This window comes from Cimex lectularius, unplaced genomic scaffold, assembly GCF_000648675.2.
Source record: "Cimex lectularius strain Harlan isolate CLEC.00 unplaced genomic scaffold, Clec_2.1 scaffold344, whole genome shotgun sequence".
NCBI lineage: Eukaryota > Metazoa > Arthropoda > Insecta > Hemiptera > Cimicidae > Cimex > Cimex lectularius.
Genome location: NW_019392996.1, coordinates 164336 through 235572, shown reverse-complemented (window position 1 = coordinate 235572; position 71237 = coordinate 164336). Strand labels below are relative to the sequence as shown.

Here is a 71237-nt window from a genome sequence, read left to right as displayed (position 1 = left end):
AATCAATTATGAGTCTGCATTTTTAAATAGACTCTAAGAAGTTCTGGGTCTTTTGTAGAAGTGATTTAAGTTTACTTATATATAACTAACAAAGTGCTCCTTTGTTCTCTTTTGATGATAAGCTCCATTGAGAGTGGTGAAATTTATAAAAGAAAATTTCTGAGTTCAGTAGCCAGTTTTGAAACACTCTTTTTAAAGGAAAACAGTTTTATTTTGACAAGGTATTTAAAATGGCTCAAAATAATTTTTCTCGCACAAAGATTTTGGAATTTGAGGATGTAAATTTAACCTTGTTTTGCTTATAAATAAAATGTAGGTAATTACATCCTCATATTTCAAGCTGCTTGAAGCCAATTGTTAATAAGGAAAATTACATTTAGCTTTTGACTTAGGGATACCGTACACACCTCACAGGTCACCAAGAAAGTACTTTGTAAACTTGAAATAAGATAAATGAACCTGTAATTGGTCATTACTGCTAAGTTTGGTCTGTCTATCCTTGCTCGGAAGACACCGACAAACAAAGAAAATACTTTACAGAAGGAGACTTGTTTTCACAAAAATCACCCAGACTCAACACTGATGATGACGAAATGCTGAAAGATTCTAACAGAGTGAAAACAAGGTTGGCAGACAAATGATCAGTAACTACCAAATCACAAATTTGTCTCAAAGTAAAATCGAAATAACATTTAAAAAACTGGAATTTAACTTAATGTTTTTAGTTCACATGATTCAACTTTTGTTGATCAACTAACGTTCATAAGGAATCTATCGTAAGAACATTTTTCAACAGAGGTGATCAATTTTCAACTTCTCCTTTTGTTTGAAGAAAAAAAATTGAGCCTAAGTTGACTTGAGGTGTGATGCTAAAATTATTGGAATTTTATTAGAAGCATTACTGCCTTTGGGGGAACCATGATGGCAGACTTGCCACACTAACGCAGTCCTGTGTTTGAATACCAGCAAAGGTCATTGATTTTTAATTGTGAATAATATGGAAGAAGTATTTTAAAGTGGATTAACACCTCATCCATGACACCCAATAGTTAATAAGATGTTAAGTCCTCCTTGGAAAACGGGTCGATTTTAAATTTGCCAGATTAAAGGTCCTGTGTTCAAATCCTGCCCATTGCTTTTTAATTAATAATGACATGAAAAATGTATTGTAAAGTGGTTTACCTCCTTGTCTGTGTCACCCAGTGAGTAGTCAGTTAGGTCCTCCTGTATGACAGGAAAACTGGATCGATTTTGTATTTGCCAAGTTAAGAGGTTGTGGGTTTGGATCCCAGCATAGCATATGGATTTTTAATTGTAAATGATATGGGGAAAGTATTGTAAAGTGGTTTGACCCCTTTTTCGCAACCCCCACACAGATTAGAAAGAAAACACTAGTTCTAGAAAAGAAAAGTAATTTCCAAATTTATTATTACAAAATTAAGGCATTTGCCTTTTGCTTCAGATTAATGCTATTCTTTGGTATAATGGTTGTGATATAACATTAATGATATATGCACCTAAGGCCTAATGATGATGTGACTTGATGAATATAAAAATAAAGATGTGAAAGAAAGTGCATGTTCTGTTCTAATAGAAATGAAAATTACTGGACTTACTACTGATTCGTAGAATCAGAAAAATTAGTTTCAATTGAGAATGTGTCTTTACTGAGCTTTTAGTATATTTTTCTTTTTGTTTTTGTCAGCCATGGATTAATTTCCATTATTTTGTTCACAGAACGATGATATTCATTTTGCTGTTCCTGATTGTCCAGATTGTGGAGATCTTTTGAAACCGGACATAGTCTTTTTTGGGGAAAACATACCAAAAGAGCGGCTCTCTGAAGTCAGTAAATTGATTCATAAATGTGACTCATTACTTGTTCTTGGTTCAACGTTGACTGTAAACTCAAGTTATAGAATAGTACATGCATGCCATGAAATGAAGAAACCGATCGCAATAGTCAATATTGGTCCTACGAGAGGAGATAATTTTGCATTAATAAAAATTGACACAAGATGTGGTGCCATTTTGCCTTTAGTCTTTCAAGAACTGTGGCATTTAGAAAGTGGTTTATTTTAATTGTTAAAAATTTATTTATTATTATTTTTTAAAGTGATATTTCATGGCAATTAGCAACATTTGTTATAAACAAAATTGAATAAATTTGTGTTATTCAGTCAGTCTTATTCATTGGATTTCTTTTTGGCTTTTTGCATAATGTATCAGAATTTAACAACAATTAGCAAAATAATATACACAAACATTTTAAACATCTTGTTTATCAAAAATTGCCCAACTGTTTCTTTCAAGTAAACGGAAATAATTTGGCTTACCATGGATTAATATATTTTTATCTAATTTGCACGAAATTAAGAAATATATTTCAAATGGCTTTTTATTAATAGTGCTAGCATTATTGTGAGTGTGGTTGCTTAACAAACAGCAAAACATAACATTCATCTATATTCTATAACCAAAATAGCACCAATCACATAGTTTATATTGTCAATTGTAAAATATTAATTTCCATGGTTTCTAGTCAATTGTTAAAATAATTAAAGTCAAAATCTTTGACTTCAGTGTGGATTAAACCTCAGAAGCCTCATTCAAATGAAATTCACGACCTTTCAATAAGTACGTAGCATGTGTTGAGTTGATGGTTAAGCTTTTTTAAATATTTTCGTATTATAACTTTTTATTAGTTATGTACTGATTCACTTAGTGTGTTCCAAAAGCTGAGAAGAGCCCCCCCCCCATAATAAATAAGATAAAATTAGGTTAAAAGGGATCGACATGGTTGGGATGAAAGTCAAATGGTACCTGGTCATATAGGGACAGCCGGGAACGGAGAAGCAGACAGGGCGGCCAAAAGGCCTTATGACGCTACCCATACAGTTCGGCCGGTGGATTTAAAACTTAATTTCAAATACAAAAAAGGAGAATGAAAAAACAGCTGGGCTCGAAAAAATAGAAATAACCCTAACAAACTGAGGCAGGTTAAGAAAGAGGTCGATCACGGATGGAGAACAGGTCAAAAAGATAAAAGGTCATACTACAAGTATAACGCACGGGCACCTTCTGGCTGGATAGTGACACTGCCCATTATCAATGATAGAATAACAATTGAACATAGTTTCAATTGTAGAAGGCTCGACTATATAGACAGACAATACTTTGGCATATCATCCAACCTGTGTGCAGTATTGAGGCACGATAGCAGGCACAGATTGCTGTTCTGGGACATAGAACTATAGGGATTTTTAAATGTATGTTCTGTCTGGGTTGTGTTTATGTTACTTTACTGTAATGAATGTAATTTATTGGAAGAGGTTTTTTAAACCTGTCCCAGTAATTTGAATACTCTGGAGGAGTGTATGTGACCAGACTTCTATGTTCGTAATGGATGTTGTGTTTGTTAATTTACTGGAATGAATGTAATTTATTAGCATGAAANGAACATCTAAAGAGACTGAAAAATTTGCGAAAACATATTGACTATATTGAACAAACAAATTGGCTATATACGCCTATTGATGAATTAATTGGACATACAGAAAATACTAATAAAAAACTTTGATTGTATGTTACGATAGCAAAATCAGTTATGTTCAAAATCTTCCTCAAGCTGTAGGAAAATTTTCTATAAGTTGTTTTAGTGTTAAAATCATGTGTTGTGAGATTTCCTTGTTGGGTTGGTCTGTCAGATATGTTTCAATCATTACGCCATCTTCAGTATTGTGCCTGCAGCATTATGAACCTATAATTTGGTCGTTACCAAACAACTGTTCGTTTCTTTCCATATAAATATAATTAAGACAAATTTATAATTTACAGAAGAAGTATGGTACTGCAATGTCTGAGTGGTTAGGGTGTCCAACTTATTTTTCCCATGCTTGCAATTGTGGGTTCAAAGCCCATCAGAGCCAATGGTTTTTTAATGGGTTATAGTATGAAACATTTCCTGTTTTACAGGAAAACTTAGTCAATCCTGTATTTGCCAAGTTATAGGTTCTGGGTTTAAATACCAGCAGACCCCTTTTACAGGAGACGTCATCATAAAATTAACCCAGACTCTACGATGAAGATGGCAAAATGATGAAATGCTTCTGACAGACCAACCAAGCAAAGATAGACCAAGTCAATTGGTATGGATCAAATTACAAAATCATGTTTTATTACACAATATTAATTCAATTATTACTCAATTTATGTTTTTACTTTTATTTTTTTGTTCTTTTTTTCAGGTTTGTACAAATTCTATTTCTAAACAAGGAAAACTAAAAGACATGTGATGATGACAAAAAAATTGTCAATAAAATAAACTAAATTCATCTTTCAACTTGATTGTGATTTTATTCTGGTCATAGATTCTATAAACTGTTTTCTGCATATACAAAGGCAGTTGAATTAGTTTTAAGTTAAATATGTTATCAGATGAAGCCGTTATAGTACTGACCAACAAAACATTACTGTAACGTTTTGAGTAAATATTCATGTTTCACCTGTCTTCTAAAGAAAATAATAAAATGTTTATTATTGTATTTCATAATTAAAATATCGACGAAAGAAAAACTGAATTATGAAGCTTTATTGATAAAATATTATTATTAAAAATTTGTAATATTAAGTGTTAAAATAAATCAGTACCAATGAGTACTAATTTTTATATTATTTTTCTGAAATAAATTTGTTGAGATTAAATCACATAATTACATACCTGTACTCCTACTATATTATTTAAACTGAGTTCATTGAAAGTCAGACAAAACAAACCTAAAAAAAAAAATTTAACACCACAAACTAATGTGCTTATCCTGTTTTCTATTTGGAAATTTACCCTTGAATGCATCATTGATAGGCTAAGTTGGATAAATTTTAATATGATTAAGCTAAACAATTATCTAGATTTCAATATTGAACATGTAATCAAAGAAAATGGATAAAGTGTAGGCAAGGTATACAAATAAAACTAACAGGAAAATCGTCTCATTGGCTGAATTTTCACTTAAAAGAAATAGCTGTCCTACAATCACTCTAGTCCCTAACTAGGTTTAGTAGTTTTGCCATTTCTATTATAATTCTTTAATGGATGTTTTTGCATGTCTCTGTCATGCAGCATGATCCCATTGAACGGAGGACTTAATTCTTAACCTGTTGTCTCATGGATCTACATTTTTGGCAATTTGGTACGCTAAAAAACAATTCAGGACTGATAGGTGTCCTGATCGAACTGTCCTTGGCCTATTTATCGATCTTTTTGCTCTTCTGACCTTTATGAATTGGTACCTAAACAAGGTCCCAATCCCAAACGGTTATTATATATATTACCGATAAGTTACAGTATTTGTACCGTTTGGTTGTCTGAGTAGATGGCTATACTTTTGTTGATAATATCTTGCCTTTTGAGATCGTATAAATCACCTAACAATATTACAATTAATTAAGGTTTTTAGTTGAGATAAAAAAGACAATCGCACGAGCGGGATTTGTACCCACGATCTTCGGCTAGATACGCTGCTGCTCTACCACTTGAGCTATCGTGACCTCGATCCACTTGGACACTAACTTCCCATCTCAACCACACCTTTTTGAATTTTCCCTCTTTTTTGCCATTTTTCAAATGTCGTGTAATCGGATTGGATTCTCGACGACAAATGAAATGGCCATGGAGAGCTTTAGTGAAGTATACTTCATTTTAAATCATTAAATTCACTAATTTCATGGTCCGCTTGACCAATTAATATATTACAATTAATTAAGGTTTTTAGTTGAGATAAAAAAAGTCAATGGCACGAGCGGGATTCGAACCCACGATCTTCGGCTAGATACACCGCTGCTCTACCACTTGAGAGCTTGCTCTACCACATTTTCATTTTGAAAATTGAAAAATGGCAAAAAGGAGGGAAAATTCAAAAAAGTGGAGTTGAGATGGGAAGTTAGTGTCCGAGTGGATCGAGGTCACGATAGCTCAAGTGGTGGAGCAGCGGCGTATCTAGCTGAAGATCGTGGGTTCGAATCCCGCTCGTGCCATTGACTTTTTTATCTCAACTAAAACCCTTAATTTATTGTAATGTATTAATTGGTCAAGCAGACCACGAAATTAGTGAATTCACCTAACAATGTTCCTGAACATGCCTTCTCCTGTGTGTATGCTTGTGTTTACCTCTCATAGGTGTAAGAACCATAGCCTTTGCACCAACAGAGGACATGCTCTGCTGTTTCTTTTTCCTGGCAATATCTTCAATAAGTTCATTATGTTTATTGATCTGATCGATCAAATTACTTCTTTCAATTATTTATTCTTTGTATCTAAGGTCTTGGTTGAAATGAAAAAGTTAGTGTCACGAACGGGATTCGAACCCACAACCTTCGGCTATCTTCAATAATCTTGTTTCTACTTTTCTGAGTATATACTTATGCCTCTGGAGCATGCAGTGTTCAGTTAATCCTACTGTTATTCTAATCCTAACTAGCTTTCGCGGTTCTGATGTTAGTTTCTGCGATTGTCCTGGTCGAACTCTAGCTGGTTAATTTATCAATTTCCTTATTGCCCCTTTGCCTTGATGCCTAAATAAGGTTAATTTTGTAGTACTCAATTCTTTGGAAATGACTACCGATGAGGTAGTTGCCTTTAGTGCAGCTATGTCTGAGTAGATAGCTATTCTTTTGTTGATAATACCGAGCAATTTGATCTCCCTGGCAGTGTTCAATAGCCTTAGTCCCCCCTTAAAGACAGGCATATTGCCCAAGGCCATGAATTCTAATTTTATATATTACCAACTCCACGGTTCATATTTTTCAACCTATAAATAGGGATGAATTATAGTTGTATAAATACTATCTCCTGACCTAGGCCTTAGAGCCATTTTTATACCAGATATAGCCAGCATTAATGGTGATCCCTTTCTCCCAATCTGCTCTGCCGAGTCTTTTAATTCAAAATGTCTTATCATATATGTTACACTAATGTAAGATCAATACCACATCAAGAATGGACCATCTCTAACAACAAACTTGCAAAAAACAACTAGAGTTCTAAGACTGGTCAAGTACCACAATTAAGCACACCAGCAGTGGATCAAAGATGAGAGAAATATCAGGTTTAAATAAAACAATGTACTTTATTTCCACAAGGAAAAGATAGATCTTTTTCTCAGCTTGTTGGAATTACAGAAAATGATATCAGTTTGAATTCTTGTCTAATAAAATATCACCTAATTAAATAATATCGAACAAGATATTTGCTGACTCTCCCAAGAAAACACAGAGTCATCGAAACAACAGGGCTTCAGTTTGGACACGCTGTATTTACTGTCTAAAAAAATTAGCAGAGTGCACTTTTCATGCATGAATCACCAAGGACCCCAGATTTATAAAAAAACTTCTGCAATTTAAAAATATCACAAATTTCTATTTACTTATCTGTTTACTTATGAATTTTCATAGTACCAAGTTAATTTAATAAAATAATAGTCATTTATAAGCTTTTTAGTTTAGAAAAAATTCTTGAAATGTTCTTGTCGATGATAGTATTACTCTCCTCGGGATTGTTGCAGCATGGAATTTATCACTGACATATCTACAGGGTTATGCCAGACAAGGTAGTCACGGTAGACTTGCTTTGTGTCCGTAGGAAAAGGTGGATTACGCCGTTTTGTCCCACCGTGATGCGGGTTCCAAGTATAACTGTGCGACAATACTCCCTTTCTTCTAGCATCGAGTAATATCTGACAACCCAATACATCCTTTTTCCTTGGGAAAACATCACTGAAAACATTAACATTATTATTAAGGAATAACATTAATAGATAAAAAGCATGAATAAGGTGATATAAGGGTCAATCAACATCAACAAATGTAAATGTTTTTATTTTGTATTAGTTAAAGCTTACATTAAATTGAAGCGTTGAATGACAAGCTATCATCTAATTAAAGTTACTTTAGGTAACATTATTGAAATTTAGGTAGCATTGCACCTCCAAACTTGACCACCATGGTCTGATGGTAAAAATACATTAAAAAAACATGATTAAAAGAAAGTGGCCGCATTGGTGGACAGGATCTGTCTGTCGATTGGCTCTTGGAGAATCTGACTTTTAGAAGAAGGGTCATCCTCACATGATTAAGAATAGGCCATGCGAGGTTCACACTTAGATTTGGGCCAAAGCCATTTGTCCTGCCATTATATGTCCTGTGTGTAAAGGTTTCTCGATATGTCCTACCTAATTAAAGGGTACATTAATTTCATAACACTGACACATTGACTCATTAATTTCATAAGATAACTGACTCATTTGCTAATTAATTTAATAAGAAAACTATTCGACCTAAGGATGAATTCAATAAACATTGAAGGGCGCAACTCCTTGCCCCTATATCGTGAAGGAAAACCATCCGATATGAGAATTGTGTCTGAGCACATCAGCGAATATCTGGCCCCCCTGTTTCAATTCTTGGAGGGAACAGGGTTGTTTTATTGTATATAGTACAGTGTTAAGAGAGAATGTATTTATTGGCATGAATGTGAAGTTGAGAAGGCCGGCGGTGGAAATTGATTATCCCATCAACCCTTAATTATAGGTTTAAAGGCTGATGGAGGAATATCAAGTACACCACCCTGATTGAATGGTATTTATTTATTTATTTACGGATCGAAATCCACTTAATATAAATGATAAATATAAAAATACAATTAAAGAGTAAAAACTGAACAACAAAAATGAAAGACATAATTACTAACCAAATAAGGCAGAGGAAATAAAATAAAGCTGAAAGACAATTGAAACTACAATAATTAGGTACATATTTAATGAAAATAATGCTCTTTGTAAATATATAATAAGACTAGAGTGCGAGAATTAGTTGAACCAGTAAATGAAATAAATTGTAATAATTTTGTCCAGTATGAAATATAAAAGCATTCAACTAAGGTTGTAGNTTTTTAACGGTTCAGAATATAGTGTAAAGGAGCAATAAGAGCCACAGAACAATTTTTAACTAATATAGGGGGTATGCAATCGGGACCAGAAGAGATATAGTAATTAGAGATAGTGTGAGAAGATGGCATAAGGAGAGAGGTTGTTTCAGGTAGAACTATGGTCATAGACTTGGGAGAAATATTTAGCAAAGAGATTAGCAATGTCATGGCCATTAGATGAAGGTTCATTTCCTAAACGCATGAAAGAGGGCATGGCCTTAGAAGTGTTGACAGAATTCACATAATTCCAAAACTTTTTAGTATTAGATTGGATTGAGTTTTCTGTATCAAAAAGATAATTCTTATGTATTATGGTATGTAAATAGGAAAGAATGTATTTAAGAGTGAGTGGGTTTGAAGCTAGAAACTGATTGTATTAGGGGCTGAAATGAACTAGCTGTTGATAGCCCCTAGATAAAACTGAGGCCTGACCCCCAGACTGCCACTCCTGATATGGGTGATTCTCAAGGTCTATTAGTAATTTATTGTAAATTGCAAAAATTGGAATTGCCGATGGACTCCAACAAATGATAGGCTCAACTCTGTGCATGCTTGTATGAATGTATAGATGTGAGCTTATATAAATCAGTAATTATTAAAATTTAATTGAAATTTTACCATGGTTGTGAACAAGCAGCGTCTTTTAAAGCAGCAGTATTATTTGATTGTATAGTTTTCCAAGTTGCGATTGCAGGCACTAAATAATTATGTAAGATTTGTGTAGGCTCTGACGGAGGTGGTTTTAATTTCTAAAAAGAGATACATATTTATTCATTAGACTCAACCAATTTTTTTGTTAAATCTTTAGTACCCATTTTCGTTTGTAATCGTCAGCACTAAATACTATCTTCTTGAACTGGAATCCATCGACTGAAAAATCTGCTTTGTAAGTTGACTTGTAAGTGTATTCAATGACCTTTGGATAGGTCTCGAGTTCTTTCATTGCAGACAACTGTACGGAAAATTTGCATTTTTCAATCATGTTTGTTTTCTTTGATAAATTATCTTCTTTCCCTCTGAGATAATCTTCCGGCTAAAAATAATTTTTATTTATAATTTAATACACATTATCTTGAATCGTAAATTGTAAAATGTTATCTAGGGTTACATTTTGTATTACATATATTAGATTTGTCAGCTTATTTGCACACATAAATATAACATAGCAATAAGAAATTTTGTAAACTTACAAGTATTACATCCTCAGATGTGAAAGGAACAAAAGTCTGTGGATGTTTGTTCACAGTTTCTACATCGACATTTCCTTGAATGCAATATTCTTGCATCACATCAGGCTGGATAACATCGACCTTACATGCGGGTGGTTCTGTAATAGTCGTGCGCTCATGGCTTATTATATTACGGCATGTTGGAGCGGGGAGTTTTGGTTTAGGACAAATGTATTCTAGCTGTCTATAATCTTCTTTATGTGTTGTTTCCATGTGGAACCAAGTAATTTTATACTCCTGGTCCTCCATGTTTAACCAGCTAAAAAGCACAAGAATTTCGCTTTTAAATAATACCACAGAATTATTTCTGTTACTAAGGAGACTCAACTTTATTTATATCATGTGACATAAAAAAACAGCTTTTAAAAAATATTATTATAATCTACTTATTGCGCTGAATATTACAAATAGAATCATCGTTGCCATTTAATGTAAGAGTTGACCGACCAAACAACACATAGAATCACTGAATACATTGAAATGTTATTTTAGGCAAACCAAAACAAACAAGGATCGGCAGATCACAAATGACCATACTAGAAATTCATAGATGAGCTAAACTAATAAAAAATATCATTTTTGGTCTGCCTATTCCGTCATACAGCGGCAGACTTGAAATGTGTGTGAAATGTTTGTAACATTTTAGTTTGTGAGCAAAGGTGTTCCATTTTAAAAATTGATTCTGTATGGTCTGAAGTTTTTTGGTCATTTCACAAGTTAAGTTCTATATATCACTAGCATATAGAAACATAGGTTACAAAAATGCATTAAAAATCATGTTTCTTAACTTACAGAGACAGTGGAGTTACGGGAAAGAATGGGGAACAGAGTCATAGTTATGTCCTAATTAAATTTATAAATGCGCTAAGGTTAATATAGAGTCATGTAGTAAGTCCCGGTTTTAGACTGTTTGCCTTTAGGTTCCTCACACTATCAGTTGGTCTAAAATTGGCCTTCATTTGGTGAAATAGCACTGATTTTCCTAATTGTTTTTAGTGTCCATTTTTGACAAAACCTTGTTATTATTTGTATTCCCCAATCTGAATTGTTGAAATTCCTCTTGGACTCCAAGATGTTGAGAACAAGGCTCATCAGCATTGTCAGAGGATGTTCGTTTATCAGAGGTTCACGTTATAAATGCAAAACAGAAGGGGACCAAAGGACCTTGTGGCACTCCGGCTGCTATTTTATACAGGGAGGAAAAAGATTTCTTGCTGTGTTGAAATATTGCTTAAATAGGATTGTAGTATCATCTAAAAAACTATCCCATTTATTTATTTACATTTAGCTTTTCTTTTTTCCTTTATTGTTAATATTTAATTATTTTTGTAGACAAATGGTGAGATGACCATGCCTTAGATGTTTATAAAAAAATTAGTAAATACTTATTTATGTAATCTCAAATCTGCACATGTATGTACATGCATACACACGTGCTCAGAAGGCACACAAAACTATCAGTATACTGAGGAATTTAATGTATATGCAACAGTGCACTTGGTACGTAAGCTGCTTTCTTTTAATTATAATTTTATAAATTTGTAATTGTAAATAAAAATGAATATCATTCTTTCAATCTTTGCAAAATGCATTGAATTTTTCTTCAGACTACAGCTTGTTAAGATATAACCATTGTAGCCGCTAAAGATGGTGGATGCTCCAACAGCTCAGATGGTTGTTGATACGAGCCAGTACTTATCTTCCTCCCAAATTATCGCTCAGCCTAAACTGGCTGTTTATTTTTATTTTGTTTATTTATGATTATATAATTATAAGTATAATTAATATATATTATATATATTTAACAAAGTAAACCTGCATTATAAAAATAACAAGTAAAAAAATTGTAGGTGACCTATAATGTCGAAAAGGGTTCATTTTGTCCATAGACTGAATAGTTTTCTTATAAAATTAATGAGCCAATATGTCAGTGTTCTTAAGGAATTAATGAGCCAATGAGTCAGTTTTCTTAACCCTATCACACACAGTTCTATAATCTATATTGGTGGACCAAAGCTCAACAGAAAGTAGCTAGCCAAACACTAAGCAAACCTATGTATCACAGGGGCAATGGGAACAACTCCTACGAGTGCATTAGAAACCTTGTTAAACCTAAAAACATTTATACAAGGAGTGACTAGGAAAAGCTCATTTAGGCTCCAAAAACAATTAAATTGGATACGAACTAAACAATTTGGGCACACAACCATAACTAACAAAAAAACACCCATACCAAGAAATGGGGACTGACTACATGAACCCAGAAACATTCTTTACAACATCCTATAAAGTCTCAACAGACTATAAAACAGAGGAAGAACTCAGGAGAGCATCAGATGCAATGATATGGTATACATATGGACCCAAAACAAATGAAGGAACCGGATCGGGTGTTTTCTGTACAAGCCCAAAACAAGAGCAATCGAACTCATTAGGGAAATACACTTTGGTATTTCAAGTAGAAATACATGCCATCAATGTTTTTTTGCCTTGGAAAATTAACAATCAACACATCAAAATTGGTCAGTGAATGTGTCCAAAATCTTCAAAACCTGTGGAAACACAACAACCTGATGATACCTTGAGTACAAAGGAATTTTGGGTAACAAAAAAGCAGACCACTGGCCAGAGGAGGATCTTCAAGGCCATACATAGGCCCCGAACCTATACTTGTGTTGGGATAAAAAAACAAATACAGAATCTCCTCCATCACAGAATGGATTCAAATAAAACAAAAGGAGAAGTGGACAAACTCTAGCGACGCTAAACATAATAACTTTATGCTAAAACAACCCTCAGATTGGCATCTAAGAAAACATCTACATGGATGGCCGATTTTATGATGACCCCCCCATTATGCAAGGTTATGCAATGCCAAGCAACGGCTCAATTGAGACATAACCTAGCATACAGAAAACACCTAGGAAATGAATTTATAGCAGCAAGTCAGCAACAGTCAATGATCCAATACTTCTGAGAAGAAGGAATGAGTCTATTGCGCTGATGACTTGAACTAGGGAACTAGGACACTACAATATGCAAGAAGGCTGCAGGCCTGAAGAGCACAAACCCCGCTTCCTTGTATCCTCATCATCATCATGTTCTATAATCAGTTCATGTATTAAAACTTTAAATAATTAATTTAATAGTATATAAACATATTTAGTTAAAGGAGAGCATGTTGGTCGTGTGGAGAAAATTCGATTCGTTTTTCGATGCAAGACATCGATGCTGATCCGATTCTGGAACATGTGGAACGTGTAGGGAGGAAGCTACCCTTGTTTTGATAAGGTTTAACTTTAGTTCTAATCCTCTCACTTTCATGATTCATCCAGTTGGGACTAATCTACGAAAGTGTTGGCGTCTGCAACGCAGTTTCCTTGTTTTGATTTAATCGCCTCTGCGATAGTCTTTTTTTTTCTTTTTCCTTTAATTTTCAGCCGTTGGCAACGATGACCGAATCGATGGACGTTTTGTTGTCCCTCGGTTTAAAAGAGCAAAAGGCCAAAGAGACCCTTAAAAATGATACTCTGACAAGAACTATTTTAGAACTCTGTGATGAGGTAAATCCATTTAAATCTGATCGAAACTTTGTGAAATTTGACTTTCTTTAACTTTCTGGCACGTTTTGAAGACATTTAATAATACTGCAAACTGCATGACTAATCTTTGCTTCTATACAACTTGTATGATAACGCGCAGTTCCGTTATTCTTTCAATATTTTTTTCTCACTTCTGTTTAATTTTAACTTAAGTTCTACTTATTACCTCGATTTTCTATTGTAAAAGCAGTAATTTGGTTGTTACTAATCATATTGGTCATCCGCTCTGGGTTGCTTTGTCAGAATCGTTTTGGCATTTCCCCATCTTCAGGGCTGGGTCTGCAGTGTGATGAACCTGTTCTTTCCATTAATTTTGGTTTGCTCAACTTAGTACCTAAAAATGTCCTCCATGGTCTCAACTCGATTCTTATCTACTCTATACTCAACTCTCTGGCCCAACTCTTCCACGTTTCAATTTGAGTCTTTTTAACCCTTTACTCGAGTCTCAACTCTCCTCATCATTCATCTCTATTCAACTTTTCTCTGTTCAGTACTCATGTCTCATTTCTGTTTTTCATTAGGGTCTCAACTTCCCCTGATCTCTTCCTGACTCTTCAGGCCTTTACTCGAGTCTCGACACTCCCTGGCCTCAATTTGAGCCTTAAGTAAATTCTATTCTGCTCTTTACTCGAGTCTCGACTCTCCCAGATCTGAACTTGATTCTTTTCAGTCATTACTCGGGTCTCAAATCTCCTCAGCAGTCGGCTCCATTCAACCATTCTCTGTTCTTTACTCTTTTCTGCCTTTATTCGGGTCTTTACTCGATTCTTTTCTGGTATTTACTCAAGTCTTGATTCTTCCTGGCCTCAGTTTGGCTCTTAACTCAATTATTTTCCTCTCTTTACTCGAGTCTCGACTCCCGCAAGATTGAACTCAGTTTTTTCTGCTCTTTACTCGAGACTCAACTCAATTCTTTTGTGCTTTTTACTTGAATCTCGATTCTCCCTGATCTTAACTTTCCTTATCAGTTAACTCTACTCAACTCTACAATGCCCTTTACTCGAGTTTCAACTCTCCTTGGTCTCAAATTTTGTCATCAGCTAAGCCATTTGCTTCATTTCCTAAAAATCCAAAGTGCGCCTTCATCCAGGTTACCGCAATCTCTAATCTCATATTTGCACAAGGTTCCTTACTCTTGAATTGTATTTGTATTCTAAATGTGACAGGACAACCCAGCGAGAATAGGCAGACCAAAATGATGACTAATAACCAAATTTCAGATTCGTCACCTACCAAAAGAGGAAATCTCATGATTAATCTTTATTACAATTAGTTGAGATAAAAAAGTCAATGGCACGAGCGGGATTCGAATTTTATCTCAACTAAAAACCTTGATTAATTGTAATATATTAATTGGTCAAGCAGACCACAAAATTAGTGAAATTAATCTTTATGCTGATTTATTTAAATTACTTTTCTAATATAATGTACAATCCTATCAATATTATCATACATTTTTGTCCATGAAAGTTAAACATTATTTCCGTTTTTTTTTTTTCTGGTCGGTGACTCCCACCATGTTACATTAAATGAACAATTTTTTTGTAGGTTAAAAAGCTTGGTGCAGATCATACCGACGTTGGAATGATTTTGTATCAATTCGCTGGAAATTTAAAACCACAGATAAAACAATTTGTGCCATTTGTTGTGCCTTATATTGTTCAAAAGAAACTTAATAGTTCCCTACGCATAGAAGGTATCACCGTATTTAAATTTTATTCTTAAAATGACTCGGCTTAACTGATAACATTTCATTGATACAGCGGCCATCGAGTACTTACTTTCTCATGCTACCCAACCAAATTTAGACTCATCCGATTTCGAAAAAGCTTGCGGTATCGGTATCACGGTTACCCCTGAAGATGTTGAATTAGCCGTCGAAAAGACAATCAATAAATTCAAAGAAGAAATAATTGAAAAGAGGTAATTTTTTATTTTTTTTTTATTTTTTTAGCTTTTCAATATATTGAATGCGCTCAGTAGAGGTGAAGTTGTATGTCTATTTTTCCAGATATCGTTTCAATACAGGACTCCTTTTGCAAGATGTACGTAAATGTCTTAAGTGGGCAGATTTTAAAGATGTTAAAAATGAAATAGATGTCCAAATGCTAGATCTGCTAGGGCCTAAAACAGATGAAGATTATTTGCGTTCTCAAACAAAACGAAAAGATAATACCACTAAGCCTAAAAAATTAAGTGGAAATGGTAAAAAAAATTGTGGTATGTGATGTTCTTGTAATAACGGAGTCTTTTAAACCATTTTGTCAGGTAGTTCTGGACCACTGACGATTGATGATATGATCAGCACTCTTAATCTTCACTCTCCAGGTGAAAATTTTAAATCTGCTGATTACATAATCACCCCAAATACGAAACAGCTTCTCCAAGACCATTTGAAAATGACTGGAGGAAGGGTACTTTTTTAATAGAAATAATAGAAATAAATTTTTATGCATATAAATGTTTATGCTTTCAAGGTTCAAACGCGGTTTCCACCTGAACCAAATGGAATTCTTCATATTGGCCACGCAAAAGCAATTAATATTAATTTTGGATATGCCGCACATCATAATGGCATCTGCTACTTACGGTACGATGACACCAATCCTGAAAAAGAAGAACAAAAGTTTTTTGACGGCATTCTAGAAATGGTTCAGTGGTTAGGTCAGTCTAGCTGGATGTATTTTATATTTGTATTTATTCTATCCATCCTTAATTTCTTCATGTTGATATAATTTTTAGGATATAAGCCATATAAAATTACTCATTCTTCTGATTATTTTGATCAGTTATACAATTGGGCTGTGGAATTAATTAAAAAAGGTCATGCGTATGTTTGTCACCAAAAGCAGGATGAAATAAAAGGATTTAATCCACCACCTTCTCCTTACCGCAATAGATCTGTTAAGGAAAATCTTGAACTATTTGAAGTATGTTCTTTATAAATTCATTTCCTGGTTTAATAAATTGATCTTTCTTGTCATGTAAAAGGAAATATGTATCAGTTTTTTGTTTTTTTTATCATAACAGGATATGAAAAATGGCAAAATGAAAGAGGGTGAGTGTTCATTGAGGATGAAAGTCAAATTGGAAGAAGGGAAACAAGATCCAGTCGCCTACAGGATAAAGTTTACTTCACACCCAAGAACCGGTGATCAATGGTGTATTTATCCAACGTATGATTATACCCATTGTTTGTGTGACTCAATTGAGAACATCACTCATTCGCTCTGCACCAAAGAATTTCAATCCAGGTTTGTTTGCTGGTGTAAATTATTAAATGTAATTCAGATTTTTGTTTTGTTTTTTACTTTAAAGGAGATCCTCGTACTACTGGCTGTGTAATGCACTCGATTTATACTGCCCTGTACAGTGGGAATATGGCCGGTTAAATATAAACTATACCGTTGTGTCCAAAAGGAAAATAGCCAAATTAATTGAATGTGGCAAAGTTAAAGGCATGTAACCTTCTTTAAAGTTTCTGGAAATATCCGCTTAAAAAAAAAAAAAAAATTGTTACTATTAATGTGATATTAATAGATTGGGATGATCCAAGGTTATTTACATTAACTGCTTTGAGAAGGAGAGGATTTCCACCGGAGGCGATTCACAGATTCTGTGCCCAGGTTGGAGTGACTTGTGCGCAAACTGTCGTCGATCCATCGATGCTTGAATCTTGTGTCAGGGATGTTCTCAATCAAACTGCTCCAAGGTAAAATAGTAACACTTTGAAGCCTGAAATTCTGTCGTCAAAATTATGCAACACATACAGTGCCTAGTTTACAATTTTCACAAAAATACATTTTGTTTTATAATGGCTATTATTATTATTATTATTTCGCTTTTTTAATTTTATTTTATGATGCACCAGTGTCAACAATTAGTTTTGTCATTATTTGAGGGAGTAAGGTTGAAATTTCTTAAAAAATAAAAAAATAATATATTGTTTTAAATAAATAAGTCATACACTGGCCCTATCAAACTTCACTCTAATAAATACATTCAATCTCCATACATGCTAGGTACACAAAATTCAAATAACATCAAACTTTATTTGTCATAAATTTTTACATGTACTTAATACAAGGGCTATTACTATAATTATAGAAAAGGGTGTATTTACTCATTATTTAATTATGTAAATTAGTCATTACAGTTTAAGTACACTGGAATGATATATTGGGTTGTCCGGAAAATAATGCAGGATTTTGGTATTAAACAAAAAAAAAGAAACTAGTTACTTTAAAGCAATGTTCTTTAATCAAAATAATTTCCCATACTCTCAATACATTTCTCCCAACGTGTTGGTAACTTATTAATTCCGTCTGAGTAGAATTCAGAATTTTTAGAATTGATAAAGTCAATAAATGCATTTTCCAGTTCCGTTTGATTTTTGAATATTATGTGTTCTAAGTAGTGGTCCAGGTGTCTAAAAAAATGGTAGTCAGTAGGAGAGAGGTCCGGAGAGTAGGGTGGGTGAGGCAAAGTTTCATAGCCAAGCTCCAATAATTTTTGTGACGTTACACGTGACACATGTGGTCGAGCGTTGTCATGCAACAAAATGGGCCCTTTCCGATTGACCAAAGAGGGCTTCATTACTGCCAATTTCTGATGCATGGTATTAATTTGGTTACAGTATGATTCAGCATTGATGGTTTCGCCAGGATTTAAGAAGCTGTAGTGTATTAAACCAAATGAAGCCCACCATACCGTAACCATTACCTTTTTTTGATGAGTTGGGGGCTTTGGAAAATGTATTGGAGCTTCTCCTTTGTCGAGCCACTGTCCAGAACGTCTAGTGTTATCGTAGAGAATCCACTTTTCGTCACATGTAACAATTCTGGCCAGAAATGGGTCATTTTTGTTTCGACAAAGAAGTGATGCACAAACATCAAAGCGCTGATTTTTTTGGCGATCGTTTAATGAGTGTGGAACCCAATTTTCGAGTTTTTTCACTTTTCCAATCGCCTTGAGGTGGTCAGCGACGGTCGTTTTACTGACTTTGAGTTGCTCTGCACCCACCACTGATCGCAGAACATCATCATTAAGAGAGGAAGGCCTTCCACGACCTTCTTCATCTTCAAGGCTGAAATCTCCCTCCCGAAATTTTTTAAACCACGTTTGCACAGTGCACTCATTAACACAACCCTCGCCCCAGACTTGGTTAATGTTTCTAGCCGTTTGGGCTCCGCTTCGGCCGAGTTTAAACTCGTAAAAGAAAATCGTACGAAATTCTCGCTTTGACATTATAAGGATGACTGAATTATTTCCAAGTAGCGGAATGCTACAGAGGTAAACAAACAATATCATTTGGAAGAGGATTAATAAGTGTTGACATTCATACAAATGAGTAATCCTGTAAACGTAAACAGAATATTTTATATAGATTTTTTTAAATGAAAACTTAAAATCCTGCATTATTTTCCGGACAACCCAATAGAATTGAACTTTTTGCCTTTAAATTTTATTACATTTAGATGATTAACTTTTACAAAATTTGGTTTTTTTTTTCTAAAACTGAATGCTTTTTTTTATACCATACAAACAACAATCTTCTTTTGCTCTCCCAAAAACAATATTTTTTAGCGTGGATCGAACAAAGGTCATATTCACTGAATATTTTTTCAAACCAAGATATTCCTTGTTCTTGTAAAAAAAACTTTTATATATCAAAAATTAATCGTATTCTTTAACAAAAAAAGTTCTGTTGAGTCTTTTAAGCCCAGTAATGTTAAAACTAAGGAGTCATAGATTTTGGTTTTCCTAGCTGTTTTTTCATCCCTGCTAGTATGATCCTTGGTGGCTGCGTGCACCAATGTCATTTCCCGGTGATTTCTCTTTCCATACAAATATTGTTTTTTGCCTCATGTTCTATATTCGTTAATCACTGGATATATTTCCTTAAAATCTTCTAATTTCTCTTTATCTCTCCTGAAACCCTTTTCCACTTCCCAGTATATATTTTTATTCCGGTAAACCATAAATCTATTTCTTAATAGAATTTTTTCATCGTTTTTGAGAATTGGAATGTTTTGTACATTCCATTGCATTAGGTCGGATGACAGCCCAGCCCTGAGTTTTTTAACGAATTTATTAAAATAATGTTTTAAATCCAAGGATTTTACAAGTTTCACAACAATGGATGTACCTTTGGTTTTGTCTTTCGCAATCCTGAAGACACCATCGACAATTATATCTTCTTTGAACTTTGTGGTAAATTTCTCTTTGACTTCTTTCTTCCATATCTTACATAGACAGGCTAGAGACTCGAAAGTACGATTTTGTTAAATTTCTTGCTTTCAAAACCATTGAATCAGCTTTAAAATCACTTTTACTTGTTAACTTAGTGCCCACTGTGGCACTGATTTGTTCCAGCATCTATTTTCTTCTGTAATTTTTGCTAGTCATCTTTCTTCTGATCCTTTGGGATAGTTTAAGGGTACTTCTCTTTTCCTCCTATGTTGACTTTTGGATGGGGGGTTAAATATTTGTCTATAAAATTACAATTTTGAATATAATAATGGTATCTAAATTATCCGATATTACCAAATTTCACAGTACAATAATGATACTTGTGAAGCTTATCCTAACCATTAGAAAGCCTTTTTTGAGGTACAAATATTTGTTAAACGATAAACACTGTAGCTTTACAGATACTAACTTTGAAATGTATCACATCAGTTTTAATTAAGATCATGAACTTAATTAAATTTAATTATTTATTTTGTGTTATATTTTAAATTTTATGACTTTTTTGTGTGACTGAAATTTTTCTGTTCTATTTCTTTTTATAAATATGAGCTACACCAAAACAAAGTCTATGTGAAAAAAGTTAATTATTAGTCGGGTGATGTCTCTGACATTCATGCTGCGTACTTTAATATTTTTAGTGAATATTATATGGCAAATTTGAGGATTTTTGTTGCTTATAAAGCCAAGCTCTCATTATGATAATATTTGTTTGTATTTTCTAAGCATTTTTAAATTTTTATTTTCATTCTTGCCAATGTATTCTTCCTTCTGAGGTAATTAAATTTGATTATTGAAATGTTAATTTTAATTTTTCAGAACTATGGTTGTAATTAAACCTCTTGAAGTAGAAATCGTATCAGGTTGGGATGGAGAGGAAGCATTTTCAATGCCTGATTACCCCTTTGACCAAAACAGCACATCCCATAATATTAAATTCAGTCCCTTATTATATATCGAACAAGACGATTTTAAAAGCGTAAGTTAGTGGCTATTTTTAACATTATTATTTATTGATAATAAATTATTCCAAACATTTTCAGAATGCTGACCAAGGTTATAAAAGATTAGCGCTCAATCAACCTGTTGGGCTTCGTTACACACCTTATTACATACAAGTTAAATCGGTCGTTACGAATGAAGAGACAGGAGTGGTGCAAAAGTTGTTCGTAACATCTCATAAACTTACAAAAGACACCAAGCCAAAGGGTTTTATTCATTGGGTATCGAAGCCGACGCCAGTCACCTTGAGAATGTATTACCCGCTGTAAGTTTTTAATAAAAAGATATTGTGTTGAGGTCTGATGATGAGCCTAAAGCTTGATGAACATAGCTCATTTGGTCATCTTTGACAGATGAAACAATCAAGTACAGGCAGACCAGATTAATAAAGAAACAATAGAACTAGTTAAGTACTTTATATTTTATAATAATTAATGTTAGATGTTTGAGGACTTCTTTCTTGTCAAAGCATCGGTTCTCTTCTGCATTTTTTCATATTTTGAACTTAAAACATTTTACAAATTGGTTGTGTTAACTCATATCCACTTACCGCCTTTTCAAATGATCCAACCTAAGTCAGGTGTCGGTGGTCACAAGGCATTGGCATGATACTCAACAAGGTAAAGGTTCTAGGCTCGATTTCTGCTGTATAATAACATAAAAATTATACAAATGAACTTTTTCACTCTAGAAGTGAAGAAACTAAAACTTGATATCAAGCTCACAGTACCTGGGTAGAGGTAGGGGTAAGTGTAATGGCACACTCAATACCTCTCAGGGGAAGCAAGAGGACATTGTTACACTCTACATCCTGAATATGATAATCTTAAAAAAAAAAACAAGCCCTCCCCATTTTTTTAACCTGCAGTCCCTGGCTTCCTATACCCTACACTGACTAGAATACTGCTTCCACCCTTATCAGCCAATAGCACCTCGTTTTTATGGATAAACTGCATGGTCAATTAAATGCAAATGGATGCAAGAAATGGTCAATTGAATATTTAACATCCTCACAACAGAGAGTTAAGTGGAAAAGGCATCATCCACCACCGCTGGAGTCCTTAGTTTTAATTATGGAAGACAAAATGCCCCTTTCATAGAAATGTGGCCATATTATCCAGCTAAATCACAACATTGACTAGCTCAAGTCAAAAGTTGAGATTAATTATATAACTAAATAACAAAAAATTATTAAAAACATTTGCAATTTTGGCTTGTTTTTATTACTGTGTAAAGTAACTATTAAACAATATGATTTCTGAATTGTTCTTTCAGCTTTCACCATAAAAACCCCGAAGATGCGGCACAAGTTCCAGATGGATTTTTGTCCGATGTTAACGACAATTCTCTGGTAGTCTTAGAGGCTTTAGCAGACAGTTCTCTAGTAAGCAACGCTCAACCTTTTCAGCAATACCAGTTCGAACGACAAGGATATTTTTGTGTTGATCAAGATTCAAATGGAAACCATGTAAGCTTCAATTATTCAAAGTTTAATAATAATGGGTTTTATTAATAACATTATTTACAAATTTTATTTATACAGAATACTTTTTAAAGGGTTAATGCTAGCATTAAATTTTCTAGCAAGGTAGATGTATAATACACTGTGAAACCCCTCTCTTAAGGACAATATTTGCATTCACACCCCTCTATAACAGAACCCCTCCATACCATCGTGGACACTGCTGTTAATCCCCATCAGAATAATTCACACCTCTAGAACAGACATAAATTACAGACTTCCTGGGGCTAATTTGCTAAACCCTATACCCACGTCTAATATTTTATTACTAAAATCGCTTAAAATTTCATTCAAATTCATTGAGAGCTGTGAGCAGTGGCAGCTTTGTGAATGCAATTTTTGGATTTTACACCTCTTTTTTTTTTTTTTCTTGGCTCCTAGGTGGGGTCCATTGGATACAATCTTAGAACACGTATCTAATATTTTTCGATGTACTAAATTGCCTTAAAATTTCATTTAAATTGATTGAGATAGATGTGAGCAGTGGCAGTTTTGTGAAAGCATTTTTTGTTTTTTACACCTAAAATTTTACATCTATTTTTTCTCGATTCCTGGGTGGGGCCCATTTTGGATGGAACCCAGGAACACGTATGTTATATTTTTCGATGTACTAAGTTCCCTTAAAATTTCATTTATATTGATTGAGATAGCTGGGAGCAGTGTCAACTTTTCGTACACAATTTTTTGGTTTTTACATCTAAATTTTTTTTTCTTGACTAAGGGAACCTTTGTTCAATTGTCTTAGTATTTTAACCAGATATCTCTAAAACCTGTTACAGTGGCAATGTTAAGACTGAGTCGGTCTTCCAGGAAATTTGAGATTGCCTGTAAATATTGTCAATCTGTAGACGTGTTTTGTGTTATATGTATGTTATTGATATTGCATTTGATTAATGATATTAGCGTAGCTGCGGCTGAGTTTACATGTGTCTGTTTTGTAATTGTTGCTGTGTTTATTTCTGTTGATGTAAACCATTTCTAAAACGTTATGTTTATGATTGTTTTGTTCTGTGTTTAATATTTTTGGATTGTTGAAATCGAAATTGTGTTGGTGTTCAAAATGTTGGGTAGCCAGTGCTGTAGGATTCTGTTTAGGTTTTTTGCAATCATAGATATGTTGCTTTACTCTCTTATCAGAGTATCTTATCACAATCTCAACATAATCATTTATTATGATTTTTTTTAATCACAAGTATAATTGTTATACGATTGGGCAATTTTAGTCATTTTATATGATATGTTGTTTGAAAAATTATGCATAAAATATTGATTACTGTTGATTGTTTCTTTTATTTGTTGTTTGTAAGTGTGATAAATAAACCTTTTCTATTTTCTTCTGCTTTGTCCTTTTCATTGTGATTTTGTCTGTTTCCAGATCTTCTTCAATTACACCTTACCGCTTAAAGAAGATTCAGGGAAGTCTTCGTAATCATGGCAAACGAAGGGATTCATGATTCTGTTGTACAGAAGAAAATTATAAAACAATACTTTATCAAACACAATCCTGTGTTATAAAAGATACCACCCAATATAACTTTCTATGCAGAATATATCTTATCTTTTTTTGGTCCAGTTCTCGCATCTGTATTATTTTGTTGACATTAAACATGTTTAATTTGTTTTACCTTATATTTCTTTTCCTGATAAATAAAAAAGAATTGTTATATGGCATGACGTTTTACTGAAAGTTTGAGTGTGTATGAGTCGGAGTTTGTTATTTCCAAACCACTGCAGCATTTTGACTTATTGTATTTTTTCTTAGTTCAGTTCAATCGGTTGTAATTATGTCTAATTTTTCCTGGGCTAGTCCAAAAAATTAATAAGCATTAGGATATTTTAATCTTCAGAATTCCCCCCCCCAATTCAGATTTAAGAAATTTAACGAAAAATACCTGGTAGAGCAGACTGGGTGAAAGGGATCCAAGATAATACCAACTTTATCTATTTACAGATTCAAAATGGGTCAGGAGCTGATATTTATTGCAATAAACCAATGACTAGAATCCATATAAGCTTCGGGCAATATCCACTGACTTTCAAGTGGAGGCGGTTACTGAAAAACAAAAGCCAAAGTAAACCTACTGGAGCTCTGATATGGTATACAGACAACTCAAAGATGAGAAATGGTATAGGCGTTGGCATGAAGTGGCTATGAGAACCACATTGCTCTTGGCTCCACCACAACCATCTTTCAAGCCGAACTACTAGCCATAGAAACCATAAACATCTCAAAAGTGCAACAATATTTGTTTTAGACTAGTAGTCGTAACAACACACAAAGGTAAGTAACAAGGAGCAACTAGTTTCAAGGGGAGCTTCAGGCAGACAGGGTTCAACCCCCCTGGGGGTTGATGCTAGGGCCCCTAAATTCAGGTGTGTTAAAAAATTCCAAATTAAAATACCTGACAGAGCAGACTGAGGGAAATGGGGATTACAGTACACAGATCCAAGACCGAGGTATGGATCAAGAGTTGTATTTATTGAACAAACGTAACTAAGGACTAGAATTCATATAAGCCTTGGGCAATATGCCATTGTTTTTCACTATTGAACACTGTGCCAAGGAGATTAAAAGGCTAGGTATCGTTAACAGAAGAATAGCATCTACTCAAACAGCCAGGCAATTACCGCATCAGTAGTAAAGTCCAGTTATTTTGGATTTATTTAGGGTGTCAAACATTGAGGTAAACAATAAAATTAACCTTGTATGGGACCAGATCACACAGGGTAGAGGGCAACTAAGAGGCTGATAATTTGGCCGAGCAAAGTTCGATGACGATGATCCAATATTTAAGTTGCATACCAAACTGTCAGTAAAGTTGATCCATCAAAAAATGATTTAAAAATTAGAACTCCATTCAATGGAAATGTAGCCCAGGATGCGAAAAAGTACATCACAGGACCATCAAAGAAACTTAACGGTATAACTACTAAATATAGAACATTAGGTTAGAATAATAGTTGGACTGCTAGCTGGACACTTAAGAGGTCACTCGTAGTGGCAGAAATTAACCTGTACAGACATTACAAGGAAGAAGAGACAGCAGAACATGACCACCTGTAGATAGAAAGTTATCCACTCGATGTCACCCTGCTTTAACAATGGTCTCACCTTCCACGCTCAGTGAGACTTAGACTTAATCTTTCAGACAGCCAGGTGCTCTAAAGGCTCTTCAGGCAAGCCTACAGAGATCACCTCAAAACTTGTCTGGAACTGTCCAATGAAAAGAGAGAGAAAGAGAATCTGAGAATGTGGCTGATCAATCCTGTCAGCCCAAAGTGATTTTGAAGGCAGGACAGCTAGTGAACAAGAGAATAAAGGACAAGTGAGCCAAGAGAAAGAATTTGTTTTAATTATATGAACCGATCTAGGGATATGGTGAATGACGTAGTGAGTGCGGTGTTCAATCCTTTTTTAAAAAAGATAGTTCCTACTCACAGTAAGTTGTTTTCCAACGATCCGGTTTTCAAGCCCGTTAGCTCATCATCAGGTTGTAGAAAACCTTCAACCTGATGATGAGTTAAGGAGCTCGAAATCTGGATCATTGGGAAACAACTTACTGTGAGAAGGAACTATCATATAAAAAAAAAAAGAAGTTGAACTGCTTGCTAACTGGACACTGCAGACTCAGGATGCATATGTATAGACTCGGAGAGGCAGAAATAAGCCTGTCCAGATATAGCCAGGAAGAAGAGAAAGCAAACGTGCCCTCTGTTGGTGCAAAGGCTACGATTCCTACTCCTGGAAGAGGAGAAGCCCAAGCCTGAAGACATCCAGCTCTGGGAACAACTGTTTGACTGCAACCTAGATGCAAAGGGTTAAAGCCATTTTTACAATCAATTTAGTGTCCCTTGGCCTAAAAATTATGATGGCAAATAATTCAGCATTATATGCGCTATAAAGATTATGGAATATTAATGGTTAATCTCATGTCTGTAGTTGAATGTTAACTAGAACAAGCTAAGTTAACTCCATTGATCTAAATGTTTGTAAAAGAATAAACAGGCGAGAAATTTTGTCAAAAAACTGTTGTATTAAAAAAATACATTTGTCATAATTACACATTATAATATATATATACATTTAGAAAAAAAAGAACACTATATAAATAATTGTTTAAAAATACAAGAAAATTTATTTAAATTAATTTTCAGTTTTTACAAGATATCAAATTGATTTATTATAAGATATAGGAGCTAAGTTAAAAAGAAATACATAAAATTATTTATTTACTTGACATTTTTTGATATATCAAATTTTATAAACAAATATTTGGTTTAAATTTTTTACTTATTCTCCACTTTAAACCTAAATAATCCGCCCTAAAGTAAGTTGGGAATGTTTTTCACGTATAAAATAGACGTAAAATTAACTTATGGACTTTTTAAAAACAACAGTATATGAAATAGTAATACAATTAACATTAACAATTACCTTTAATAAATAGAAGTGTTACTTGTCAAAGTAGAATACGTTTAAATTCAAAGCAAATTCCTCTTGATATTTTAAGCAATTCGTCAAATGAAAGATAAACCTGCAATTTCACAAGTTCTACCGTTGACAGTGATGACAAACACCACTAAGCAACATAAAAATGCGCTTTTTATTCAGACTCAAAGTACTTTTTTGATTCACTTTAGTATTTTACAAATAACAACAAATGATTTACAATAATTTTTTTATTTCTACAGAGAAAAAGTATTTTGTACTAGAGAAACTGACTTTCGACAAATCATATTTTTTATTCACTTTAGTATTTAACAAATAACTGAACAATGATTTACAATATTTTTTTTATTTCTATGGAAAAAAAAGTATTTTGTACTAGAAAAATTGACTTTCAACAAAGAAATAGGTGGAAAAGGTTGCTCGCAGTTATTTTTTTAAGCACTTATTATTTATTAAAATCAGAATGGAAGATCTTTCAATTTATAGTTATGCCACTTGGCTTCTACCGGTTTATAACCATTTCATACCAATCTACCAAGTCTTATGATGCTTATAAAATATGTTCTGATTCCTAAACACTTCTCAGAGGTAATGAATCAAATTATTCATTAAATTGCCCCAACATAAAACGAGATGTGATGCAAGTAACAAGAAACTTTTTTTCATAATCCCTAAAAACAAAGGTTATAGCAATCAAATTGTTAAGAAATGATATGTGATGTTTTAAAATCTTCCTTTTGCTTTTTAATGAAGGTATGAAGAGACATAAATTTAAAATAAAATAAACTTCAAATAAAAAGCAATTATTAAGACTGAGATGGAATTTTTATTAACAACCCTGCAGTGCCGTAATAACATGTAAAATCGAAAAATCAAAACTAAATAATTCTACTGTATCAAGATTACTTGTCATAATGATTGTACAAAAAGAAAAAACAACAAAAAAACTTATAATTGAGTGATAACTCTTACTCATGGTAATTAACTGCTAACGCTTAAAACTAAGCTCAAATGAATCCAAATTGAATTATAGTTTAAGTAGAACGAAAACGCTGTTAACACAGAACTAATCTTATGGTAACAAATAAACAAAAATTAACTTAGTACTTAAACAAAAAACAAATGGAAAAAAGTTTTTGAAAACTTTTAAGAATTTAGAGGGTATTCCAACACTCTATCAAGCACTTTTGTATACTCCTCGCTCAATTCGTTGAACAATTCTTGAAGTTTAGTAAGTCTCTCTTCCTTGTTTTCTATTAGATGGGCTTGATTTGTTTTAATCAGTATCGAATTTTGTCTCTGAAAAATATCACCAATTTCATTATAAAAATAACTATATAACCTGTTGATCAACATAAAAGCACTGTTGCCCCACTATTTTAGAAAAATTAATGATTGTGTTAATTAGGATTAATCAACAACTACAACTCAACACTTACACCATCGACTATTACTAATAAGGAAAGGATAATCAGGTCTAACCAATACCCATTCTTTCCCACTGTCGGATCCTTTCACATAAAAGAAGCCGACTCCTCATATAAAAATGTTTTTCTATCCCTACTTCCTTCTCCACCCCTTCAAAATCCAACGTATTTTTATGTATATAAACATAAAACAACAATATCACATTGGCACTCAACACGATAATGACACATCTACACAGAAAACAAATACTTTGATTGAATCTAAAATTTCTAGCATTGTATAAATTCATTTTTCACATCCTACATCTATTTGGGTAATTTAAGCAATGATTATAAATCCCAGGCCCTGAAGATGATTTCAATGAAGATCGAAACGTTGGCACGATAAAGAAAATGTTTTTCTAAACCTACGTCACACCAGGCTGCATCTCACGATCTCCAAATAATCTATAATAATAAAAAATGAAAATAATAAAGAGTACAGAAATTAATGAGGGCTAATATCAGACTTCCTGTTGGGTGTCACGGACGAGAGGTGAAACCACTTTACAGTACTTCTTTCAATTTTCAATTAAAAAGCCATGCTGTCCCTGGATTAAGCACTAAGATCCGCTAGTGTGGCAAATATGAGTCAGACACCCTAATCACTCGGGCCCCACAGTCCTGATAGAAAGAGAAAATGTAACAAGCAATGGCCGAGTGGTTTGCTACACTAGCCTGCATTTCTGGGTTCAAATTCCAGCAGATATTTTTTATTTACAGTACTCCAATGGTCAAAATTATTTTTGAGCACATACAGTTCCATCAAAAATTAGTAATTAAAAAAGTAAGAAGTTTTGGTTAAAAAATATGTTCTTTAGTCTTCTGGTACTCAAAATTGCAAAGCCTTCGACCAAACAATGGAGACAAAAATCTTGTTTCACAACAAAAATTATTAACATTTTTGGGCAAAATTTTTGATTAAAAAAAAAAGTTTTGTCAAAATTATTTTGGAACTTCGAGTTCTCAAAAAAATCTAGTTTAACAAAAATGAGAAAAAATTGTGAAAAATTTTCTAAATTCTTTTTGAACACTTCTGGAACTCAAAATGTGTACTTTTACAGCAAACAATGCAGAAAACATCTAGTTTAATAAAAATTTTGGGTCAAATTTTCTAAATTGTATGTTGAACACTTCCAGTCCTCAAAATTGCACATCTTTTACACCAAGCTATGCAGAAAAATCTAGTTTAATAAAACTGAAAAAGTGGTTAAAATATTCAAAATTTGTTTTCAAAACAAGGTGTTTTACACAAAACAATGCAGAAAAAAAATAAGTTTGATTTTAAAAAAATTAATAATGAGTTTTTTAATACCAAAATTGTTTGATTCCTCTTAAGAGGGTTCTTTCACTCTTGACAACTTGTTTCTGTGATAAATAAAGGCCCCCCCCATTCACGACTCCCGGCATATCAGGCACCAAAAGTTCATCTCCCTGTGCCCATTTTGCTTTGGCACCTGTTTATGTCGGGCTGACATGCAACTTGGTTCAACTCAGTCTGATTATGAATCTCTCTTGAATAAAATCATGCACTCGGATTGATTTTTTTCTAACATAAAACTAATTTTCCCCATGCCGTTTGCCTTAATACATTATTATTGAGTAACCACTGAATTTCAGCTCCCATAAGCATGGTAGGTTTCTATATTTTTCGATGAACTGTAATAAAAGTTCAGTAAAAAAAAATGTCTACTTCCATTTCGTTTTAGAACTGATACAAAGGGGCATAACTAAACAAAATAAACTCTCTTCTTGGATGCTGGGAATTCCATCCTGTCCAGACGCCGAACGCCTGACACTTAGCGCCTCACCCCAACACCCCATTCACAGACTTTTTTTATGCTAGAGACACCAAGCGTCCGGCATCTCACATGCCAGGAGGTCTTCCTGAGTGAATCCTTAAGTGCATGCACGACATACCACATTACACAGGTTTAAATGTGCTTGGAAGCCAATTACAATAATCATCAAACATCTCTAAAATACAATAATACTAACATTATTATAAAACATATAATTACCTGAAATGGTGCATATAATCTCTTCTTAACATCCAGTCTATATTCTTTATATTCTGCTTCATTGTGGATATTTGTAATGTTAAGCCTTAAAATTTCATATATTCGCCTTGCTTGTTTCTTTAAATTAGAATAATTAAGATATAAGTATAAAAAATTAGTTCAATGATAAAAATTAACCCATATATACCTTGTTTATTTTATATTTTTCTCTTGCTTCTTCGGCCATATCACTATGAAAGCCTCTGATTAGTTTTTCAGAACTGAAGGAAGACAAATGTAAACAATTGCTACAATCGACATAATCTCTGACTCTTTGAAAATCTATGGCTGGATCTTCCACTAAACAAATACCAAAAAATGATTAAAAAATTAAATCAATTAATTTTGAATTAACATAAGGTTTGTTCCAACACACAATTACACGAACATCGACTGATCATGGATTTTTAACTCTGTTGGAACGCTTTTTGTTTCTGATCTACGACTCCTCCAAATGGTACCTTACATATGGTTTGTAAGATTGTAAACATCAAAACGTTTCAAATCGTAAGCAGAATTCGATAATGAAAATATTTTAAAAATAGTTTGTAGTCCTAATTTATTTACCCAAGGAAAAAAACTGTACAAAATTTCATTTTTTAATAAAGGGCTTGATTTATGTCTATTTTCTCAAACATCACAATCCTCAAACCAATTACCTGATAGAGATTAAGTGAATTTTGGTGCGCTAGTTCCTTTCAAAATGTGATATCTCTGACATTCATCCTGATTGGTTTAATATTTTTAGAGTAAATTATATTACATATGTTAACGAAATTTTTAGTACATATAATATTGCATAGTTGAGGGTTTTTTTTTAGTAAATATTTGACAATTTTTACTGTGAATAAATGCGCCCATCAGTTTGCTGATGGTTTGGACACATGTTGGAACTAATCTATAATTTTAAAAATCTCACCTGTTATATCAAATACTTCTCTCATAGAAGCATAATGCATTTGTACTGTGTTAATGAGCTTTGCACACAATCCCATTCCTTGAAAGGGAGGCAAGATCAAAGCTTGACTAATCCGGGGACGAATTTTATCAGGGTAAAAGTAAAATTCATAGACCGTGAAATACCCTACGAATGCATACTGGGGAGTGTTGTCTGCAGACTTGTACTTTTCATACCTACCAGACAGATCAATTAAAAAAAAAAAAAATCAATAAGAATTTCATGGTGATAGTGAGGTTTATCTTACATGACGTAGAATTTCCAGTAGCTATCTTCCGTGTTTATAAAACTTGCTGCATCAATAAACCACAAAACAAATGTTTGCATCTTAGCATGATATTCTAAAAATTCCTTTGAATCAGTTGTACATTTATAAACACAAAACGTGCGGAATGAATCATTGTCTGAAAAAAAAAACACATGAAAAGCCATTTTTGATCATCGATTAAACAGTCCAAAAATACAGGCGTGCACTATTGCAATCCATCAAAACTAGTAGGAAAAGACTTTCATACCATTAATAGTAAATGAATTGAGCAGTTCGCCAAATGGGTTAAAATTTTTTTCTTTTTCAAGGATCCTCCCGAACTCATCTATGTTTGTAATGAAATTGCTGCATTCATATTTGTCTGCAAGCGTTTTCTCGATGTTTGCCGGCTAGAGATATTAAAATTAAACTCGACGATTTCAAGATCCAAATTCAATACAACATACCACAGCGTCATCTAATCGGTCCTTGTATTCAACACCGAGATACGTAGTTAGATTAGCAGCAGAGTAATACAATTTGATGAGAAGATTTTCATAACCATAAATCTGCTCGCTGGAAGTAAATTTTTAAAATGAAGGACACATATAATAAAATTATTATTCAACATACAATCAATCATTATAAAAATAAATAAAAAACTGACCACAAATGGTCTGATCTGCTATCAATAAGTCGAAATTCAAGAGATTACTGATACACTGAACATGGCAAAAAGCTGAAACGTGTTTGACAGTCCAAGGTAGAACAAAATGATAGGTAACAGCTTACAAACATTTACCCTATGCAAAACACTACTAATTATAAGAAAAAAAAAAAAAAACCCAAAGAGCACAAAGATTGATCCAGGAAATCCAAAATTATATGACAACCCTTCTTACCCACCCTTCTTTTTTCACCATTTCATGAATCAACGTTTTTGAAACAATTTTTACTTTTAACATCAAAAAATCGTGAGAATTCCTCCTGTGGTTTGCAGAGTGATTAACTTGTAAGTTGGACTTTTATAGTCACACTGAAGGTAAAATGCTGAATAATGCTTTTTAAAAAAAGATAGTTCTTACATTAAGTTGTTTTCCAACATGATCCGGATTTCAAGCCCTTAGCTCATCATCAGGTTGAAGGAGTTCTACAACCACTTCTCTCGACATGAATTGCAAAAGTGAACCCGCTGATACCTCCGCCAACCGTTCCAATGAGAAGTTGGTTTTTTAATGGCGCTCAATTCGAACGTGTGAAAAGTGGGAATTATAACACAAGTAAATATTATAATGGTAAATACTATAAGAAATTAATTATAAATTAGTGATTAAAGATAAANTTAAAATGGGAGGTAGATCAAAATCTATTATATTATTAATGCATTTATCTCCATGTTCAATTTTACATTTTTTAATTTCAAATTTCTCAAACCAATCTAGTTCTCTCCCTTTGTTGAAACTATGTAATATTGTATTTAAATTTGGATTGAAATTATGTTTTGTTTCTTTTAGATGGTCCTTAAATTCCGAAAATTTGTTAGATTTAGACAAGTGTTCTTTTACTCTCATTTTTATTTCTCAACCGCTTTGTCTTATATATTTAATAACACAATCATTACAATTAAGTTGGTAAACCCTGCTTTTTGCCAAGTTGTATACCTCATTTTTAGGTTTTGAGAGGATGTTTTTAAGTGAACCGTACTTCTAAAAGCTATTCTAAAACTTTCTCGTTTAAAAATTTTACTAACTTTTTCCGATAATTCACCAATCCAAAACAAAGGAAACCTAATAATTCATTTGTGGTGGGGTGGCTGAGTCCTATTGTTGATTCTTTTAAAGTTAATTGTTTTATTCTTTTAACTAGCAACCTATCAATAAATATTTCTCGATACCCATAGTTTTTTACTAAAGTTCTAATAGTTTCTAATTCTTTTTTAGTTAGCAGGTGGTTCCACATTGAGTTGGAAAACAACTTAATATGAGTAAGAACTATCTTTTTTAAAAAAGGATTGAACACCACACTCACTCCATCATTCACCATTTCTATTAAATGCTGAACGGTTTAACAAACTAACCCAGCGAAGATAAGGCCGTCAAAAATTATCAGTATCAACCAAATTAAAAAAAATAAATAAAATTTGAAAAAAGTCAAACCTAGTACTAAAATGCAGCAGTACATTAAGTTACGAAATGAAAAACAATTTAAAGACACAGTTAATTGGCCAGAATTGAACACATTAAATTTAGTATTCATTCGACTTCTTGAGTGCTGAGTGAGTAATTTTTAAAATGTTCATCAAGGCAAAATTAAACTTTAGCATTTTCTTACTTAAGTAAGAAATATTTATTTGAAAAAAAAAAAAAAAAAAAAAAAAAAAAAAATTACATGTATATAGGGGTGGTCCAGTTGTCATGTTAAAAATTTTCAGTGACAGTAGTCACAAGTAACAACAAGTCAATAAAAAAGTCAAAGTAACAATTTTTTAGTGTTTATTTAAGAAAAACAAGTTTCTTTACCTAAACCTGAATTTTCTCCACTCTAACGTAACTTATCCTAACTTTTGAACCCATTTTTAGAAATTAGCATTGAATTTCCTTTTACATTAGTTCACTTTTGTTCGAAAAAATGCCCGTCTACTTACAAACTAACTACACAAGCATCATAATGTCAATTTCATGATGTTTCTGCAGTTATTTTATAAGTAGATTTGCAATTTTTACACAGACGTGGACTAATCTAAAAGGCCATTCAGTGCTAAACATAGAAATGGTGTCAAAAAGAGGAAAAAGTTACATTAGAGTGGAGAAAATTCAGATTGTATGTAAAAAAATGTGTGTTTCTTAAATATACACTAAAAAATTGTAACTGTTGAACGAATGGAGATAAAACCATGAGGTTTACAGCATTCTACTACACTTTTTGAAGTATTGTCACTGAAAATTTTTCCAACACAATGAGCTGACCACCCTGTTTAACTAATGTTTATCACTAAAAGATTATAATTAGTATGTTTTAATTTTAAAATTAAATTTAAAAAATAATTCTTACTCGTCTCCAAAAATTTGATGGGACATGTCGGGTTTGAAAACTCCTGAATCATTACTTAGATCATTGGCATGGCGAACTAAAAAATAAAAATGTCAAAATTAATTAGAATTACAATTAATTAAGGTTTTTAGTTGAGATGAAAAAAAGTTAATGGCACGAGAGGGATTCGAACCCACGACCTTCGGCTTGATACGCCGCTGCTCTACCACCTGAGCTATCGTGACCTCGATACACCTAATTTTTTCCTTTTTCTATGATTTCAGCAACCACATCCTGCAGACGGATTTTAATCCCTGCCTACATATATTGGATCTATACATTTACAGTAATTATCTCAGTTTTGTAAATAAAGTATTTATCTATTTTTTTAATATACTTTTGTGTCTGACTCTGGATACAAGGAAATTGGGTTGTTGTTCCCTGTAATTGTACTTATTCCTTAGTCCCTTTTTGGGAGCTCGCAACAATTTAAGCATAAAAGCCTATTTAAATTAATCCATATTTGCTTAATGGTCCTAATTGACCATATTAATTATTCCAATTAATTATTCTTTTTTATATAAGATTTTTGGTTGCCATGAAAAACCTTAGACAAAAATTATAATTAATTGGAATAAAAGCTTATGCTTTTCCACTGAAAAAGCCCATTTTTTAAAAGGTTTGAGCTCGTAATCAAGGCCGCTGAGATACGAACCCGTCCAGGACCTTCCATTGTGAAACATGTCAACTTTTCCACAACATTTTCTTAGGGGCCGGAAGATCCAGGGACATCGATAGAAATCAAACCTGATGGCCTAACCATTGGCTACTGTTGCTACCCCAATGGAAATATAAGCAAAAATGTATTTTTACTGACCTTAATACATTATTGGGTTATAAAATATATATAAATTTAATTGCATGTTCATACTTCTTCAACTTACTCATTTTGAATTCGACTGCCTGATTACTATCAGTGATAAACTCTTCTTTTACGCCAAGAACCCTTCTTAGCGACATGTTGAACGTCCTGGAAATACAACATTAATTAATATTTTTTATAATAAAATAAATCGTTTGCACATGAAAAAAATTCACCCACAGAAATGGGCTTTTGGAAAAAAGAATCTTATAAAATCAATAAATCTCCTTTTATTTTATTTTTGAAGTAGTGTTTCGGTTTTCCATTTGTTTTTAATTTTTAAAGCACATAAAGCTGGGTCCACACCTTTAAAAATTTATGCTAAATGCTTTCGCCACAATATTTGCCAAATATTTTACACAAATATTTACACCGTGAGGCATGACTCACTCAATATGTGTTGAGTTGTTTTTGGAAAGGTAATCTGTTTTGCTATCTATGCTTATGCTTTTGCTATATCTCCACATTTCGAAGTAAACAGCAACAACTCTGGGCATGTTAATTAACTATAAAACTCTCACTGAGGTACCGAATGTAGGCAGACTGGTGGACAATCATTCGGGCAGAAGTGTCCACACCGAGAGCCTAAATCCTATGATGTTTGTCAAAAAGCCGACTGATCATGTACGTTGAATGTGGGATAAATTTTTCCATGAGTTGTCACATCCACACTCACAGTAATTTCCATACATACACAAAATTTACACTGTGTGTCAGTCAGAGTAAATTTTTATAGATGTAGACCCGATAAAACATAAAACCAGGTGTAAACTTTTGAATAGCCAGATGTAGCAGAGAGAAATGTGAAATGCCAAAACGCTTCTGACATACAAATCTAGTAAGAATGGGCAGACCAAAAATGATCGGTAGCAACTAAATTACAGTTACATCACCCTACACATCTCACTTTTACAAAACAACTATATGTAAAATGTATCTCTTCTTCATAAAATTGGACCAGGAGATCTAAAAACATACTACCCTTTGGTCATTGCTTTCTCTTTCCCGAAAAAATGGGCACCGTTTGGTTATGTGCAACATATGCTAGATGCAAACAGGCTTTGGCCCAAAAGTGGGATGTTTCCACTGTACCTATTCTAATGGATGAATTAGAAATCTGTAAGGTAAGGTGAGAACTGCAAAAAATTGTGAGATTTATCTGTAGAATACTTTGTATAAGGTAGATGTTGACATGCGCAACACTGAAGATGGCAAATTATTCTTTTTTTTTGCTATAAAATCCCAAAATACTAACACTACACCCAGACCTGCACCTGAGGACACGAGTTAAGAAAAGCCAATCAATGCTGGCACTCAATTTGTTATTAAATTAAGGGAGATGATGGCTCAGGGCCGTTGTTGTTTGAGGCATAAAGGATTCTTGGGATGGGAGTGGAAAGATCTTGGACTATGATTGGAAAGAGACTTTAACCTTATGAATTTAAACTAAATACGGTAAAGTATGTAGTGATAAATTTGGATCAGGAGACGAAGACACCGCCATGGTCATTGCAATGACCAACGAATGACATCTTCAATTAAGCGTGACATCAAGCATACTTGCTGGAAGCATACGCAGACTCTGGACCAAAAGTGAGCCTGTCTCCGCTGCATCTACTCTTATGTAAGAATTAGAAATGTGTTCTGTAAGATGTCAAGTAATAAGCTTTTAAACTGGCTAAGTTTTAAACCTCAACTGAACACCTTTCAGTTCAAAATGTAAACTTAGGTTGTATAAAGCGTTTAAGCTAAAAAGCCAAAACGCACTGGGAATGAAGTGTTGCTTTTTTTTATATATTAAGAAACGTTTGTAATTGTTGGCCAGATTGATCATTGAAATTCTAGGTTGGAAGGCGTTCCACCAAAACTAAGTGTATTAAAAGAAATTGCAGTAAGAATAATTGTTGAAAAGTATCAAATTCAAAATGAATATAGGTTCTAGAGGTAAACCTTGGTTTGAGAGTTATATTAGAGGGAAAATTGTACGATTTGTGTCCTGTTTGTCGGGTGTTTTTAGTTTTCAAAACTTACTTATTATTTGAAGCAATGTGGAGAGGAAAAAAGCCGACAGGCACAGATTAACATCCAATGTTTGGCAGGAAAGGAACTGACGACGGACTACGGAGTGAGGATTCACGATAGGCACGGCGACCGTGGGGGGTGAGTAGACGGAGAGCCGAGAGGTCCACCGGTATTGCTATCGGACGGCACCAATCGAAACGCGTGCGCACTCGGGCAGCCGGCAATTTTTGGAGGCAAGAATCGGTTGGGACTTTTCTGCAAAATTTCACACACACTTGGGCTGGAAAGCGAACTGCGCAGGGGGGAAAACTGGAAAATGGATGCGAGAAATAGGCTAGTGAATATCGATATAGAGTATAAAAAAACAATCGCCGATCATAAAAACAAAGAAATCGGCGGGACCGAACTGATTGCAGAAGGCGGGTAGATAAGAATTTCTGGAGGGAAAGAATCGGTGGCGTCCAGTTTCAAAAACTGTCGAGGAGCGAGGCAAGATTGGCGTCAATCCTTCCCTCAAGACCAATGGTTATATAAACAAAATTGATAGAATAATTTAAAAAATTGAACTTTCTCGAAAGAAAGAAAGTATCGAGGTATAATAATATTATTTATAATTCTCAAGGTTCAAATAGAAAAAAATATACAGCCAACTGCTCAAAAATGAATAGGGATATTGCTATTTTTTTCCTATCGTTTTCCCCAGTATTTTTATTGTAAATTTCATTAGAAATTGTTTTTTACTGAAGGAAAATTTAATTAAGTGATTTTGAAAAATGACAAAATAAAAGGTTTTAATTCCATGATTTCATTTATTGGACACAATAATTTGTTTAAACAATTAATATCACATCTATTAAACACAGTTATACTTACTTATAGTTACTACAACTTCCTTTCACATTACCTTTCCTCACTAAATACGTAGATATATTGACAGCAGTTCCACAGATCAAATTCAAACTACATTAGATAACATTTAACAGCTTTCACCAGCGACTACAATTTACATAAAATCGAAAACAGCAAAACAATACCACTTTTACATGTACTCGTAATAAAACAACCAGATAGTACATTAATCGCAGATTGGTATCAAAAACCAAGAAATGCAGATCGCTACCTCAACTTTACTTCACACCATCCTCTTCATTCAATAATAAACACGGCCAAAGGGCTACTTCACATAATTATTACCCTAAGCCATGAATCTTTTCACCACAAGAACATAAAGATATACAAACATAACAATCACTACCCTAAACACATAATCAACAACTACAACTCAACACTAACACCATCTGCTATAACTAATAATATCCATTAAATCTATCAAATACAGACAAATCAATACACATATCCGTGCCATTCATTCATGGCCTCTCACATAAATTAAACACATTTCTCTATTCTGATTACTTTAAAATAATGTTTAAAAACTATAAAACAATTCACATATTTTTTTTCCAAAATTAAAAATCCCACACCAGTTACAAATAAGCCTGATATAATTTACAAAATCAATTGTTTAAACTGCCCGGCAACTTTCATCGGAATTACAACCCAATATTTGGATAAGGGAGTAAAGCAACATATCTATGACTGCAAAAAACCCAATCTAAATCCTACAGCACTGGTTACCCACCATTTTGGACACCAACACAATTTTGACTTCAACAATCCAAAAATATTACACACAGAACATAACTTTTTAGAAATGGTTTACATCACAGAGTTAAACACAGCATCAATTTCAGAACGGACACATGTAAACTCAGTCGCAGCTACGCTAATATCATTATCAAATCACTAACAATAACATACATATATCATCATCACATCACATAAAACATATAATATAACATATAAAACAGTCATTACATCCTCAGATCAAACATTTCTACATAGTCTAATTCTTCAACAATTTCGCTTTCCTTTTCCCCAATTATCCCCTTCTATATAATCCTGAAAGAATAATCAAGTCGAACCATAACCCATTCTTTCCCATTGTCGGCTTCTTTCCCCACAAAGAAGCCAACTCCACATGTAAAAATGTTTTTCTATCCCTACTTCCTTCTCCACCCCTTCAAAATCTAACATATATAAACATGAAACATCAATATCTCACTGGCACTCTCAACACGACACACAATAATGGCCCATCTACACAGAAAGCAAACACTTTGAGTGAGTCTAAGATTTCTAGCATTGTGTGGTGGTTAGTGACTGTTAATCGATAATTATTCAGAAATCGTGAGATGCGGTCTGTGGTCACGATTTCTGAATAATTTCTAGCATTGTATAAATTCATTTTTTTTCTACATCCTACATGTATTTGTAAAATTTAAACAATGTTTATAAATCCCAGGCCCTGAAGATAATCTCAATAAAGATTGAAATGTTGGCACGATAAAGAAAATGTTTTTCTAAACCTACGTCACACCAGACCACATCTCACGAACACGACACCATATCTCCAAATGACATCAACTAACAGTCACTAAACACCACACACTGTTAGTAAGGTTGTCACTAATTTTATAGGGAGTTTCACTCCATAGATGTTGTAACACTGCACTCAGTTGTAACAGGTCATCTGGTTGTGGTTGGTGATCGAAAAGCCTACTCTGCTACACTCAATGGGATTGAGGTTTGGAGATAATGGGGGAAGGGGCAGATGGGAAATTGCAAGGTTTTCTAAGCATTGATGAGTATGAATGAATATATGAATAAAATAACTCTGCCTCTATGAGGTCTAGCATTGTCATCCAGAAATCGAAAATCCCTGTCAATGGGATCCCTAGTTTGAGGAATGTATTCCTCGCTATTTTTTTGGACATAACGGACTACGGTGAGGTTGCCTTCAACAATATGGAGACCAGTTTGTCCTCCAGTGTAAATTCCAGCTAAGACCATTACACCACCTCCACCAAACTGCACTGAAGGGAGCATGAACTGTGTACGTATCCCCGTTCTCAGTAGACTCTTCGACACCTGCTATCATTATACAGACTGAAACGCAACTCATCAGTAAGCATAACAGCATTCCAATTGGTTAGTACTCACTGCACCATATTCTTCTGACTTGCTGGTGGCGAGCTGTTGTTGCAAGTCGCCTTAAAGGGGCAAAGATGTGAGGCCGCCTTCACACAAATGATTCGTAATGATGTGTTCATAACGTTAATAAAGGCCATGCCAAAAATCTTGTACTTCATTTTGGATCTGGCGAGCACTATGGAAAGGGTTCCATCTTGCAGAAATGACAATATTTTTGTCTTCGTTTTAATGCACTCAGATCCACTACCAAGCATTGGCACTTCCAGTCTCTCGGAATTGGGCTAAAGCCCGGGAGACCATGCTCTGAGAAACGCCAACTACCTCTGCGATATCCACTTGTTGGTGACCTCGATGACTCATTCTCACAAGTATATTGTGAACTTCTGGTTTAAGATGATGTCTTTCCATGTTTAACGAGAATACAACTGGATTAAAATGAAGAAAAGATGAGAAAAAGTACTTGTTTACAAAATGAGTAATCTTCATGCTTACTGTTCTTAAGTAAATACATTATCAAAAATTAGGATTAACATTTATTTGTTTTTGGTTGCTATTTTCTATTTTGTTTTATCTAACTAACAAGAATATAATGGTTTATTTAATTATAATTAATAGAATAAGAATGAAATACAAATATCCCTATTCATTTTTGAGCAGTTTTCTTAAGTCCTCGATTCAATGAGAATGTATTCCAGAATATAAGCATGCAAAAAAAAAAAAAAANGTCATTAGACTAGTTTGGACGCCTAACTGCCTGAACCATTGCGGCCACTGATGTCCCGTGAGGAAATGTTCCTTGATTATAAGTTATTCCTTGACTGAAAGTACGTCGGCCAAGTGAGTGGCACCCGGTTTGCTTACTGAATGGCTAAAGCCTGTAAAGCCTAGTTACATAATTTTTTCAGAGCATCGGTTGAAGGACATTAGGTTTTTGAAGTCTTTAGGCAAATCATTTTTATGAAGTCAACAAATTATTTGCAAGAGCATTATGTCCTGAAAAAATAATCAATCTTTAGTCGATATTCAGGCCAACTTTGGTAGAAAATTTTAGTCTTTAGTATTTAACTAATCTAAATTTTTCAGTTTGTTTTTCTTTCTCAAGCCATTTTTCCAATGACATCTTTAGCACACGGTCTGGTGTTCCTTGTTGAGGTTCATCTCCCATGTATGAGAGGGCTGTTCACCCCTTCTATACCTTCATGTCTGGAATCCACTTTAAAGAATTCTTGTCGTGTTAAACTAGGGTCATGAGACTAGTTCGGATGCCTAACTGCCTAAACCGTTGCAGCCACTGATGTCCCATGAAAAAAGTTTGATATGCACATGTCCAAAATTAAGAACGGTTCAGTTTTGAAAGGAAAAAATGGGAGTATTAATAGATTTGATTTATCTGCCTCCTCATTGAACAATTTTTATCGTAAGTTGAATTTTGCTGTGTTAAGGCTTGGTTCTTGCGATCTGAGTCTATGTGCCTCTTGCGTCTGCAGTGTCTAGTCAGCAGTTTCCGTCGTGGTCCACGAAACTTTTTCGCCTCTGTATTGGAAAACAATCCTATTGAATTGAGGACTCAGTCTTGACACATTGTCTGATGAATATATGTTTTTCGTAATTTGGTATGCCCCAAATGTGTTCACAGGTGATAGGTGTCCTATGCATCAAACTTGTCCTATTTATCAGGCTCCCTGATTCCCCTGTGCTCTTTGTGCCATGGTATTACAAGTGTTATTTTGTTGACTTGTTCCTAGCAAGCAGGGTTTCCTGCTGCTCCGAATACTTATGCATCTAAAGTCTGCAATGTCCAGTCAGCAGTCCTACTATCATAATTCTTGCCCTCACACGTCCTAGGTCATTTGATGAATTTTTTTTTTTTTTTTTTTTTGCATGCTTATATTCTGGAATACATTCTCATTGAATCGAGGACTTATTTGTGTCCCATCTGATGAATCTACATTTTTGCAATTTGGTACACTGAAAAAGAGTTCTTTCTTCAAGTCTTACCTGTGTTTAGTAATGCCTGAGTCTTATGAAAACTGCTCAAAAATGAATAGGGATATTTGTATTTCATTCTTATTCTATTAATAAGAACTTAATATTGAAACTTCCATTACGCCTGTATTTTAAATTTTGTTTGAGGGTCATTGTGTCATTTCCAGGTCATCGATTGGTAAATGCTGTAATCATGGAAGTGGTAAGGCATGGGGTGCCAATGTGCCAAAATGCCAGGGACAACCTTCATCATTTCCTTTGTGAATGCCCTATGCTGGCCAAATTTCACTAGCTCTACATGGGAAGTAGCTACCTTGTTGGTCCTGCAATTGTTAGAGATTTGACAAGCCAACGACTCTGGAAACCATTAATTGCTTTCATCAGAAATGCCTGGGAATACAGGTTTAACAATTAATTTGTAGCTCGGTTGTTAAATTAGTGTATTAGTCTTTTTTTAAATGTTATTTCTTATTTTAAGGTTAACCAAGTATTGTAGGTGTGAAAAAAAAATCTAATTTTAGTTCAGATTATTATTTTGATTTATATACTTTTTCAATTCAAATCGTCTTTAATATAACCATTGTAAAATAAAATAATTCCAAACTCAGGCAGACGTCTTTTAGGCAAGGTTTAAATTTATTGTAAATATTTTGTCAACTATTTCTTTTGTTAATAATAAGAGTATTCTTCTTCTTCTTCTTCTAATGTTTGATGAATGATTGGTTGGAACCTTTGTGTATGAAGCTACCTTTTGTTTTCAAACTGAATAAAATATATTGCCTTTAATACAAGCTCGTTATGTGAATATACTTCATTTTGTCAGTATATACTACTTTTTTGGTAGCTGAGTTTGCGCATAATACAGTACAGATTGGCATAATTTACAATTGATTCCGGACCCGGCCATGCGTCTGTAAATGGTAAAAAGGAGTATAACTACATGGCTTATTTTTATCCCCTACTTTATCTAGTTCATTATGACTAACTACATCTGACCTGTCAAAAAATTTTTGTATGTTTGATTCTTGATTCTTCTTTTTTATTATTTTTTTTATTTTAAAAGTATGAAGCTTTTGAGAGTGCCAACGATTCTTGAAATATAAACAAATAAAACCAGATGCAAGGAGAAGCTATCACAAAATTCTGGAGAGCAAAAAATAAACATGTTTTGTCAAGAGAAAACAGAGACATCCGCACATATCCTTTGTAATTATGAAGCATTACTCTGGTTATTTTTCACACCAAGAAGGGTGTGTGAAAAGGCTTCAACGAAATTGCTTAGCTTTGTGGAGGAAAAAGTGAACGTTTCACAGCATGGACATAATTACAGACGTTCCACAATAGACCTCCATTGGTTGTTATGGAGAACAGGTTAATACTGTAACAATTAGTAGTAGATGATTGCAGACAAGGATATTATGTGAATTGTAAGTAATATTTAATTTAAAGGAGATGAACTTAAAGAATATATTCTGAACTTGTTCTAAAGGATGATTCTTACAGAGAAGATAAGGAGGTGACAGGAGAAGTGAATTAGAATGGACAAGGAGCAATAGTGTTGTTTAAATGCTATAACACTATTGAAATTATGAGTATAGTGAGATATAAAGCCTAACAACTTAAAAGATATATTTACTGTCGATAAAATATGTAGTACAAAAGACTTATTGGGCTGAAATGTGACTCCTAGATCTTTAATTTAATTGACATTAAAAACAAAATTATTATCAATATGATAAGAAGAGCAGAATTTTTTAGTACTTAAACAGAATGACATACGTTTTTGAAGGGTTTATATTCAAACCATTTTGATGAAGCCAACGAATTATTCCTTAGAGAGACTTTTTTTTAGAAGAATTTTGTTTATAGGTACAATAATAAATTATATACATTAGTTCATTATTTTTAACGATTGAACGAAGAATAATGTTTCCAGAAAATAAGAAATACTGAAAGAATAAATCTTTTTGAAAGAATAGGCACAATAAGCATCAGCTTACAATTTTGCCTAACAGATAGCAGCAGCACCGGCGTCCAACGATTTTTGACCGTTATGTACACATCAATGTTTTAATCAAGTCTGGTATTGTTTCTAATGCCTAAGTTTAAAATTTTATTAAACAAATGAATAATATCGGAGAAGAAAATTAAGGCAATATTTGATATGCACATGTCCAAAGTGAAGAACACTTCTGTTTTAAAAGGAAAAAAGTACTTCTCGCCTTCGAAAATTTTTCACTTTTGCAGTTCATATAACAATTAGCCTCTAAGATTTTCAGGAGCCGCGATGATGATGCAAAGTCGTACTTCCCGTTAAAGGACAATATACTCCCTTGGCCACCTACTTGCACTTGCCCGCGCATCGCGAATTTTCCCTTGACTTTCGTGTAAATGTTGGCCAACGTCGCGTTCTCTTGTAAATCTGTGATTTCTGTTATAATCCTGATGACAACTCCTGCAAGCGTTTCGTTGATTGAAAGTAGGTCGGCCAAGCGAGTGACACCCGGTCTTCCGCGGTTTGCTTACTGAGTGGCTCCATTTTTTTTCGACTTATTAATAAATTTATTTATGTTTTTATTAAATTAAAATATAAAAGTACTGAGAGGATTGGTAGAGAACAGAGAACGCCCGGCTGAGCTGAAAAAATAATCAATCTTTAGTCGATAATCAGGCCAACTTTGGTAGAAAATTTTGGTCTTTAGTATTTAACTAATCTAAATTTTTCAGCTTCTTTTTCTTTCTCAAGCCATTTTTCCAACACCATCTTTAGCACACTGTCTGGTGTGCGTTGTTGAGGTTCATGTTCCATGGATGAGAGCGCTGTCCATTTTTTGACTAGATGATCAGCCTGTTCACCCCTTCTATACCTTCATGTCCTGGAATCCACTTCAAAGAAGAATCCACTTCTTCTTGTCCTGTTTCCTAGGGTCATTAGACTAGTTTGGACGCCTAACTGCCTGAACCATTGCGGCCACTGATGTCCCGTGAGGAAATGTTCCTTGATTATAAGTTATTCCTTGACTGAAAGTAGGTCGGCCAAGCGAGTAGCACCCGGTTTGCTTACTGAATGGCTTTTACAAGGGTATTTCCACTACCAGGTTATATGAGAACCCTAGCAGTGCCAGTGTTTTTGAATTTTTTTTTTTTAAGTAGTTTGGTTTATATGCCACTGGGTTCGAATCTGGAACCTTTACCTTACAGTGATGGGCACTATAACAAAGCCTAACTCGTGGCTACTGATGCTCCTTACATAGCCATATGAAACAATGTGGCCTTCTTGAAAATATTGATGACTCGAAAATCTTGAAAGAAATTGCGGACAATCAAGATCTACATTGCTTCCCGTATACTCGGTCGTCCTAAAAAGGACAATGAGGTTCTTCCGCACCTAGCCTATTCGGCCTTATCGGACGTTTTGATTCTCAAGCTGAGAGCTGACGCACCTCTGCATACGATAGAAGGGTGTAGACGTAGCTCAGCCCCGAGGGGCCAAGACAACCTTGCTCTCTGCTTGCCCATTCCGAGTGTTCGGGTCCGCATTAAGCATCGAACTGTATGCCGCACGCAAAGGGCTACCTAAGCCGAAATACATCAGCCTGGTCTCCCACGCACTCCCTAAGAAGAGAAGGCCACTCTACCTCCCAGAGTAGTGGGGCTGCCCCAGCATAGAAACTACCGGATCCGCTCCGGCCACGGGTTTATTTAAAGTGTATTGAGCCGAAGGCTGTGGGTTCAAGTCCCGCTCGTGACACTAATTTTTCATCTCAACCAACTTTACATAAAAATTATAAATCAATTTAAAGTCCTTACAAATGTTTGTTTACCCCGGGGTGGGATACGACCTCTCCTGTTGGGAATCCCCATATAAAAAATCATATGTGACTTCTTGATTTCAATAATTGACTTAAAAGATGGTTGTTCTTATTAAAAAAAATGTTGCTTGGAGAAAAATTCACACAAACAAAATTTTGGGATGGAAAAATAATTACAACTGAAAACAATTATAAATTGGTTATATTTTATTGTTCAACAACAGACATCAGCATAGGCGTTGTGTCTTTACATTTAAAACATTTCCACATCCGACATTATTTTAGCAATCTTAAGTGCTTTTCAAGATTACTTTAAGTACATTAAACAACGATTATTGAAAAATAAATAAAAATGATTTAAAATCTATTTTCTATTGACTACAAAATAAATAACTTACATCTTGATTCTACAAAAATAATACAACAAATCTTGTAACTGATTAAAATTAGAATTTAACAGTTTTATAAGATTATTATACAAAAATTAAAAGATTTAAATTTAAACAAGCTGGAAAGTAGTTCATAAGCGGAAAAAAGTTAAATTTTAAAATAAACCAAAATTAGCAGGTGAATTAATTAAAATAATTGTTCAAACATTCTTGCAATAGGATCAAAGCATCGTTTACACAAACTGGAAAATATCAACAAATATTTAAAGACCAATTCACCATGCATGATGTCTTTAACCATTACAATAACTATTTGTTTATTTACAACCAGTTTAGTTTTTTCAAACTCAATTTGCACTTCTATTGAAAACAATATAAGGTTTCTTAATAAACGACAAGTTTGGAAGGTTTTGTAAAATCTCTTCTGCCTCGGAACTAATTCTTTTTATTAATAAATTGTTAAGATCATACTCCAAAAAGTTTTCTTCTTTTGTAGCCACTGTAAACAAAAAACAAAACATTTACTAAAACACAAAATGATAAATAACAAGAAACATCACCCCTCCCACAATGCTACTCAATAAAATTATCAGTTTTGACGTTAAATAATTAAAATACACTTTGCTGTCTTAATATAGTTTAATATTCAAGGGTCCAATTAACATTAAGTTTAATTGACATGAACATCTTGGAACCATAGAGAGTTAGGGCGACAGAGATTGTGAGGGAGCAAGTGAGTGATTGAAAGATTCAGTGAGTGAGTGAGATTTTTGCATAAGATTAAAGTTAAACCATTTATGTATCGTGTCTAATTGACCACATTAATTATTTCAATTAATTATGCTTTTTATGTAAGGTCTTGGTTGAGATGAAAAAGTTAGTGAGACATTTCACTAACAGCTCACCGTGGCCATTTTCATAAGTCACTGAGAATTGAATCCTGATAACACATTTGAAAAATGGCAAAAAGGGGCAAAATGCGAAAGGTTGTAGGTTGAGATGGGGAGTTGGTGTCCGAGTAGATCGAATTCACAATACCTCACTTGTGGTTAGAGCAGCAGCGTATTGAGCCGAAGGTCGTGGGTTTGAAACCCACTCGTGGCACTATATGGAGATTAGAAAATGGGGATTTTATGTTCCCAAGTACTGAAGCCTTCTTATTGAACTTTTTTAGTTTCTTAGTTCAGTACAATTGACTTGATCCTTCTCTTTAGAAGTAATAGGTCATTGACTGTCATTGCAACCTCCATCACTATCTACAGCTCTTCATTAAGCTTAACAAAGTGAGCTTTTAACAGATCCCAAAGCTTTGTGAAGGGCTTCCATGTATCCTTCTGGCCTTGGCTTTTCCTCTCCCACTAGTAGGAACGAAGAAAGCCTTTATAGGCCTTTGCTCCGACATATGATTCCACTGTTTCTTTTTCTTCCAGGTGAAATCTGCACAGGCTGTTTCTGCTGCTCTGTGTCTATAAGGCTCTATAGTCTGCAGTGTCCAGTCAATGTCTGTAAGACCTAACAAAACCTTTATTAAGAAAAGGCCACTAGGAGGACTGAAGCTCCTTGTATTAAATTAAGTTGTAATTCATTTCTCTAAAGAGGCACAACAGCTGGGATTATCTTTGACCAAAGACTTTCATGAAATCAAAGTTGGTAGATGTAAACTCCTTTGTGCGAAAAGCAGAGAATAAACCCAAAAAATGAAAGAAAGAAAGAAAGAAAGAGAGAGAGAGAGAGAGAGAGAGAGAGAGAGAGAGAGAGAGAGAGAGAGAGAGAGCAAATGAGAGAAGATTGAAGAAGTGAGCACGAGAGTAATATAAAAGACCAAGACCAGCTTAGCCTACTTTTTGAGGCTTTCTATTGTTCAGTGAAACCCTCACCTCACTTCACTAACACATGAAATGTTAGATCAGTCTACATATTTTCTTTTAGTAAGTAGTACTAATGCCTACTTACTTACTTAAAAATGGACTTAAAAGTGGAATAAGCAATAATGAAAATTTAAATAAATTTTTAAAAACTGATTATTTAAGACAGATTGACAGTATTTTAATAGGTTTAACTTTTGCGTATAAATAGTAATAAAGCGCTGTGTTAAAATTGTTTTGCTGTACATATGTAAGTATTTTTTTAACACCCCTGTAATCCGTTTTTTTATTTTATTTTATTTTTATTTTTTGGACTACTCTCCTGCAGCAATTAATGAGAGAGCACTGCAGTTATTTCATTTGAAAGTAAATAAGCACCAGTTTATGATTTATCAATGTAAAATGTAACCCTTTCAAAAAACATAATAATAATAATGGAAAGATAAACATTTTGTTTAAATAATGTTAAATAAAAACAGATTTTTTTAAATTACAAAAAAAGAGAAAGAGAGAGACACTTACCGAATAATGGGTTAGTTAATCCACTTCCTTCCCAATCAAAATGAGCTTCAGGAACTGATGCCTGTAATGTGATAAATATGATTAGTTAAAAAACAAAAACAATTTTAAATTAAGGATACATATATGGTGTAAATAAACATTTAATATTTGTACATACCAAAATTCCTTGCAAAGAAAAATAAAGCATGCACTTACAAAATGACCCAAATAACGAATACTGTTTCTTATTAACACATGTACAAATGGAGATTAAAAACATACACGAATATTAAGACATTTACATATTACTGTTATAACACACGACTACAATAAAAAATGGAAAAAAGAAAGAATTAGCCGACTCTTTGTAGATTAGTGCAAGGTGGTCTTATGCGATACAATCGTTTAAAAATTTAAACCATCGTTTAAAATTTAAAAACAAAATCTGACCTTTGATACTAATTCAGCAGAACAACTAGGCTTGCCAAATTCACATGGTACCAGTCCTTCAAAATTCCTCCCTTCGCTTGCTAAACTTCTATGTGCTTTACTCCAAGGACCACATAACTAAAGAAATAAATGTGTAGTATTTAGTGACTGTTAATTAATGATTATTTAGAGATCATGAGATGCAGTCTGGTATGATGTAGGTTTAGAAAAACATTTTCTTTATCGTGCCAACTTTTCGATCTTCATCGAGATCATCTTCAGGGCCTGGGATTTATTAACCATGTTTAAAATATACAAATTTATACAATGATGTACACAATATAGAAATTTTAGGTGTAATAAAAATTTGTACTCACTCAAAGTGTGTGTTTTCTGAGTAGATGTCACTGACGTGTGTCGTGTTGAGAGCGTTAGTGAGATATTAATTTTTTGTTTGTTTGTATATGTTTGATTTTGAAGGAGTGGGGAAGGAAGTAGGGATAGAAATTCATTTTTCTGTGAAGATGGGGCTTCTTTGAGGTGAAAGGGCCAACAATGGAAAAAAAGTGGGTAATGGTTTGTTGTTTGGGCCTGGTCAACCTTTCAGGATTATTATAGATGGGATTATTAGGGAAAGGAGAGATCAATTATTGAAGATTTAGACTATGTAGAATGTAAGATGTATGGAGTGTAAAATGTGTTAGAACCACAAACAACAGGAGTGTGTTATAAAACAATCATTACACACCACACATGATACAATGACACAATAAAGAAAATGTTTTTCTAAACCTACATCACACCAGACCACATCTCACAATCTCTAAATAATCATAAAGAAATAAATTTTTATCTAAATTAAACTAACAATAACATTAATAAACAGATAACGTGATATCTGATGTGACAGTTAAACTATACATTGTTGGGTGTGTGCATAAGTTTTTTTGTTTTCAGTAAAAAAAGTCAAACTTTCATAAAACATAATTCCTTTGTTTTCTATAACATACGCCAATGTTCTGGTAGTGGAAATCTTCCTTTTTCTATAAGTCTGATGACTAATATGAAAGAAATTTGTATTAGTCTGATTTTCAGTGGTTTCGTTCAAAAATTCCCTGTGGTTGTCCAGGGAGTGGAACAAGTAAAAATTGAAAAGTAGCAAGGTCTGGAGAATATGGACAGTGGGTCATCTGCTGCCAGCCTCATTTAGCGGTCGTGTTCTGGGTGAATACAGCTGCCCAAGGCCTGAGGTCTGAAGTCATGGAAACAAGACTTTGCTCTACTCACCAGGGCTGGACTTTTTCTTTCAATGCAAACCCAAGAATGCTATACCTGGGCATAGTATACCTAGTTTAGTTTTGTGCTAACAGTTCTCAATAAATTACTCCTCCAATATCCCACCAAACAATCAATAGGACCTTACGATGATGCAATCCAGCTCCTGACATCGACAGTGGTGTTTCATTCTTGCAAATGGTGCTTGGGTGATTAACATTTTTGTCAAGGACCCACTTTTATCTTAAGTGAGAATAATAAACCCTTCAGATTTATTCCTATTCAGGTATGAAATGCAACAAGCTATGCTGTCTTCCTTGCTCCCAATGAGTTTCACAATATAACCCAGAGATCGGATTCTTCTTTCTAATGTTGTGCGGTGTAACTGAAATCTCTCTGACAGCTCTGCTACAGTTAATTTGTCCTTATCCTAACCTGTACTCAATTAGTTGTTACTTTTACACTTGTTGGTCTCATCTTTCATTCTCTCTCCATCATGAAAATGTTATCACTGTAAATTTTGCATAAATTTGACAGGCGTCCACCGCTCTATGCTCAAGATCGAATTTAGCAAGCAATGCCTTCAATGAATTTTATCTGTTTCACTTTAGGGATCAACTACCCCTTTCCTAACAATCTCATGTAATATGGCTTTTCCAACCTTAGAGCTAACAGGTAATAAATCGCCTTTATAAGGGTGAGTCAAATTAAAACAAAAACAACTTATACACACAATATATATNTTTTTTTGCTTTGAATATTTCCGGTTTTTGAATATTCTGAAATATTAAAACTAAATTAATATTAAGTTTCGAATAAGGCATTTGATTATACAAGCTGATGTTCATTTGTCCTATATACCACCAGAGGTTAATTATACGAACAAAATACCGTTACTGACATGCTAAAACGTACATGTGACATGTAAACACTCCTTTTTTTATATTTCCATTCCCTTAAAACATTTGGTAAGTTTCGACCCGGTAACATCTAAACTTATTTAAAAAAAAATAATACACAAACGTATAAAGCAAACAAATTTTATTAATGCAGTTAAGCACTCTCAAACATTAGATAAATTTGTACTCACTATATTCCTTGAATCAATTTTCAACGCACTTAGCATTTTGTGGTTAGAAGTCGAAGCCGGCCATGTGTATTTCAACGCTGGCGTATCTTCTAAATATTGAAGCTTTTGCCAAATTCTATTGTCCGTTATAATTTCCGTATCAAAATACTGTGATAAATCGACATCTTCACAAGGTACATCTTGAGGCCATGCATTTTCAAAAAGGTCCTGAAAGAATCATACGTTTGCACTATAAAATAATCTGCAAAATTATGTGTTTTTATAACATAAAAGTTGATTGAACACTTATCAAGAAATAAAAAAACAAACAAACCAAAAAGGTATGCAAAGTTAGTGGAATATTTGATGAATAATGAATGAGGTTAGGCAGTAATAGATTTTTTTCTTTTTATGCCAGCATGTAGCCAAGTGAACAAATAACCAGAAAATATATCATGCCATATCTTAATCTCAACACAAATTTTGATCAGATTTCCTAATTTATAATTTACAAAACATGCTATGAATTTTTTTTATTCCCAGTATTATCAATCTTCAATAAAATTACACGCAAACAGGTACAATATAAAAAAAAAACTTGAATTATTGATGTTATAACCGGAATATTAAACAATTGTTTAGTTTAAATTTCAGATTTTGCTACATAAAATCAAATAACATTTTTTTTTTCTAAAATTCGTTCAACACACTGAACAAACTCAAAATGCAACTTGACATGCGAAACCTTTTTCATACTCTTCTCAACAGTCAATTTTTTTTGCAAATTTTTAAGAGAGTACTACAGGCAGTTCAGACCTCAAATCTAGAATAATGTTTAATTTACATTATTTCACTCTGAGCTATTAGTTGATTTAATGGAACAAACGAGATTTGAAAGGTTAAAGAAAAAACAACAATAATGTTATTAAGAATGAAGATAATTACCTTTACATTAAAAATTAGACAATAAAAACCTCAATCATCATTCTTATAATTGAAAATAGATGTTTAGCAGCCTCTATCATTGGACTTTTTTACAGTAGACTCAATCCACAGGATACTGCAAGGTCACAAAATTTACTTTACTGTTTAAATGATTTTCATTTTTCTTTCCAACTTTGAAAATTCATTTACCACTTTTTTTTTAAAAATCTACATTACTTGATAATATTAGAATAATACAAGTATTCAATGGAATTAATTATTATTTTTAAGAATTTCTTGTTTTATAAAAACTTGCTATGATGCCAATGCAATACTAATTGTACATAATTTTGTTTGATTGGAATGATGCTCCTATAATAATTATATCGTAGTTTCGTCAAGTTTTCAACATATATTACCTCATCAGGGCCTAAGTTGATAAATTATTTATATTATTTTTGAAGTAAATGGGAATGCCTGGAGGGGGGGGTGTTGGGTCGTCGGGGCTCGCCTCCTTGTCTGTTCGAGGAGTTGCTCAGCCACCTTGTCATAAAATACATGAGATTATGAGTGTTAAGGCTGAATATAACCGTGGAGGTTTTTTTATTTAAAAATAATAATATCATTATTATTATTACAGGGGCATCGGTAGCTACAATGGTTAAGGCTGCTTATCAACGTCAATTCAAATCCAACATACAAATGGGATTTTTTTCAAAAACACCGGCACCCCTGGGGGTGCAATAAATATATTGGTTTTGATATGACTGCTGTTGCAAACCCCCTTTAAAAAAATTAATTAATTAAAATAATACACAATACTAATTTGTTATCTTAAAACCTGATGATGACATAATGTACAGGGTGTGTAACTTCGTTCAAGATTAAAGTTGAACTCAACGAAGTTAAACTAATTTTTCATATCAACCACACTTCATCTAAAAATTAGAAATCAATTTAAACTTTCAGAAAATATACATTGATGAGTATCTTGCTATCTGAAATAGCTAAACTCCTAATCATATCTCATAATCTCGGAGAATTCGATTTTTAAAAATTTATCTTGTAAGAAACTAGGAAAAAAAAATTTTTGTGTCATTTTTAAGTTAAACTCACCCTGTACCCTGACAGCTTGGTGAAACAATAATTAATATATTATTGGACTTCTTTCTGATCCTTCCAAATAAAATTATCAAATTTACACCAATCCTAAATAAGTAATTAATAATTATAACCAACATTTTATATATATATATATATAGACACATAGATATAGACCACAAAATTAGTGAATTTAATAAATATTAGTTTCTGAATTGCTAGAGTTGGAATTTAATCTATTAAGAATGATAGATTTTCAAAATATCTCAATGTTAAATCTATAATTAACAGACAAATTATAAATTGTTTTACAAATAATTTTTCAACCCATCTAATGTGTTGTAAGATTTCCTCATGTAGTCTGCAGGGAGAAGAACCTTTTAACTGATCATCTTGGTCTACCTATCCCACCTGTTTTGGTATATCAGATAACTTTCAGATTCTCATCATGTTCAGTAGTGGGTTTGTTGACACAATGAATATGGCAGACCAACCCAACCAACTAAAATGAAGAATATGAATTTTATACAGGGTGATTCACAAATAATGCGTCAAACTTCAGGGGGTGTTTCTACACCCAAAATGCAAAAAAAGTTCCTTTTAACTTCTCTTTGATTCTCCATAATAAGGGCAACATTTCTGGGGGGGGGGGTTCCCATAAAAGGCATAATACATATATTTTACAGTTTGCATCTATTTCAAGAGGGGTGAATTACTCTGACAGGAACTAACAACAGTATCCATGACTGGTATTGAGAGGGGTTTAAATGAATAGAATTCTATTTATTTATAATTTTTTTCAAAAAAAAAAAAAAATTCTATTTTTTTTCCAGGGAAGGCAAAAATTGTCCATTAAGAGAAGTGGTTGCTATAGAAAGGTGTCCATTAAGGAGTTTCACTGTACCAGTATTTTTTCTTCTTTCCTTTGGCTCTAGTTCAAAGTATCCAAATTTCAAATGTAGACTGCTAAACTCCAAAAACTCTGCTCACTTTCCCCCAATGCCTCTCATTTTTCCAAATTCTTGTTTAATTTGCCCACACAATTTAAGATATAACAGCGTATTAATAGCCAAGGTTTTACAAAATTTGCACACTTTTATCTAAATAGAAAAATTCATGCAATGAAACTGAATTTTTTCTTTAAAATTTTACAAATAATTGCAATATTTCTAAAACAAATAAAATGGAACAGAACCTGGTAGGTATGTTTTCTAAATGTAAATTCAATTGGATTTTGAAAGGCACATTCAAATTTGGAGGAGGACCAAGGGTTCATTTTTTCACAAACGAAATCACTTTTATTATTTGAGAATTGGACAGGGAACAGAAACTTTTTTTGTTGCATTTTGGGTGTAGAAACACCCCATGAATTTTAACACATTCGTGAATCATTGTATAAAGCTAGAAACTGTTGCAATTGTTATGTACTAATGTAATAATTATATTTTACATAAACACTCAGAAAAAAATGTTTCTGAACACCTACCGATTTGCCCAAAATATGAGCTCCAAATCTTATCTAGGCAAACACTTTTATTTTCCAAGTCCCTGATTCTTACTTTGTGTAATATTATCTTAATAGCAATCATGTTTTGCAAGTTAATATATTAGCCTTCAATATTGAAATACCAAGGTCTACTCAGGATGAAATTGTTAGATTGTATAATCAAGGAAAATCATTTTAAAAATTGGAAAATTAATACAATATAATAGCTCCGTTGTATTTCTATAAGCAATAATTGGGTATAGCAAGGACTTTCCGTTTCCAGCAAGGCAACAACTCCAAACACATGGCTAGGCAAACCCAAACATATCTACCATGACACGTGACAAAACATTTTTGTATATTAATGGTAATAAAAATTAGGGGTAATTTTATGTAGCAATTTAATAAAAAAGAAAAAATGAAACAAAACATATAAAAGGGACAATAACATAGCGAACAACAAAAGGAGAAAATTTTGACAAATTATCTACACAACCTAATAAAAAAAATAAATAAATAAAAAATGTAATTTTATATTTATTTGGTTTATTTATTTATTTATTTTAATTAAGTTAAGTTAGAAAATAAATTTGGCTCAGGACGAAAAGTTGATTTATTAGATTAACCCACTCCCCTCTTTTTCACAGTCACCACTTTTTTTCCCATTTGGCATAAAATTTTTGCAATTTTGTTCGTTGTAATCAAAGAAAATGGTATACCACGAGAAAGCTTATTAAACAAAGAAATTGTTTTGAAATTTGCCAAACTCTACCATAATTTTTCCAAAGTGGTTGCAAATTTAGATTATTTAAAATTTAGCAGTTTTGGAAAGATTTAGTGTTTTTCTTCTTACTGAAAATTAAAGTTGCAGAAAGGTGCCTGCCTTCTTAAAGGAAATTGAATGCTCTTTTCAATGTTTTTTTTTTTTTATTACCACAAAAATAAATAGCTCAAGAGCTATGAATAGAATTATGACAAAAACCGTAGTTAGTTGAAAAAAAGTTGAATATCTGCGAAAGGGTTGAGAATCAGACCATGGTTCATACATACTTTTTTGTGGTATTTGAGGTGTAGAAGCTCCTGCGAACTTTGTCGTACAGGTAGTGTACTACCTTATATATGTACGTTGTTTAAATTCTGCTATGGCGCTCGTCACTGGAAGGTTTGAAACCAGCGGCTCTGCGTTTGAACCCGACATACTTACTAATGGGCTTTTTTTTCAAAACCACCAACACCCCTGAGGGTTCATATAATCACGTAGTAGAAATACCCTCATTAAAAATAAATAGTTCCAAATTTAAGGTTACAGTCAGAAATTTTCTTTATCATTTTATATATAACATCAGTATTTTCCTATTTGGATCACATCGAACCAGCTTTGATGAAGTTTTCTAATTAAATTATTGGCCTAAAAGCATGTGGTGTGTGTTTTTTGAATAATAAGCATGATTAAATATAATTAGTATATCCTTAATTTGTAATCACTATGTGCATATTTAATATATGCTGCATTTATTAATATTTTTAATATTAATATCTAAATATATGATGTGTTTATTAGACAAGCAGTTTATAAATTAATTCATATATCAGTTAAAAAAATAAATAAATAAAATAAAACTTACAACAGTTGGTTCCTTGTATGATGAAGTTGTTGCAACTGGTTCTGGAACTGAACTCGATTGAAAATCAGCAAAATCATCAAAGTCATCACTATCACCGTCAAAATCGTTTCCATCATTTTTATCAATGTGAATATCTTTATTACATACTGTTACATTATTTTCACTTGAACATTCAACTGTCCTCCCGACTTCTTCATTTGTCGAACTCAAATCTGTCGTAGAGAAGGGTTTGTCAGCAATTTCACTAGTATCACATTCAGAATCTAATTCGTAACCTGTACAAATAGAACTAGTTTCATTGGCATTTTGAATACTATCGTTTAACGACACGATGTCATGACTTTTGGTATTTTCTTGAATATCCGACTGTTTGATCTCATCGTCGTTTACATTATCAATGCATACACTTTCAGAAATGGAGTCATTTATAACTCCAGAATCACAATTAAAATCACATTTAAATTCTGGGTCCCCGTTATTGTACGCCACAAATTCTAATTCTTCAAAGCTAGCGTCTACATTCAATGGGAGCTGAAAATCATTTAATTCAAAATCCTTTGCAGTCTCTTTCTTTTCATTAATTGAATTTTCTATAGGATGAGAATTGATTTTGTTTATTTTTCCAGAAATGTTTTCGTCGTTGGAGTTGGAATGTAATATATTATTAATCGAAGAGAGTCCTCTTTCAATTGGCGTATTTATGTCACTCCCTCCATTTTCATCATCTATCGTGTCTAAAAAAGTGAGCCAATTTTAGATCTTTTTTTAAGACTAAATCATGTAAAATATTTTCAGCACATACCATGGACAAAGCTTCCAAAATCATCACAGTCGTCTTCTTCGTCATCGTCAATAGGTGGGGGTGTCCTTCTTATAAAAGGGGGAATATTCATTTCCTGATAAAAAGATGTAATTAATCAAACAAAAACTTTAATTTAATTTAAATTTTTAAAAATAATTAAAGTTTCAAAGTTCCTCATAAGCTCAACGAAGGTACTGAGTGTTTCTTTACAATTGACATCATCCTCGATAGTTTTTAGTATAAAATTAAAATAAATAAATACATACTAGTTGTATAAATTGGCACAACCTTTAAAAATGTCAGATTAAAATTTTTTATAAGTTTTGATCAAGGATGGCTAAAACGCTTTTCCTTGTGAAAGTAAAAAGCACAGGATTTTCATCAGATGACTAACACAAAGACAAAAGATAAAACAAAAAGAGAAATTTTTTCATGGCCATCTTGGATTTGGGAATTGAACATAATTGCCAAATTTTTCAAATATCCAACAAGGAAAAGGGTAATTTTCTTGTATTGACATTCTGTGGTGTGTTTTTTTCACACCTGAAGAAGGTCCAAGGATGGAGTTGTAGGTTAAAATAAAATAAGAGGGAGAAATTTGTTTTGACTATGCACCTTACCATCTCAACTTAATACAAATTAACTATTGATAGTGTAGTGAAACACAACAATAATCAAAGGAAAAAGAGAACTATGTATAAAAAAAACTCAAATGGCAAAAATAAAAAAGTGTATGTGGGTGTTGTTGTTATAGGTCTTTTTCACATCTTGAGATATCCTGTTGTATGAAGGGTGATGAACCTATAATTTGATCATTACTTGGTCTGCCTATCATTGCTGGGTTGGTCTGGCAGACGCGTTTCTGAGGCCCAACAATGAAGATGGCCAATAGGATATGCAGCTCGAAATGATTGGTAATAACAAAATTACAGGTTTATCACTCCACGGACAACAGTAGGAAATCTAGGGCTCAAGAATGATTTGACAGAAGCATATGTGGTGGTAATAAACCCACTTGAATAATTACACTGTGTAAAACAAGCCTGAATGTTTCAATAAATGAAAGGAGGCTCTTCATTTTCAACGTGGCAATTGTAAAATAGTCCCATAAACAGACTGAATGATTCCCTGGTTGCACTGTCAGTTGACTTGAGAGAACTGAGGCTCTCAGGTCAAATAATATACGTTTTGCCAGATAGTGTGCAATTACTTCAGTTAGTTAAACATGTTGTAACACATGGAAAACTAACTTGTATGGTGCCGTTTATAGAACAAGACAGATCCCTCAATCATGGCATGTAGGTATTAAAATTCCAGACAGAAAACTATTGAGGTTTGCATTAAAACCTAAAATTTTTATAAATCTTATTACAAGGGATTAAAAATATGGGTGGAGTCTGAACATATTCTTAATTTCAAGCCGGATTCAGAAAAGGATATAGTACAATTCATAATATTGGAAATTTATTAAATATTGTTAAAATTAAAACACAAAGAAAACACAGCAAACTATATTGCTTTTTCATTGACTTTAAATCAGCTTTTGACTACCCAGTTAGTAATGCAATTTATTACAAATTGAAAGAAGTCTTACGTTTATCGAATAAAATAACTGAAGTAATTAAAAGGTATTGTGAAAACATTCAATCAGCTGTATGGACTAAACAAGAAAGCAAAAGATTTTTTCAAACAAAAATGGTGTCAAACAAGGATATGTTTTATCCCCACTCCTGTTCTTATTACTTCTTGAAGATTTTTATAACTTTATCAAAGGCGGTGTATAGATCGGGACCAAAAATATAAGATGCTTATTATATGCGGACGACATTATTATTACGTTATTTTTGTTGATAATGAACTTACACTACAAATAATGTTAGACAAAGTGTACACCTACTGTCATTTGTGGAGCATGACAGTTTATGTAAGAAAATCAGCAATAATCTTTAAAAAAGGAGGGAGACTTGCTAAATATGAACATCAGAAATATGACAGCTAAAATGTAAACATTGTTACAGGGCTTTACAGTGACCCATTAGACTTCATTTCGAAAACATTTAAAAGAAAAAAAGAAAACCTGTAAACTAGGCCTAAGGACTGTATGGAATTTCTTCGGAAACAAAGATGATATGCCTCTTACAGCAAAATATAAGGTGTTTATTCTGTATCACGAGAAATTTTATGCTACGCAGCACAGATCTGGGGTTATCAGGAATATGAACAAGTCGGATGTGTCTAGAGAACTTTATTAAAAAATTATTCGGCATGACTAAGAAGTGTCCAGATTAAGTAATTTATCTTGAAACTAACAGATTGCCTTTGTTCATTTTTACTGTTTCCCTGCATATTAACTATATTCAAATGGCCCCTCAATGTTCAAGTCAGTCTTAGAAAGAAATTAATAGAAGAGATAATGGCAAAAAAATATTTTGGTACGACTCGTACAAATGTGTAAAAATGGGATCTGTTATCATGAAATTATATCAAGAAAAAAATAGTATATATAGAAATAACTTCCTATTAATTTAAAACTAAAGTTCATACAGGGCCTCATTTGGAGGAGAGAGCGCATGTATTTTCATCCATTATACAAAGCTATCAACACGAACCTAGGGGAAAACATATATGTAAAAGACAGTTCACAGAGATTTTTTATGTCTATAATAATGAAAACTAGGAGCAAAATGCTAAATTTAAATTGTTCATACACGAGAAGTGAGGGGAGACATAAGTGCTCTCTCTGCAATAAATGCAGATGAAATTGTCTTTCATTTTGTCTGTATCTGCCCAATTCTGAGGAACTACAAAAAAACTTTTTTATGTGCATTCAAATTAAATTGGAATATATTTCTCAAATTTTAAATGGACGAAATTGGCAGAACTATACAATTATGTAATATACACATTAAAATATAGAAATCAATTGACACAAGAATTTAATTATTAAATTAATATATTAACTATTTATTTATTACTGTTTGAGAAATGTTGTGTGGTTATTGTCAATGGTATTCAGTCTATTTATTTTGTGAATGTTAAATTGAGTACTGTATACAATATTTATATATTTATTTTAATAGTTGTTATGAGTTATAAATGGGTTATGAACATATATTAAATTAATTTATTAGTTACATTTTGAGGAATTGTTTATCTATGTACACTTGTTTATTGTATTGTTTTTTTTTTCTTTGTAGCTGATTTAATATAAGATTCAATGCCTGTTATAAATATTATATACATATTATGTGTGCTAACTTCCACAGACAGAAGATATCTAAAACGTATATATGCTTTTTGTACATTTCATATTTGTATGATGTATTTTGAGAAAAAATAATAAAAGCCTTTCTATTATATTTATTGTGGTTTAACTTGAGCTGCCTTCATTGATTATTCAAGATGAGGCTCTTCATTTCGAATCCTTGTGGATGAAAGGTGACAGGGATTATTTTCTCATTGTAATTCTTGCATGTTGACCTGAGAAAACTGAGATTCCAGTTCTCTTTTCTCTTGAAATGGCATCTGGTCATTTCGTCATCTTCAGTGTGTCTGCTTGATGATCTAAAGTTGGCGAAACGCCAAAACGCGTCTAACAGACCAACTAAGCAATATTGACACAACAAGATGATCGTCTATGATCAAATTGCAGGTTCATCACCCCTCAGACTGAACAATTACCTGGATGAACTGTCAGTTGACCTGAGAAAACTGATATATGTGTTCTCTTTTCTCTTGATATGGCATCTGGCCATTTTGCCATCTTTGGCATGTCTTCCTGATGATCTGAAGATGACCGAAACGCGTGTAACAGACCAACACAGCGAGCATAGGCGGACCAGGATGGAAATTATTGTTAATCAACACCAAACTAACCCTTAGTGACTGGCAGAACCTGCACGGTTTTTAGTTTCACGGTCGGTGATTTCTACGAAACGGATGGCAAGTCAGCGCGACAATAATTGATTTTTAACACCGTTCGACCACAAAGGCCAATAATACTGGAATGTTTTCATTTCAAGTTGTTTCAAGTGTCGAAGGTGAAAAAGCCAGGTGCAGAAAGAACTGGGCGTTCAATCAAATTTTCTGATCGGATTCTTCGGCAGATTGTTTTAAAAAAATGCGGAAATAAAACGAAATTCGACTTACATTCGAAAGAAGGAAGATTTCGAGACGAAGACGTTGACAACTCGGTCTAACAAGTTGGAACCACTTAGCTCGTGATCTTTAGCTTTTGATCCTGAATTTGTGTCGAGACATTTTTTAAAGAGAGGAATCAACAGACGGACGAGCCGCGTTTCAACGTCTTACAGAAAATTAAAAGACTTCTTTGATTCTGTGCCCCTGCTGTAAACATATGCTGTTTTTTATGTTGTTTCTTTTAATGTACGAATTGAGCGAGGTTGCAAGATGTCGCCACTGTTATAAGCCTCGAGTGAAGAACAATCCAGGGTGCCTCTTTTAAAGAAAAACACAAAAATCATACACTCCCATCCTGATTTAAATTTAACAGAAAATCTTTTTTGTTTTCCGACTTTTTTGTAAAAAATTAAGAAAAAGTTGCACGTCGACATTCTTGAGGTGATGTTATCTTCTTTTTGATAAATTCCTCATATGGCCTGGAAGGGGGTAACGTTTTCGCCCAGATTTAGGCACAAAACACACCGGATGTCAATTTCTTTGGCATAACATTCACACACATAATTTGTGAGCCGTGTTAGTGAATAGGGGCTTTAACCGCTCAAAGCCATTTTACATGTACACATCAGAGAAATAAATTTAGTTTTCAAAACTTCCTTAGGACTGAAGATGCTTTGGGCAGCCAACAAGACGCATCTAATCCTATAATACTTCCGAGAGATCATTAGCCAAGTTAGACGAAAAATGCTTCACTCCTCGCTCCATCTTGACCAATCCTCATAATAAACTATTTAAAAAAAAAAAAAAAAAAAAAAAAACAACACTAGTTTGAACCACTACCTCTGTCCATTCCACCAAAAGCTTTCAGAAGTCCAGTATATAATCCCGAAAAGAATGTTCAACTCTGCACAAATATCGACTTACATATCCATTCAAAATTGAGCTTAAGACTACTTCGTGTTTTGGCAGTACAGGGTCAGACAGTCTTATCCATCTCGTCGCTGAACATATCCATCTTATATCCATATTCCCAAGAGACAAGATGTTTGAGTTCAAGTAGAATTTCCAAACAAATTAAGTAACAAAAAATAATGAGTAATAGGGGGAAAAAAAACCTTCGTTGAGAATGGCACCATCTGCTGGTACACTGAGAGATCTAGAATGCAGGAGCCAGGAAGGTTCAAAGGCAGGAGTATTCAGTCTTGGAACCAAATACTCAAAACCCATGGGAAAATACACCATTATCTTCCAGGCTGAAGTCCATGAAATTGAGAGATAAACTCAGTTTAACTTGAACAAAGGGTTCAAAACCAAGAATTTAGCTGTCAGGTTAAATAGCCAAGCAGCCATCAAATAACTAATCAACGATGGTGCTGAATGCAGAACTAAAATAAACAAATTAGATATGCAAAATAAAGTCACTCTCTGCTGGTTCCCAGGACATGTGGGAGTATAAAGCAATGAGAGAGCAGTAGCCCTTGGAAAAAAATGGAGTGCTATACTGCTGATAGGTCTTGAGCCCTTCTTTGGCATAAGGATTCACACTTTCAATGAGTACCTTAGACAAAAAGACAAATTGAAAATGAGGAAACAGAGGAATTAATTCATTGGACATAAACAATCCAAGAACCATCTAGCAAATATTAGAAGGAAAGAATGCATTAAAGGAAACAAAAACTTCGAATCTTGACAGTTACTGTGTATTTAACAGGACACTGCAGACTGAATAGGCACCTGAAGAAAATTGGTATAATCCAATAGGACAGTGCAGATTCTGTAAAGAAGCAGAGGAGACAGCAACACACCTACTAACAAACTGTGGTGCTACCCATGCCCAAATGAGGAAGTGTTTTGGGATACGCAATATAGCCGTATAAGAAATTCAACCACTGAAACCACACCTGCTAATCAAATTCCTTGTCTAGGAATCACCGGTATTCTATAAGCACAGAACAGGGGATAAACATTCACAAAGGGTGCAGTGAATTACATCCCCCGTCATTACACTACATCTACATCTAACATCCACACTCACCGTATTCAGATTGCCAATTATTTATTATTACTATAAATTTGGAAACACGGATGTTGACAGAAAATTAGAATAAATGCAAATGTTTTGAAATTGTCTATTGATTCTCTTCAAACACACTTGATTGTGCTTAATTCATGCTTAATAGGTAAAAGATAAGGTGTATCCATGCAAATGCTTAGTATTCGATTGATTAAATGCCACAAAAAAATCATATGTTTTTCTTTTAATATAGCAATTTAGGTTTGTAAGTTTGGAGCCACTTCCTAACAACCTATTTCTGTCCAATTCACTATTTTTCGTGGTCCGCTTGACCAATTAATAAGATTCAATTAAATACAGTTTTAAGTTGAGATAAAAAAAGCCAGTGTCATGAGCGGGATTCGAACTCACGACCTTCGGCTTGATACGCCGCTACTCTACCACTTGAGCTATCATGACTTTGATCCCCTCGGGCACTAACTTCACATCTCAACCCCACCTTTTGAATTTTCCCTCCTTTTTGCCATTTTGTGGCCTTGTCTATTTACAGGGCTACTCTATTTATGAACCAAATGCATAATGCACATTTTTTCAGTTTGTACTGGATTGGCAAATCTATGTAAAAAAAGGGGTAATTGAAGTAGACTCGTAAATTTCTTTAAAGAAGATTATAGCTAAAGAGCCACAATTGTAGATTAAAATTTCAGATGCAAAAGTTAATATTTGACTCCTCTAGATGATCCAATTTGGACCTTGTTGTTTATATCAAGATTATGGTGAATTATCAAGACTATGACTATTGTAAATTCTGAAATAATAAAGATCTCTTGAAATTACAGAACTTTAAACACTGTAGTCGATCCCCTTTTTTGTCTGTAGGACATAGGATGGCCTTCTTCCATTGATGCAGCAGAGATTCATCCATATTCATTCATGCTATACATGAGATTAGATTATGGAACGTCTTGTAGAATTCATCATGCTTAAATAACTCTGATGGTAGGTCGATCCCAGATGTTTTATTGGTTTTTGTTTTTATTGCATCCTCATACTTCTGTCATTACGATATTTCTGATAAATTTTCCTAGCAGTCTTAGCTGAACTTTTTCTTTTTGCTGCAATAAAAAAACCTTTAACAGAGGCAAATGTAGTATTTTTTCTTTCATTTTAAATTAGCAAAACAGCTTATAAAAATACTAAATTTGGAACGGTAGTCCGTTTTTCATTTTTTATTTTATTTTATTTATTTATTTTTTCTTTTTTACTTTCTGAAGACTGAACGGTTACGGTGAACCGGATCTCGCGTGACTCGTTCGTTCGGCCGTCGGCTATTGATCAGACATGAGCCAGCTCATCAGCTGTACGGACTCTTCCTATGGACGCCCGTGGCTCCTCTTTGTAAACAATGCTTCTGATTATTTCAGATGAACGGTTGGAAGTTGAAATATGATTTGCCTGTTGACGGTAGCCCTGCTCGTCGTCGCCTCGGCACGTCCCGTCACCTCTCAGCAGACGTACACCGTGGAATGTTCGACGTTGCGTATGGGCCAGTACATCTGCCCCGATCCCGATTACGATCTCATCGACCCTAAAACTCAACAACCTCGAGGTTGCACTACGGAAAACAAAGCCAAAGGTAAATTTCTGACTAAATACCTCGTGAAAATAAGCCGAGTTAATTTTATCACCGTTATCACTGCCGTCATTAGTCATAATAATTCCTAGCACAAAGCCTCCAGATATGGGTTTCGATTGAATTGGTAGTTAAAAAAAGGTAAACAAATTATATGCTTGTATGAAGCACTGGAACCTAAATGCTGTTGATGATGATGTTGAGGATACCAGGAAGTGGGGTTTGTGCTTCCCAGGCACTGCAGTCTTCCAGCTTATTGTACCTTCCTAGTTGGGCGAATGCCGAAATGGCAAAGCCAAAAAAATAAAAAATACCTTTCTAGTTACATAGTTCAGTGCAATTGACTCAATCCTTCTTATAAGTATCAGGTCATTGACTGTCACTGCTACAATTTCATTCCCTAGGTTTTTTTCTGTACGTTAAGTTAAATCTCCATTGCCGTTGCTTCACATTCGAAGATGATATGGGTGGCTGTTTCTCCCTCCTCATTGCATAATCTGCGGATGGGACCATTGTTATATATGCCCATGGGTAGATGTTTTCTCAGATGCCATTGACCGGTTAATAGTCCTATCACAACTCTGAATCAAATGCTTGGTTGGTTCAACCCTTCTTTTCTGTACCATTTCGTTGAAATATAAATTGACTTTGAGAGATTTTCTCTTGGTAGATGCAGTTCAGTTCATTCTGATCATTTTCACTTGCAAGATGCGTTTCAGCTCCAAGACTGGTATGGATCTGATTTGTTCCTCTCTGATGGGAGTGTGGCAGGTCATATCCGACTCGTATTGAATCAGGGTAAATATACGTTTCCCTTTATTTTAATTATTTGAAATTTTAGAAGGTTTTCCTCATTCTGAAGTGTCGGAAGTTTATCTGCTTGTAAGCGAATGTAAGTATACCATGGAACGGGTTCTGGGGAAAGTTATTCTCGACCTCAAAAATGTGTCAGAATGTCTACTCTAGACAACCATAAGTATCAGGTTGTAAAATAAGTGCGAAGTGTTTTTTTTAATATGTTTTTTATATGTTAATTTTGTTCCACTATCTGTTGCCATCTTCCGTGTAATTTTGTAATTCCTGGCTCCCAGAACTTCTCATCCCAAACTCCAATTTCTGATGTTTCCGCAAAGTCAAACAACAAAGAAACAAACATTATATGGTGGAAAATCTCTTATGGTTACCCAATTCTGGTCATTATGGTCAATTGCTGGCTTAATAACTTGAATCTACTGGGGAAGTGGATCCTTATTACCATTACTACTCCCGGGCAGGATTGGGGCATAGTGAACATGTACACTGATGGACAAATTTAACGCACCACTCAGTTTATTTAGTTTAAAATTAAATCCATTATCTTTGTACATTACAGGTCATTAGAAGCTATCACAGTCAAAATAAACAGTAAATAATGCCTTGTTTACTTCATTTATTTACTTTTGTACTGATTAATCCCAGCTTAAACAGTTTTCAATGGTTCCAGTTAGGCATTTGAGTGAGTATAACAATGACAGGGCCATAACGTTATTAGAGGAAGGATAGAGGCAGCATAAAGACTTCAGTAGACTTTATGATGTCCATTAAAAAAAAAATATATATTTTCTTTATGTTTTTGTCTTTCTCTTCACATACTTCTAACCATGGTCATTTGAGTGGTTGGTATTTTTTCCATACATCGTTTTTTGATAGTCCATGCTTGGCACCCTTACGTCAGCGTTGGTGTCACGTGTGTATTTTTTTTTACCATTTGTCTCAATTAGTGTTTATCAATTTTTAAGCCTTATAGTTTTCCTGCTTCTTCCATCTGTCTCAATATCTTGTCCACCTTATGCGTGGAGCTTGTAAATACAACCAGGTCATATATTTATTGGCAGTTCAGGCTCAGGAAAATTTTCTCGAGTATGCAGTTAAACAAATTGGTAACATCGAGTTTTCTCGTTTGATTTCTTTACTTACCTTGAAGTAGGGTTCTTTATTTTCTGTTATGCCCTTCTATTGGAGTAGTTGTTCCTGATAAACGGGATTCTTCTACCCTTGTGTTAAAGTAACTCATGATGGATGTAGTCAAAAGCTTTTTCATAGTCAGATAAAGGCTAATTATTTATTTTTTTAATATTTTGTGTTGTTCACCTATTTCTATGATTGGGTTCGTGGGGACGTATACCGTAGCTGAGAATCCAAGATGAAAACCTGCCTGTTCAATTTACTGGCCTTGAGATGGTCTTTTAATATCCTAAGAAATATGATAACGTGGAAGGGGGATCGGTGGCCACAACGGTTAAGGTGTTGACACGGTTTATATCACAATAAGGTAAATGTCCTGGGTTCAAATCCAGCGGCACTGCATTTGAACCCGACATAATTCCAAAAAAATTGTTTTTTTACAAAAAGCATCAACACCCTGAGGGTTGATATCTCTGCTGTTGCAAACCCTTGTAAGAAAAATAAATAAATGAAAAACCTGTTATTAGCTGATTTTTGATTTAGTAGAATTTTTATTTCCGTTATTTGGGATTGCTATATCTACTACCTCTGCCATTTATTTTGTTTTATTAATTATGAGGATGTCAAGTTTATTGTGACTGATGGTCATTAGTTGGTTATTTATTCAAGTGCAAGAGATAATGAGGCTTTTAACCTACATAAAAGTTTGACAAACAATCATAAAAACTCATGTTTCATTTAAAAACTCATGGGTGATTAAGTCACAGTAGCTCAAGTGGTAGAGCATTGTTGTTTTTATCCTGAAGATTGTGTCAAATCACACCTATGACACAGATTTTTCATTTCGAATAATATGGAAATGACAATAATAGAATATGATGGAAATTAAAATCAAATAAAAATAAAATCCCCAGTATTTCCTTTTATTATGTATTAACTGTATTAATATTTGTTGGGTTTTCAACGTACTCTGAGGGCAATAAAGTTGTAATTTTGTCGTTGCTTATCATTCTGATCTGTTTCAGTACAGCATTTTCAGTGCTGCATTTCTATTAATAATTGACACTAATTATTTTCATCAAGAAAAAGAGTAAAAATATAATAAAGTGAAAAATTAATGTAAGCATCTGCTGGGTCAAGATGTTAATTTACTTACCTTTACTGAATTTTGGTCTTCTCTTATCATCCTTACTTATTCTCACTGTTATTTTGATCTTGTTGATTCCTTTGGATAAAACTAGTGAGAATAAGTAGACCTGGTTGATTCGAGACAAGTCTTATCAGCTTAGAATGTCTCACAATTTTTTTTCTTTTTTCCCTCCTCCTTTTGATTTTTTATATTATTTAAATATCTATATTTTTCCAGTCACTTGTAGAGCAGCTGATGGAATAAATTGTAACGAGACGAATAACTCGACATTCAAAAAAGATATACCCTGTAAATGGACGTAAGTACCTCACAACTTTTATTATTTTATTGTTCTTATAATCATCTATCATTTCTGTAAATATTTATTTTGTAATTTTGTGTTATTTTAAAGTACAATGTCGATCAAAAGCTATCCCAAGTATTTCTAGTATTAGATATTTGAGGGAAAGTTAGATTCTGACATGTTATTATTTACTTCTTACAAAAGAATACATAATTGATTTATTTTTAGAAATGGACACTCGTTTGAAACAGCCCTACTTTTATCCATTTTCCTTGGAATGTTTGGAGTCGATAGATTCTACCTCGGATATCCTGCTATCGGTTTGCTGAAATTTTGCACTCTCGGTTTTATGTTTTTGGGACAACTCGTCGACGTTATTCTTATAGCAACTCAAGTAGTCGGACCTGCTGATGGATCTCATTATATAATTCCCTATTACGGTTCTAATATTAATATTATAAAAAGTGATAATTGGACTTACAGATTGCCACAAAGTGATTGGGCTTAATGTACATTTAAAAAAGGTTCGTGTTTGTTGTTATTAACTGATTGTTTTTATAAATAATATATTAGATTTGTAATTGTTAATGATGACATGTAACTTATTAATAAAGTTGCAAGAGCTCAGTGTTTGTATTTTGTGTTATGAAATGTTATTACAAAACCAACCCATTATAAAAATTTACTTAAAAAACAAAAAAAACACATTTTTATTACACACAAAAAATCAAACATTATTATTTTCTATAGTAACTAGGTATTATGTTAATAGTTGTCTTAAAACATAAACACAACATTAAAAACTTGTTCTTTACCTCCATAGTGTTGTCAAGATAGAAAGAAAATGTAGACCAAGCAACGAAGTTAAATATCTAGGAATGTAGCTTGGATAAAAACCTCAGCCCCGCTCATCACATCATCAAAATCAGAGTGGCAACATGATGCACATTCTCCAAATTGAGTGCTCCCACCTTAGGAGCATCAATTACACCATTAAGAACTTTCCAGCAGAAAGTTGCAAACCAGCAACTCAACACAAGTTTATAGTACCAGTCCAACAGTTTTATGTTTCTCGGACGGCCAGATTTAAACATTAAATATTGCACTACTTTATGTTGTACTTTCTCAGGTTTATCCACATTGATTGACAGGAAACCAAACAACAGTGGCATACTACAACTGGATTCTAACAAGGGACTGATAGAGGAGTTTGATTGAGAAGGGATTGGCGAAGTCCGCAGACATTCGCTTAATAAAACCAATATTCTTTTAGTCTTTTTTCCTGATGGCTTCAAAGCGGTCTCGGAAATCACAGTTTGTGTTGAAAATTACACTGAGATCAGATATTTTGATGACTTCCTCAATAATATATCCATTAACAGTACAGCGAAAGTTAATATTGGAATTTGTAGCGTTGTGCTTGAGGAAGCAGATACTTTTCACCATTGTCTAACTTGTTTAATAATCTCCAGTTGTCAAATGTAGTCAGACCTTGAAGAAGACTACATTCACTCCTACAATCCACCACCTTAAACAGTTTTAAATCATCAAGCAGCACTAAATGACTATTTTTAATAACCATACTAACATTATTGAAGAAGATCCAAAATAAAATTGGCCAGGAGTGCGAGCCCTGAGGAATGCCCAAGTTAATGTGAACGAGCACCTTTATTCAACAACGACTCAAATGAGACTAGTAAGGGATACCCAACACCAGAGGCTCATAGCTTTTGACAAGAATGTGTCTATCCACCCTGTCAAATATTTTTGAGAGGTCAGTGTACACAGCATGCCAGATTCAACAGAATCTAAAATAAAGTCTGTATAATAGTAGGTTCGTTGTGGTTGAATGCCCCTTGCTTTGTTCTTATAGGCTATAGACAGTGACTCAGAAACAAATGAGTCTATGACCTTTCCAATAGGAAAACATCTGTTTATGGGCCTATTGGACAGAACAGTCTTATTGCTATTTTTATGAACAGGTAACATACGATAATTCAACTTAGGAAATATATG

At 33.6% G+C, this 71237-nt stretch overlaps 6 protein-coding genes across 10 annotated transcripts in view; 3 read left to right on the top strand and 3 right to left on the bottom strand.

Annotated features, from left to right (window-relative positions):
• Positions 1-2189, top strand: part of LOC106664134 (NAD-dependent protein deacylase Sirt4-like) — a 6008-nt gene extending 3819 nt beyond the window's left edge. Inside the window, exon 2 of the mRNA XM_014389576.2 lies at positions 1738-2189. Within this exon, the coding sequence (XP_014245062.1) occupies positions 1738-2082 (345 nt within the window). The 3' untranslated portion in view covers positions 2083-2189. The remainder of the gene's footprint in view (positions 1-1737) is intronic.
• A 5257-nt stretch (positions 2190-7446) lies between these two features.
• On the bottom strand, positions 7447-10524 carry LOC106664061. 2 transcript variants are annotated; one of them, XM_014389439.2, is made up of 4 exons: positions 10171-10524; positions 9792-10013; positions 9599-9729; positions 7447-7770 (listed from the first exon to the last, which is right to left on the bottom strand). In XM_014389439.2, the coding sequence occupies exons 1-4, from the start codon at positions 10456-10458 to the stop codon at positions 7536-7538; spliced, it is 876 nt and encodes a 291-aa protein (XP_014244925.1). In that variant the 5' UTR covers positions 10459-10524; the 3' UTR covers positions 7447-7535. The 2 variants fall into 2 exon arrangements, with proteins under 2 accessions (XP_014244925.1, XP_014244926.1); XM_014389440.2 differs by lacking the exon at positions 7447-7770 and adding an exon at positions 7862-8225.
• Positions 10525-13496: 2972 nt separating this feature from the next.
• Positions 13497-24208, top strand: LOC106664109 (probable glutamine--tRNA ligase). The gene is made up of 14 exons (XM_014389530.2): positions 13497-13772; positions 15360-15507; positions 15575-15734; positions 15823-16016; positions 16080-16225; positions 16289-16475; positions 16554-16741; positions 16842-17065; positions 17130-17269; positions 17352-17523; positions 20880-21039; positions 21104-21327; positions 22338-22530; positions 23960-24208. Exons 1-14 carry the CDS (start codon positions 13662-13664, stop codon positions 24011-24013), a joined length of 2301 nt encoding a protein of 766 aa, XP_014245016.1. The 5' UTR covers positions 13497-13661; the 3' UTR covers positions 24014-24208.
• Positions 24209-27970: 3762 nt separating this feature from the next.
• Positions 27971-38076, bottom strand: LOC106664127 (histone acetyltransferase type B catalytic subunit-like). The gene is made up of 10 exons (XM_014389565.2): positions 37749-38076; positions 35740-35825; positions 34817-34892; positions 32233-32341; positions 32034-32175; positions 31766-31922; positions 31480-31694; positions 30709-30860; positions 30522-30638; positions 27971-28333 (listed from the first exon to the last, which is right to left on the bottom strand). Exons 2-10 carry the CDS (start codon positions 35813-35815, stop codon positions 28181-28183), a joined length of 1197 nt encoding a protein of 398 aa, XP_014245051.1. The 5' UTR covers positions 35816-35825; positions 37749-38076; the 3' UTR covers positions 27971-28180.
• An 8699-nt stretch (positions 38077-46775) lies between these two features.
• On the bottom strand, positions 46776-62490 carry LOC106664117 (putative uncharacterized protein DDB_G0289963). 3 transcript variants are annotated; one of them, XM_014389552.2, is made up of 7 exons: positions 62207-62490; positions 58058-58151; positions 57256-57980; positions 52141-52347; positions 49797-49913; positions 49368-49428; positions 46776-47479 (listed from the first exon to the last, which is right to left on the bottom strand). In XM_014389552.2, the coding sequence occupies exons 2-7, from the start codon at positions 58146-58148 to the stop codon at positions 47328-47330; spliced, it is 1353 nt and encodes a 450-aa protein (XP_014245038.1). In that variant the 5' UTR covers positions 58149-58151; positions 62207-62490; the 3' UTR covers positions 46776-47327. The 3 variants fall into 3 exon arrangements, with proteins under 3 accessions (XP_014245038.1, XP_014245037.1, XP_014245039.1); XM_014389551.2 differs by having other exon boundaries at positions 57256-57989; positions 62207-62489; XM_014389553.2 differs by lacking the exon at positions 49797-49913 and having other exon boundaries at positions 57256-57989; positions 62207-62488.
• A 2999-nt stretch (positions 62491-65489) lies between these two features.
• Positions 65490-69857, top strand: LOC106664160 (TM2 domain-containing protein CG10795). Of its 2 annotated transcripts, XM_014389614.2 has the most exons (4): positions 65490-65571; positions 65636-65847; positions 69155-69236; positions 69450-69857. In XM_014389614.2, exons 2-4 carry the CDS (start codon positions 65658-65660, stop codon positions 69727-69729), a joined length of 552 nt encoding a protein of 183 aa, XP_014245100.1. In that variant the 5' UTR covers positions 65490-65571; positions 65636-65657; the 3' UTR covers positions 69730-69857. The 2 variants fall into 2 exon arrangements, with proteins under 2 accessions (XP_014245100.1, XP_014245099.1); XM_014389613.2 differs by having other exon boundaries at positions 65538-65847.
• The last annotated feature ends 1380 nt before the right edge of the window (positions 69858-71237 follow it).

What these genes read in the sequence shown, in the direction of transcription:
- LOC106664061 (XM_014389439.2), bottom strand. Translation starts at nt 10,458, where the DNA reads ATGGAGGACCAGGAGTATAAAATTACTTGGTTCCACATGGAAACAACA. An exon ending in CATCTGAGGATGTAATACTT is followed by an intron (nt 10,014 to 10,170) that starts GTAAGTTTACAA and finishes AATTATTTTTAG; the next exon opens with CCGGAAGATTATCTCAGAGG. An exon ending in ACGATTACAAACGAAAATGG is followed by an intron (nt 9,730 to 9,791) that starts GTACTAAAGATT and finishes ATCTCTTTTTAG; the next exon opens with AAATTAAAACCACCTCCGTC.
- LOC106664109 (XM_014389530.2), top strand. Translation starts at nt 13,662, where the DNA reads ATGACCGAATCGATGGACGTTTTGTTGTCCCTCGGTTTAAAAGAGCAA. An exon ending in CTCAATCAAACTGCTCCAAG is followed by an intron (nt 17,524 to 20,879) that starts GTAAAATAGTAA and finishes TTAATTTTTCAG; the next exon opens with AACTATGGTTGTAATTAAAC. An exon ending in TTGAGAATGTATTACCCGCT is followed by an intron (nt 21,328 to 22,337) that starts GTAAGTTTTTAA and finishes TTGTTCTTTCAG; the next exon opens with CTTTCACCATAAAAACCCCG.
- LOC106664127 (XM_014389565.2), bottom strand. Translation starts at nt 35,815, where the DNA reads ATGTCGCTAAGAAGGGTTCTTGGCGTAAAAGAAGAGTTTATCACTGAT. An exon ending in GGCAGTCGAATTCAAAATGA is followed by an intron (nt 34,893 to 35,739) that starts GTAAGTTGAAGA and finishes TTTATTTTTTAG; the next exon opens with TTCGCCATGCCAATGATCTA. An exon ending in CAATTCATTTACTATTAATG is followed by an intron (nt 31,923 to 32,033) that starts GTATGAAAGTCT and finishes TTTTTTTTTCAG; the next exon opens with ACAATGATTCATTCCGCACG.
- LOC106664117 (XM_014389551.2), bottom strand. Translation starts at nt 58,148, where the DNA reads ATGAATATTCCCCCTTTTATAAGAAGGACACCCCCACCTATTGACGAT. An exon ending in CATACAAGGAACCAACTGTT is followed by an intron (nt 52,348 to 57,255) that starts GTAAGTTTTATT and finishes TGATTCTTTCAG; the next exon opens with GACCTTTTTGAAAATGCATG. An exon ending in CTGCTGAATTAGTATCAAAG is followed by an intron (nt 49,429 to 49,796) that starts GTCAGATTTTGT and finishes ATCACATTACAG; the next exon opens with GCATCAGTTCCTGAAGCTCA.
- LOC106664160 (XM_014389614.2), top strand. Translation starts at nt 65,658, where the DNA reads ATGATTTGCCTGTTGACGGTAGCCCTGCTCGTCGTCGCCTCGGCACGT. An exon ending in TACGGAAAACAAAGCCAAAG is followed by an intron (nt 65,848 to 69,154) that starts GTAAATTTCTGA and finishes ATATTTTTCCAG; the next exon opens with TCACTTGTAGAGCAGCTGAT. An exon ending in GATATACCCTGTAAATGGAC is followed by an intron (nt 69,237 to 69,449) that starts GTAAGTACCTCA and finishes ATTTATTTTTAG; the next exon opens with AAATGGACACTCGTTTGAAA.